The sequence below is a fragment of the Melanotaenia boesemani genome, chromosome 10 (assembly GCF_017639745.1).
Source record: "Melanotaenia boesemani isolate fMelBoe1 chromosome 10, fMelBoe1.pri, whole genome shotgun sequence".
NCBI classification, from domain to species: Eukaryota; Metazoa; Chordata; class Actinopteri; order Atheriniformes; family Melanotaeniidae; genus Melanotaenia; species Melanotaenia boesemani.
The window spans coordinates 33122361-33181483 of NC_055691.1; the positions used below are offsets into that span (position 1 = coordinate 33122361).

The following is a 59123-nucleotide window of genomic DNA, read 5'->3' on the forward strand; positions in this document are numbered from 1 at the left end:
GTCCTGCCCCAAGTGGAGGAGTTCACGTATCAAGGTCTTGTTCACAAGTGAGGGAAGGATGGAGCAGGAGATTGATAAGCGGATTGGTGCAGCGTCTGCAGTGATGCAGACTCTGCATTGGTCTGTCGTAGTGAAGAGGGAGCAGAGCCAAAAGCAAAGCTCTGGATTTACCGGTCGATCTACATTCCTGCCCTCACCTGTGGTTACGAGCTGTGGATAGTGACTGAAGGAACAAGACTGTGAATACAAGCAGCCAAAACGAGTTTTCTCCGCAGGGTGGCCAGGCTCTCCCTTAAGGATAGAATGAGAAGTTCAGTGATCCTGGAGGATGAGAGTAGAGTCGCAGGTCCTCTGCACTGAGAGGAGCCAGACAAAGTGTCTCGGGCATCTGGTCAGGATGAGTCTTGGAAGGCTCCCTGGTGAGGTGTTCGGACACGTCCTACCGAACATGCTGGATGGACTAAAACTCGCAGCTGGTCTGGCAATGCCTCTGGATCCCCCCGGATGAACTGGTGAATGTGGCTGGGGAGAGGGAAGTCTAAATAAATTAAAAAAAAAAAAAAAAAAATGTAACAAATTATAATTGTATTAATAATAGTAGTGAATTAGTAGTAAATAGTGTGTCTTTAGAGCAGTAAATGAGTAGATAAATAATTAAATAGACAAATACATCTTAAATGACAGCCATAATAGAGTTGGGTTCAATTATTGAACAGAATATTATGGGAAGAAAATAATAATAATAATAATAATAATAATGAAAATAATAATAATAACAGAAAAAAGACTAAACAAACAGAAAATAGTAAAGTAAAAATAAATGAATAAATAAATACATAAATAAATAAAAAATAAAAAAATAAAAAGGGTAACAAACTATGATGTAGCAATAACGATAAAAGTAACGACAACAAAACTAAACAACAAGTAGAGTAACAAGAGAACAAACATAGTTACAATTGTAATGAATTAGAAAATGAAAGAAATTGATGGTATGAGTGAAGGTGATAATTCCCTGAATTGATTGGTTATGATGGTAGTTTGTTATAAGTGATTATTATTTAATATAAGAAATTATTATTATTTATATAAAAAAATTAAGGAATGATTGCCAGTTAGGGTTGAGATTTTTCACAGAGGAGTTTGCATTTTCCAGTGAGATGTAATCAGTGATAAGGTTTTTCCAGTGTGCAATATTTATGGAGTTCGGTGATTTCCAGTTTTTGAGAATAGACTTTTTGGCGATGGTTAGCGCCACCAGGAGCGAATGGTTTTGTGTAGTGTCTAAATTCATTGTGGACAAGTCTCCTTTTTTTTTAAATAAATCAATCCACTTAATAACATTATCTTCCATTGCATAATCATAAGAAGGGCACAGAGAATATAATCCTCTGAATATAATCATTACTTGGACATACTGTGCATCAGAGCAAATACTCAAAGAAAATAAATTCTTCTCATTACTTTCTTTCTCAACGCAACATTTCACTAAATTATTAGTTCCATTAGATGTGAGATGAGATGAGAGATTGTATTATTTCTGTGTGTGTGTGTGTGTGTGTGTGTGTGAAATATTGTCTTCATCAACCGAAATGATGACACAGACCCCCTTAAGAGAATTAGGAAAGAGAAAGAACTTTCCAGCAAAAACCTAAGTAAAAGCTGTTTTGCTTTTTCCTTTTTTTTTTTTTTAAGTGTGTGTGTGTGTGTGTGTAAGGGGGGGGGGGGGGGGGGGGGGGGGGGGGGGGTGGCTTCTGTTCTTATCTGATAAATCTGTAAAACACATAAGGGCAGAGTAATTACAGAAACATGAGCAATGAGGCTTCTTTTGACAGCTTTTTTGTTACCTACACTTGAACTTTGAGGGAGTTCCTATGAGGAATACGTGACCACTCAGGCCGTGTTTGTAGGTGCTGTCCCAGCTCATGTTGGTTTTGTAGGATTTTTGTTTTTCTTCTTTTTGTCCTAGTTTTCACTCTAGAGGCATTCTGTTATGTGTTCTGTTAAGAAGATAATTAGTTTTGCCCTCAAACTGGTTCTTGGAAGAGCTCAACTTGTTTCTTCCACTCACGAGAGAGGCAGAGTTTACTGTGAATCATTACTTTGACCTATAAACGAGACATTCCAAGCTGCTGACATTTGATGCAACTGTAGGCGGTCAAACAGGACACTGATTACATTTACTATTCACATTCGGCTACGGACTAATGCCAGTACACTTGTAATCTGTGTTTTATTTAATTTTATTTTTTCATTAGATAACGGTTCTGTTCAGTGATTTTGTGTTGTTGTAGTGTATATTAAAATAGTATTCTTGAAAAATTTGATACATACAGTTTCTGAAAGCTATTGCATCACTTTATGGTAAAAACTTTGCTCAAAACCCTGTTGCACAAAATCTGATGCTTGTTTCCTGCCCCCTAGTGGATACCGTTTGCACAGCAATAATGTTGACATATCACATGGTAATAAACGTGGTAATAAACTGTGTGTGTGTGTATATATAAATATATATATATATATATATATATATATATATATATATATATTTACACGGTATATATGTATGTATATATATATATATATATATATATATATTTACACAGTATATATGTATATATATATAATATTTATTTATTTATCTTTTTTTAAAGTTTGTTAAAGTTTGTCAACAACCAAATAAATAAAATAAAAAATTTATAATAATATAATAATTATAATAATAATAATAATATTCCCATTTTTTTCTGGGTCTGGCTTTAAAGAGCTAAATGGCAAGGAACTAAATAATTTCTTGTAGTAGTTTCAATAATTCAGATATGTCAGATTATCATTTTGATTTCAGGCAGTTTTGTTTAGAAAGCATGTGGTAGTAATATGTCACTATTGCCACAAGGTGACTGTAGTAAATCGAACTGTTAGCTAACCACTATGAAACAACAACTGAAGAATTTTTCACTTTTGTCAGGCTGTGGTACAAAATGATTGGTGTTGTACGCTTAGATACTAAAGGCATACCAATAAAATAATATAAAACACAGTCTTCAAATAGTTCTGTGTTTATTTCCTTAAAAGAAATTATGAAAATGGGGTTGAGCGTAAACTCTGCTAGGTAAGGCTAGCATATCACAAGTCTACAGCAACAAAGCATTCGAATCACATGTTTCACTGACGTATAAAAACATTTTATGATTATACTCACACATTTTGTGTTACATAGGCTAACATTGATAAAGAAGGTGATTGCAAAATAATCATGCTTTGTGAAAAGCATGAATTGCACATCTCTTGTTAATATGACCACTGTTTGCTTTTGTTTGATCAATACCCTTGAGATACTGAAGCCACTTTCATTTTTGGGAAATTCCAGTACTCAGTATGACTCAAAGGTTGCGTAAAGTCCAAACCAAATTCAAAGATTTGCATAGAAGCATCTTATATGTGTTAGAAAGTAGGTGCTTAAATCTTGTTTAGAAACCTTTTTGTATTGCCATGAAATTAAACTGTTAAATAATGTTTTTATTATTATTATTTTCATTTCAGGATTTTTAGAGTGAATCTGGGCTAGCAGTGTATCTGACAAATACACAGCTGCCTGTTCTGCCTTGATCATTAACATACATCTTTCTTAAATACCAGAACTTTCTGAGCTTGGGTCTCTGTGGTGGAATAGTAAGGAGAAAAAGAACTTTATTATTAAAGTGAGAAATGAGGTACAGATGATGTTGGAAGGAATGTTGGGACAGCAGTGACTCAGGTGGTAGAGCGGGTCGTCCACTGACCGGAAGGTCGGCAGTTCAGTTCCCACTCTTGTACTTGTATGCAGCCTTGGTAATAGAAAGTTGAACATCACTTGCTTCACTTTTCACCCTACAGTTATGCAACTTTTACATAGAAATTGCTGGGATTGGATACACTACTGCTAGTTTATCATTCTCCAGACTGACTTATTCTACCCCAGCATGCAGACAGCATGGCCGCATCTTTGGCAGGGGATGGCCACCAATCTAACTTCCATAATTTAACTTAACCCGCAGCTCTCCAGTGCTCCCAGACACTATCGCTTATATTGTCAACAATTTCTCATGGTGTGTAACTCTGTGGGCAAAGTTGTGATCAGTAGCTTTAGGTAATCTACAGACTTTTTCTAGGCATTTATATCCTGTTGAGGAGGTTTTTAATCCAGCCACAAAATGTAGGGTTTACTCAGAAACTCTATATGGTAAATCCACAATAAAGGATCCATGATAACACCATTATTTATCACATTTTCATCATAAAAGAAAAAATATCACTACTATGTTGCTAAGAGACCTCTATTTAGACCAGGAAATGACAATGAAGCCACTTCCTGTCAAACTTTCCACCAATCAGAGAGCTTAAATTTATGGTAATGTTCAATCAGGAACAGCCAAAGATCAAAAAGTAAGCAAAAAGGTTCTATGTGTGTCTGAAAAGAAGAAAAATAATGCTCCCCTATGGCTGGAATAAAGCCAAAAAGACATTTTTGATGCACGGTGGTGCCAAAAAGCAACTGAGTTGGAGTTGGTTTTGTGAGGATAGCAGGTAAATAGTAGTAGAAATAATTGGAAATGAGAAAAAAGTATAATATGTAAAGTTCAATGCAATATTTTTTCTCCTGAAAGCCAAGACTTAAGAGAATGATGAGAAAAGGCTTGATCACTGTTGATCTGTGTGTTGTTTCTACAAAGTTCTGTGAGTAATAAATTTTTTTGGTTGACCTTTATCGTGCTACACTACCGTTCAAAAGTTTGGGGTCACTTTGCCATGGGATTCAATAGGGAAGTGACCCCAAACTTTTGAACGGTAGTGTATATCTATTGATACATTAATCAGACATCATTTCGACCTCATAATCTGACAACTGAGGCTGTCCAGAACAAATGTCTAGATGTTGACTGTGCTTGTTAGGGTTGAACTTCTACAAGCGTTTAGACTTTGAAAAATGGCTTGAGTTTTAAGGATTAATCGCGATCCCAACTGGAAGGTTCCTTTGACTTAATGTAAAGAAAAAGTCAGTTATTGTTTTGCAAATTTTTTTGCAAATTTCTTTTGTGCTGCAAGTTTAATTGAACAAAGTAAAACTTTGTGTAATAGACAAAAATAAAACAAACATGAATACTTGCTAGTATAACTGAACATGACCAGATATTGTAACTGGCATAATAATAAGAGTACAGTTTGCTTTTATTGCCAGACTGTTAAAGTTTATTGTGCTTCTCTGCAGTACAGATCAAATCAATAAAACAAGCACATCTTTTTCAGCATAGAGAACCATGATTGCACGATTTCAAGAGTTTAATATCAAACATCTGCATGTCCACTTTGCAAATGAACACTGCGAACCAGACAGCTGCAGATGGCAGCATACTTCTGAAGCCTGTCAAACCAATGAGACAAGTCAGCACACATTACAAAATTTCATTCATAAGTTTGTTGTTTTTTTCTGACAGAAAACACTTTCATAGCAGTTAAACTTGAGGCCTGTAGGGTTGCTGCTGTTACTACTAAACAAGCTTCCCTTTTTACTGCTGTTACTTGTAATACTCCAGAGACATTTCATGTCACTACGACCCAGGCAAAATTCCCAGCAGCAGCCAAGGAAGACCTAGTCTGCATGGAAATCCTCTGGCAGTCATGTTGAGAAGGTGGTAGGAAATGCTGTCACTTTTCACAGTTTGATGAAACCCACTAGTGGAGTATGTTTTTGTACGGTGATGATGATTATCTCTGACTCGACAGCAACCAGACTCAGGAATGTCTGGGCATCGAGCAGGTGAGAGCAATTATGTCATTTGAGCTGTTTGAGGTCATATCCTGCATGACATTATGATATCATGATCCTTTCACTGAACAAATATCCCTGAGTATAAATGGAAAAGGATGACTTCATCTCTAAATATTGCTGTAATACACTCCATAAAAGAATGAGGGCATTGAAAGCCTGTAAATAAGACAAAACAACAGATGATCATTGGTTTTTCATTCCAGCTGAAATTTATTTCTCGTTGAGTCACTGTGACCTCAGATTCACTTGATTGAACTAATTTTATCTAAGAGAACAATGCCAGTACAATGACATCATGATGAGATGAAGTTGGTTTGTTCATCCACGTGATTTTTTTTCCTCCCCTAGGGCGTCTCTGAACCTAAAGTCCAAATTCTAACAAACCAAACAGAGTTATCAGCTCAAGGGCATCCTTCACTAAGCAAAGGTTTTTGCTCCCTGCTTGGAAATATAATTCACATGAAATTGTCTGCAGTTGAGATGTGTTTGCATGAGTTTTGTGCTTGTGCCTGTATGTGAGTGTTCCATGTCATGTAGTGCAGGGATGTAGGCGTTATTGTGCAGCTGTGCACGTACATGACTTTGTCTGCATCAAAGTGTGTGATAGTGTGCTACAGAGAGAAAAGCCAGGGTGAAAAAGGGCAGTGCAAAGGGAATGTTTCTCTCCACTGAGAAATAAGGACAAATGTCATCGTAATATATAAGTGTTTATTGTTAGTTGTAAAGAAGCAGCAAATGTTAATTACTAGTTGCATTAATTACATTGTTGACCATTTCACTCCACTTTATTTACATTTCATAACCAGTAAACAGATTTATTACAACATTTCATGTACAGTAGCTTCATCTGTTTGAATGAGTAAATTTGTTACGCTTTTATTATGATGTCTGGGGAACGTCTTTAGATCATTTTTGCTTATTTTTTGTTTAAGTGTCCAAACTGTTTTCTAAAGGTTTTCATTTTCAATGGACTTGAATTCATGAATGAAAGGCTTTGAGAAATCAAGTGAAGATCAAGGTCCGTGCCCCTGGCAGGGATGGTGAAGAGCAGTGAGAGCAGTTGGGAGGGGTTGGATGTCAGTGTCATGGTTTCCAGGAATTTTAATTCCTGCTTTCTACTCATGGTGGTGTTTGGTCTTTCAATTTTTTAGTAGCTTCGATTTTAATCATAAGCTCCACACACAGCTTCATGGTATCTGAATTTATTACACCTGTATTCCAGGAATAAGATCCAGACTCCTGTTGTCAGTTTCAGAAGAATATATGTGGACCTGGAAAGGTTTTCCATGAACTGTTAGGTCTGGTATTTTGGTATCAATCCAATACCAAGTAAATCCAGGAATCTATACAATACCAATACTCTTTGCTTGAAATTTCACAGTCATTTAATGATTTTGCCTTTAGTTATGGATCAGCATTAATAAAATATTTAAACGCAGTGCATAGATTTTTTTTAAATAAAACACTTTTTATTACCTTACGGAATTCAAATTTCCCAGAATTGGGAAATTTTAACTCAAGCTTCTTTGTAAATAATATAAAATAAACACATCTACAATGTAACAAAGTCGTAAAATCACTGTTTTCCCATTTATCACACAACTGTTTAAGGAAAAATAATGTCAACATTGAAAATAAGCAAATCAAAAGCAAAACCTACTAGTGGCCTGCTCTTATTTACATTCTCTGGCTTTTCATCTGCAAGAAAAATATCGATCTCATCTCACTGAACGATACTGAAACTAGATTTTGATACCGATACTATCAACATCTGGATCGATCCACCCAGCCATTCTGCAAGTCAGATGATTAAACACACAGCCAATAGAAAAGTTAAACAGAGGGTATGAGTCTAAATTTAATTTAATTTTCGTGAATAATTTTGTGTAATAGTTTTATTCTTTGTAGCAGATTTTTTTTACATCCAGGGATATTAGTTTAGGTTTACATTGTCTCAAGCTTGAGCATTTATTCTGAACATGTGCTAAAATTACACATTTCTTTATTAATTCCAGCCTGCTTTCATGAAACAGTGTATGAATTCGATGTTAAATCATGTCACTCTTTGTAACTGCTTCTTTTGTTGTTTTTGGGTGTCATTTCACCCCATGTGCTCCAGAGGAAGGACACCGAGCTCTGAATGAATGGTGACCTTTGTCCTGTCCACACTGCTTGTCATTCATGAAATCTGTCCAAAGTTTTATGTTTCTTTCTTCAAAACAGAAGATCTAAAATGCAAATTTCTTTTTACTCGTTCAGACTGTTGTTTCAGCAAAAAACGGCATTGGGTGGATTTTTGCATAAAATAAGGACAACTCGTTTAGACAGCTGATAAACCAAATAAAAAGTTTTCTGCTGATGTTTTAAGACAGATTCTAAAAAAATGTGAAACCCTAAAACTTATTGATAAGTTTTCTATTATTATTACAAATAAGAATCTTAAGTAGCAAATCAGGTGCCACTTCGATGATGCTTATAGTTTTAAAACCAAGCTGTGAATTACACTACATCCAATCTGGATGTTAATGAAAGAAAGTCTGAACATTTATGCAGTACGCCAAATATTTTTCAAATAAATTATTTAAAATCTAAAATAAAAATTAATTTAAGTGCATTGTTTTAATTTTGCCAAGTAATGCTTCTGGGCAGAAAACTCAGCAGTATGCTCTCTATTTCTTAAATGATTCAGTGTAATCTGAATTAAATGCCTGAGGTTAATTTTGCATACGGATGACAAGGTTAAAAGGTTGGAGGAAAAGAGCACTCATCAGACAGAACATCTCAAACAGAGACAGTCAATCAATCTTCCACTTCTGCGAAAGACAGGTTGCTGCAGAAGTATTGGTGTTTCATAATGAGGTTCGAGTGTCAATGATCTCCTCTTATGTTTGACTTATCAGCTCAGCCAACAGATCTTATCAACGCTCTGGTTAATCAGTGACAGGCCACAGCAAGTTGGCGCTTATAATTCTGGAAGGGTCAATGCTGAGAACTTTTATCCCCATTACTTTATAGTTGAAGGATCACAAAAATCAGCTAAGTTCATGGAGGTCCTAAATGGTCAGGCTTAGAGGAAGTGTGAGGTTGTTCTTGTGTAATTCATATGAGTGTGTAGCGGCTGTCTGCCAGAACTGTTTAAGGTCAGACAAAATCTGAGTTTTATAGCAGTGTTTTCTCCATGTGTCATGCTTTTTCAGTTGAAATCTAAAGCCGCAAAATACTCTGAAGTAATGGATTATAAAACCCTATAACATCCCCACAGCATAAAATAATGTCCTTGCCTCATTGGTTCTCCCTGAAGACTCTAATTTGATTTCCTTCATGTTGGAGACATAGATTTGGTTTTGTTTAGGCACATAAACTACCTGATTATGTTTGGGAAATATTCATTTTAACAAATGAAAAATGGCCTTAACCCTTTAAAAACCTGCTCTACCTTTTGGAAGAACACATATTTCAGCGACTATCATGAATTTTTATGAAGGTTTGTGGAAATAAAACCTGCTGGAGCCATTATTACCACTTGGTTTTGGCTATGTAATGTCAAAAGCAAGTGTTTGTTATCTCATTACTGTTTCAAATTCAGACCATTTAACTGTTGTTACTGTATTAATAACTGTAATCTCAATCATTTGTTAAAAAACATTTATTCTTATTTTTATTGTCCAAAGAAACATTTTTAATTAGTTTTTCTCTTAGAGTGAACTGTAAAAGGTTAAAAAGCTGCTTTAGTGTGATGCCTAAGAGTGCCAAGAAATCTTTGTTTTGAGCGGGGAGCGAGACCACGGGTCTGTATGGTTGATTAGCTGCTCAGTGAAGTAAATTCAGATTCAACTCTGGGTTTTCACTTTCACAGAAGCGGTTCACTTCTTACAAGGATTAATCACCACGGATGCTTACGCTGTAAACCTAAACCTGACCTGTGCTTCCAGACAGCTGATTAAAATCCATTAAAACAACACCCACTGGCCAGTTGGTTACAAACAAACAAACAGCGATGGGTGAACAGTGAGTCAGTCTCACAAGAGATGAGAAACTTTTAAAGCCTCTGAAATTCTGTATATATTTAAAAACATATGTATAATCTCAGCAGAAAGAGCTAGCCATCTAGAACACAATGGATGAAATAATAAAATTAGCCAGGTAGGCCACTACCCCTTCCAAAGATCAGACAGTACTGGGTGGTACTGCAATTCCCCTGATTCTTATATATTTTTAACGTTTTTTTTTTGTTTGTTTGTTTGTTTGTTTGTTTTGTTTTTGTTTTGTTTGTTTTTTTTATTGTTGTTTCTATATTTTATTTAATTACCTGGATTTTTTTTTCTTTATCAAATGAAACTCATCTCTAACCCGACCTAACTCAGCCTAACTCAGCCTAACCTTAGGTCATTTTGGTTGCTCTTTTTTATTCCTTGAATGAGTGTGTGTGGTTTCTCTGTGTTGACCCTGTGAGAGACTGGCGGCCTGTCCGGGGTGTACCTGCTGCTCACCTGTTAATTGCTGGGATAGACTCCAGTTCCCCTGTGATCCTGCATTTGAATAAGCGGTATCGAAAATGAATGAATGAATGAATGAATGAATGAATGAATGAATGAATGAATGAAACTCATATATTTAAAAATAATCCTGTTTACAGGAAAATTGGATTTTTTAAAATTTATTTATTACTGTTCTTTGTTGAATGGCAGAGATGCAACCGATAAAATGAAGTTGCCTTAGATGCCATGCAAACAGAATAACCAAAATAACCCATTACTAGTGTTGTGGTAGTTACTCAAAAGTAATTAGTTACTAGTTACTCATTACTTCTGTAAATTGTAATGAAATTACTTTACTTGTTACGGCATTTGAAAAGTAACGCCACTACTTATTACTTTACCATTTCTTAATTCACCGTGTAGACATGGACAAACATCATAGCCGAATCATCACTGCTTGTCTGCATAGTATTTACTGTTTATTGTAAACAAAATGGCTTTAAAACCACAAGAACAACTTCCCTGCCTGTGGGAAGAAATGGCCACACACTCTCATCATCATTTTATCTAGTATTTTTCCAAACCTGGGCGATTCAGAAGTCGACAAGGGGAGCATGTCTCCTACAATGAACCTGCAACTAGCTTGTTAATTTCTGTCTTACTGGCTGCTGAGCTCAGCTTGTTTAGGCGGGTCAGCTGCTTGTTTAGGCGGGTTGGCTGCTTGTTTAGGAGGGTCGGCTACTGAAGGACTCCTTCCACTGACCGGCGAGCAGGATTTTTCGCCACAAGTTTGGACTAAAAAATGGACTGAACTGAAAATAATGTGAATATCATCACTGACCAAAAATCCCTGTCTCCATCTCCAGCTTAATTTTTCTTTTTCCTTGGTTGGCGAACAATCAGCTATGTCACGCAAATCAATCTCTATAGCAACATGCCCAGGCAAGCACACACACAGGCTGCAGCATGCGCGTACTACTTAAAACAGATCAGAACTTTACACACAGGCAAACACGGCTCGAGTAACTCAGAAAAACGCTTTACTGTAGGCCAGTAAAGTCATTTCGTTACAGATATTTTAAGTGTAATGCACTACTTTACATTGTTACCCCAAAAAGTAATATCCCAACACTGCCCATTACAGAAATGTAACAATACACAGCTGTAATTAAAGTTTAATCTATTTTAGATCTAGCTCATTGACACGTTCACTGTTGCACTGTAAGCTATTTTGCTATGTTTTGTTTCTTTTTTGCCTTTGGCTGTTACAACTGTGCTGTTTTTATCCCGGATTTTGTCTTTGAATTATAAGGATTATAATTCAGTCATATCCTGAAAAATATTTTCAGGTCCCCTTTTACACCTTTGCAACTTTTTTGAGTTTCTAACAGCTGAAATGACTAACAATAGAAGGAAGTCATATTAAGCTCTTCATTGATTTTTATCAGTCAAGACTCTTGAAATGTCTGTCAATGTTTAAATATTAGATCATTTTTAGTTTTCCAGTATAAATAGATGGAAATTTCCCTGTAAAGTCAATCGTATTTAAATACTGTTGGATTAAACATAATACTGTAAGCTAGGAAATAAAAATACGCACATTGGTAGGGAGTCACCCTGTAAAAACTGTCTGAAAAAAATCCGTCTAATTAACATATTTAGTCTAAATCTGGACTGCAGCACATCCTGTAAGCCAGTGGCTTGAATTTGTATTAGTAACACACACACAAACTGTCTCACCAGGCACCATATTTACAACATGTCATTTAACTTTCAGAAGGCAGGATGTTTTGTAGATTCAAACACTTCCTGTTGCAGAGTTTACTGAGGATGTCTCCTCATGCATTATGTGAGTGGATGCCATTTGAGATGAGTGCTCTATTCTTACCGGCACACTTATTCCTTTGACATCTCAGGAGAGAGGAAGAGACAATGAAAACAAAGGAGGACATTGTGCTTAGTCAAAGGAAAAGGACAGAGAAGGATTGGATGCCTCCTATTAGTTAGATCTGTTTACTTCTACTTTTAACTTTTAAAGTTTAAATAGTTCTTACATTTTTCATGAGATTTGAAGAGAATCTGCATTTCTTTGTGCTTTGAACTCATACAGCAGTGATGTTTCAGCAAGTATTACTCTCATTTTCATATCTGTTTGGAAGTCAGCATTAACTGCATGTTCAAGACAACTTTTTTAGTGAGGTTTCAAAAATGCATCCAAAGTGGCCAATTCGCCTACATTTATCCTGGAAAAAAAGGGAAAGAAAGCTTGAGTTTTTATGCCCTCCTCCTCGGTTTAGGCCATCTGTTAACAGTGTCTGGTCAGTCTATTCTACTTGCTCCAGATCTATAGGGTGTAGATGTGTTGTTCAGGACCATGGACAGAGGCTCAGGCAATCGCACAGCTTGTTATTGGATGTTCTGCTGCTGGAGCCTCCTTCTTTCTTCTTATCTTTATCACTAATATCAAAATGGGCAACTACTTCAAAAGTTAAAAGATGTCACTTTACAGTGTTCTGGCTTCAACTCTGACAATCTAAAAATATTATTATTATTATTATTATTGTTGTTGTTGCTGCTGTTGCTGTTGTGTGATTAATTAGCATTTATATGAATGACAGGAACTTTCCTTAACCAAGTGAGATGTGTGTGGTTTTATGAGCATGTGTCATGGCACCACAGATAGTATTGTTCACATTTTCCCAAACGGTCGGTTGGACTTTAGAAGTGGAACAAACTCAGATAAGATATTTGTGCTGAACCCTGGTCTGTGCTCACCTTCTGTTTGGCAAGCAGCACGTGGGACCAGGATTTATACCCCAAACTGCTTTCGTCCAGACATGCACTGATTTGCCTCTGTCTTTTAGAGTCACATTCTCACATGTTGTGGCACTTTTACTGCAACTATAGTTGTACAAAAACACAACAGGATTTGATTCTTGCAAAACTTTCTTCTCTCACATGATGAATCACTGGATGATTTATACTATCTTTAGCCTCATTGCTTGCACCAGTGTGGCACTGACTGGGGAAGTGAAAACATGTTTAAATGATCACTTTGTAGTTACTCAATAGTTTCTACAAGAACTGAATATTGCTGATCTCACAGTTAAAAATGCAGTTGTAGGAAAAAGATCTTCCTTTAAAAAATATAGATCAGCTATATCTTTTATGCTTTCAGTGAAATCTGCTGAATTTCAGTTTTTTAAGTAACTTTAGAATTTGAATATATATTTACATACCTAATACAATAAAAGTATGTACATTTGACATATTATAATGATGTTAATATAGAGCATGTCTCCTGATAAATGATCTTTGAACCATATAATTTAATATCATCAGATTGGATAAGATCAAGAGTGATTCTAATAAGACCTCCGCACATTTAAAACAAGGTAATCGGATGTGCAGAAAATCAGAAAGAAATTATATATCATTACAAAAAGCTGTTTAATTAAGATTAATTGCTCTTTTTTATTCTTTTTTCTTTTTTTCTACAGTCTTGTTTTTGTCTCTCTCATTTATCCAAACTGTTTGTAATGTTTTCCTTATACTGAACCCTAAGGCTACAAGGGTGTCCTGCAAAAGACTCACTTCAAAACAGGCATCAGAGGAGAGTTTCACTGAAAAACTGCAGGTGGCTCAGGACAACACATTTTGCACCTGTGAGAGAAACTGAAACTCCTCATTTCTCAGAGTTCTGAAACAATGGTCTCATCTTATTCATCACATGCATTTTCCCTTTCTTCATCTTCATCTATCTCTGTCTCTCTTTCTCCACAGTGTAGCCCGCTGTTCATCACAGAGACGTCAGTGCCAGAGCGACTGCTCATTACAGTCCCACATCTGCACTTAATAACAAGCCACACTCTGCATGAATAACAGCAGTGTTGCAGACATGAGCGAAATGTCAGTGAAAGACTTTATTACTCGTAGGCAGAGAAGTGTGTGTTTGTGTGTGTGTCTGCAAGGCCTCTGCTCAGGTCCGCTCTGGTGTAGTGCAAAAGCAAGGGGTAACCTAGCTTAACCTCCGACCCTGCTTTTCCCCCTGTGTGACCCTGCCCCTTGGCCCCTCCTGAACCCCTTTTACCCCCTATGCCCCCTCAGTTTCTGGCAGAGATGGATGAGAAGGAGGCCGACAAGAGATCACACACATTCTGCACCACACTTCTCAGTCAGAACAAAGCGTGTGGCATTTAAGGAAGACTGGGAGAGTGAACTTTTAATCTGACAGGCAGACAGACCTGGAGAACAGCTGAAAAACACAGTGGTGCCACACACAGAGGAGGAAGACGAAGGTGGGGGGTAAGTGCCCTCAGATAGAGACGTCCCCTGCATTCCTCCTGTTGTCCAAGCAGGCTGTAAATATTTGTCAACGGCCCATGACACGTCTTTACCTTTTCCCACTGTTTCTACTGAATGAGCCACATCTCAGAAATGCCTGTCTGAGCTTCAAAACTTGCAATGTCTCAGGTGGACGCCGGAGTCCCTTTATTGAAGTGTTTGGTTTCCCCAAAAGTACCTCCGGCAACTTGTTTACCCTTCAAGTAAAGAAGCAAAACATGGCCTTTCACTTTTACAACATGAAATTGTGGGAATAATGGAACTGAGGCGGAGAAGGATGTAGAGTGGTGACCCGCCTGTCGGGGCGTCTAAACAAAGAGGGAGTGGAGGGTCAATCAGACAGACTTGATAAGCTTGGTCCAGGCTTCTCCTGGCCACTATTTACTCTACAGGCATACCACTAACCCACAGTCACTTCCTTCCAAGTTTGTCTAGAAGATGGGGAACGATGAAAACGATGATAGACATTTTTAAAAATTACAGTGAGAGCACTGCATTGCACTGTAGAAAATGATCACATATATAAATTAACAAAGGAAAAGTTAGAAGTTTCTTGGTAGTTTCTTGGATAAGGAAGTTACCTTGGGTGTTACAGAAGTCAGAGAAAAGATGAGATTTCTCACTACTGATTGTAAAAGCTCCAGAAAGTTGGAAACAGAAAGAAAAGTAAGAAAGGGAATCCAGCAACAGCTGAGCATTGGTTTCACAGTTGGGACCTGGAAAGGTGATGTAATTCAGAGAGAATGGTTGCGGTTGCCTGTACAGAGAGAGGTTTACTGGCCCCAGGCTGCCCGTCTAGAGGGTCCACACATCTCTTTGCAGAGACTGGGAAACACAGCATTGTAAAACCAAAAGCTTGTGTGTGGAGTGCCTCATAAATTAGACCTAATAGCTATGAAATAATACCCCAAAACATCCATTATGAAGAGAAATCTGTAAACATTCTTTATGTCACTTCGAGAAAGAACCTGGCAGCCTCTTGACTTGATAATTATTTTAGGGGGTGTCTCAAAGAACTGCTTGGTCTTTCCTCCTTTCTGGTCTCCCATGCTTTAGATCTTGACCCCACCAACTGAGTCTCCCCATTCTTTTTAATGCTTACTGCTACGGACATAAACCAACAACATTTGTCACAAAAAGAAGACATCTCACTTAAAAGGTATTTTTTCCTCATATATATTTTCCTCTCAAATCATGGGGGGGGTCTCTCAACCCTGATAACATATTATCTATTGGCTTAAGACGACAGGAAACAAATTCCCAGAGATGACAAAAGCCTGGAATGTGCTACAAGGAGGCTGTCTCCCACACTCCCTTAGCGAACCCACTCCACCCCTCCTCTCTGTTCTTCCTCATCCCCTTCTCCCTGAAGGATGTTTTTGTAGGATAATTGATGCAAAGGTGCTATTGATAAGAAAGAGCGAGACATCAAACCACCTCACAGAATAAAGCAGGCAGGTTTGGAGAGGGGGGTGCATGCTTGAATCAATCGTCTTGAGAATACCACTGAAGGGAGGATTAATTAGTCTTTCTTCTCCATTTCTGTTCTCACGTTTTCTGTTTTCTTTCTCTCTCACCCCTCCTCCATCCATGTTTTTTTCATCTTTCGGTGTGTGTGGGGGAACTTTTTTGTGTGAGCACACCATCAAGATCTCGTAAAATTTGGGGAAATGGGCTAAAAGTCGGAAATGCAAATTATGTGTTGCGCATATTTCCCCAAATTAGATTATGTGACAGCACAGATCTGGCATCTTGTATTCATCACATTCATGGTTTCTGAACAGTTAAGGTTAATGTGAGATTCAGGTGGTTGAAGGTTTGGTTAAGGCTAAGAAACTAAAACAATTTGGTAAACACTTAAAATTTATGGTTGTGGTTTTGAACTTCCAATGCCTCAGTAATGGTTAAATTGGACCAAAAAAAAACCCACAACAAAATATTTCAGTGTTTCTTACCTTTCATCTGTTTCTGTTCTACTCAGTCACATCTTTTATTCATCATCTTTTGTCATCACATTCTTTAATGTAAAATCAAATGTTTTGCCTTCATGTGTTTCATTGATGTGTGTTGATGAAAGAGACAAAGAAAGTGGGGAGATGGTTCTTATCATTTTCAGGCAGCCTTATGCAAAAAGCTGAATCTTCAGTCTGTTCCACCTGGACTGTATAAGGCCCATGCCGGACAGACTTTGGCCTCTTTGCAGCAGACTGATGTCATAGGTCGAATTCCTGTGCAGAAGTAGGCCAGGGCCCTGTACGATAGCAGATTGCTGACTAATCATAGAGAACAAAATGGACAGGACACAATGCTCAAGCTCAAAGAAGCTTTGTACTGGCGGCAACTCAGTGATGTGATCGATGCCGCTGGGGCCTCAGCGATGAAGTGTCCAATCCAGAGAGGTTGATGCTGTTTGAAGCAGCCTAAAAATGGCTTCATCCACTCCTGTTTGTGCTTGCTTTTTCTACTCCTGTGAGAGTATGCATGCCTCTCTCTTATCTTGTATCTAAGAATCATTTGTCGACTTAAGTCCAAGGTATGAGTGTAGCCCACTTAGATTCTGTTTATTGTTCTGCTGCTGAGCAGATCTCTCACTGTGGCCTCTTAGAAAGTGGAGATGCCTTTCCATTGTGAGAGGGGGAGAGGAGAAAACAACAACAACAAAAGGAAGGGGGCAGGGGACTGTCTGCTTATTGTGTGTGCATTGTGTGCGAGTGCATGCGTGCATGTGTGTGTTGGAAATGTGTTGTGTAAGGGAGAAGTTGCCCAGAGGGGGGTATGGGCTTGCCTGCTCTTAGGGCTGGGCATGTTCCTCGAATACCGACCCTGGAATTCCACACCCCGAGGTCAGGACTTTTATATGCAATCCAACCTTAAACCTTTCCCCAAAACACACACACATCCTTGATATTCTACTGGCCAGGCCAAGGAAATGGCCTTTGTAACTGAAGTATTAACTCAATATGCTTAGGTGGGTAAAAAGGAATTTGCTGCGAGCAACAACTTTTCCACCAATCATATGCTCATACAGTGCTATCAGATGAAGCTGTTGCAAGTTCTCTCATGCAAATTATGGTTCCAAGGGTTGTTTTGCAGAGAAAAACTTAAACATTTTTGGGATTTTTCACAATCTACTGATGGATGGATGTTCGCTCTAAAAACAGAATATTTTGCACTCTTTGTACTCACAAACATTATCGTTGCTATTTTATAGACGTAAATTACTAAGTGCAAGTTAAAACCAGAAAGCAAATTATAAACAAAAGTAAAACAAATGTCAAATATTAAAAATGTTTTTCAAAGACTATGAGCTTCTGTTATTGCCTGATGTAGGATTTCAAGCAAATGTACAACTTCAGGACTTGATTGTTATAGTTTTCACTTTGTAAAGCACCAGATCCTTTCTGTAGGTGTGAAGTCTGAACACAGCATCCATGACTTCTAGATGATTTTTAGGTTTTTTCATTTTAGGCGCAGTTTTTCTCAGACCACAGTCCATCTTAAGTGAGTTTGGACTCTGAGATGGCAGCTGCATTCTTTACATAGCAGAGTCGTGGATTGCATTTGCAGGTGAAGAAACAATCTGTGTTCACTACACTAACATTTTGGGATCCCGTGCAAATATTTCCTTCACTGAATCATGTCTGATTTAAGTACAGTGCATTTTTCCCCCCCTGATTTTAATTCATCAGATTCTAGTTGATTCATCTTGAAAATTGTTATTAGTCTACTGACGCATTAGTCCACAAAGTCTTTCACAGACTCCTCACCACGTTTTACTTCTTCATGGTTCATCCTTTGGGACACTGGTAGGAATTTTCTTATCCCTGTCCCATCTTTTTGTTGTATAAAAGTTAAACTTTATATCAGGGAATTTGAAGGCTGGATCTGCTCCTTCTAGACAGCAAGCTGCAGTAGGTATTTTTCTTTATTGCAGCATCATAACATTTGTCTAAACAAATACTAAATCAACTTTCCTTTTGAGTCTACGGTCAGCCTGAGTGTGAGAAAACACCTAACTTTAACATCCCTCCCTGGTATTCCAGGTTGTTTTTGTATCCACTTGCTCAGCAAGACATAATTCATGACTGATGTTTAACTGTCAACCAGGCCCTCTGCTCAGTCTTGTGCACTTTGTATCTTCAGCGTATGTGCAGTGGCTCACAGAGAGACGTGAGGTTCTGCTAAAAAATCAGCTACAAACCAACCAGTTGTGCTGCTGTCTGTGTCAGAAAGCTTTTGGGAACTGTTGTAGAAGTGAAACTCCCAGCAAACTGTGCTGGAGGTCAGCTCAGCGATAAAAGGACAGCCAGAGGTGCGCTGGGACATGTACAACCACATATGGAAAATTATTTCAATAACGTCAATATGACGGTGTCACTAATAAGGACCATACGTTTAATGACTGCCTAGGTTTGAGGTTGTAAAATGGTGTTTATTGTCTGATCTTTCACACAAGATCTATGAATTTGAGGGAATTTAAAGAGTGTGTCTGAGCATATTCTCTGGAAATTAATGTGTTGTGTATATAACAGGGCTTGCCAGATCTGTCACAGCACATTAGTCTCTTCTTATACACTTTACCTTCTTACAGGGTTGTAAATTATTTTCTGGAGTTTGGCCACATTTCCCCCACTTAGCTCAATTACTACCGCATGCATATCATAAAGCCCGATTACATCAGAGAAACAATCATGTAATGATGATGTGTGAAAGAGCAGGTAATAGGATGGGAGCGGAGCTTTTTAAATGAGGGAGAAATAAAGTTGATGCAAAGATTTTTGTATCCAAATGACTAGAAAGTGTCTTCTAGAGTTATTCAAGGTAATACAGGCAGAAAATAATAAACTGTCTAAATATTGGGGAAAAAATGTCTGTGGTGTATGTATCATCCCACTTCAAAAGAGAATCTGGCTTACATTTCTTCTATGAATAACAAATTTTTTACCACAAAACATGTGAGATCCAACATTATCTTACTCTCCATTGATGCAGCAGAGAAATGAGAAATGTGATCTATTGGGCCAAACAAATGGAGTGTAACCTGCTACAGTGTCAGCGTCTGTCTGCTGTCTTACTGTCGGGATGTTACACGGGACGATGTTGACAACCAAACCTCAAATGCTGCACAGGGAACACTTTCCGTGCCTCCTGCTGTTTCTGAGGAATTTGTATTTAAGCACAGCAAACAAACTCTGGCAGACAGACACAAACACACACACACACACACACACACACACACACACACACACACACACACACTGGAGCCTAATGAACAAAGCAGAGCAGCAAGCCATTACACATACCTCATTCATTTCCCCGTACTGTTTCCCTTCGTCACACACAAACAGCTGCAGACACTGCACACACACGTGCATCTTCTTAGGCACACTTTTTATCAAACACACACACACATATACTCATAACATCACACATAGTCACAAAATCACACTGGTATGCTCAAAGTTACGCACTGTCCCATTTTTTGTTTGTGACACTGCATTAGCGGGAAGCCCGGCTGTGAGCTAACCCCTCCATGTTTTTCTCGTATCCTCTGTTATGTTTGGCACCTGTTGTGCGCTTGTCATGCACTCACAGACACACACACACACACACACACACACACACACACACATTTTCTTTGCCATTTTCTATTAATAAACTGAAGATATCAAAATTCTTTCCATATCTTTCCAGAGAGCATTGCCAAAGGATTTTTGTAGAAATCAGTTGACATACTGTTAATCCTCAGGTTATGTTCATTTCAGTTTATTATTTCTTGTAACTTAAAGTGTGTTAAATAGTTGTTACTATTTTTGCGTGTTTTTTGGAGAATATCTATATTCTTTAAGGTGAAAAGTTGAAATTGCTCAAACACGTGAACCACAAGACAAGCTGAAAAACAAAAAAGTGACCCCTGATTGTTATCCCCTATGAAATGTTGTTTTAATGGTTTTTGTGTGGAGCAGAGCTCAGTTTCACACGTCAGGCCAACATAATGCATGATGAAACAAAAAACATAAATAAATAAATAAATAAAACAGTGTTACTGATTGTTTTAATCTCCCTGTTTGTCTCCTGTTGACCCCCTCCCCCACTCAAAACAAACAAACAAAAAAAAACCACAGTTGACACATGGGAGCCGAGACTCATCATCCCTTATTATAAGACTGCTGGAAAGTCCAGGACATTGAGACCCTCTGGACCCTCCCTGTGGGGTATACAGATGAGCAGGTGATACTGCTGGAATGTAGATTGGGACAGGTGGAGAGAGTCTTTTAAGGGGGGAAAGAGTCCTGTAGCGTCATTGCCTGTCCCCTGCGCTGCACGCTTTCCTTCTAGAACGTCTGTTGGCAAAAGTCCGACAACAACTCTGGATCCTGTGTTATGTTTTGTTTGGCCGCTCAGATTATTTTCATAGAAAGAACATCTTTATTGATAAAACTTTGTCTGTTGTCCGGGGCTGTTTTGCTCACTTTTCTGTTTGGTTTGCCAGTCTGTGGAGAGAACTCTGTCTCCCTGAGACGAAGCTGTGGGAGATACAAAGTAATGGAGATATTTTTGTTTTTGAGGAAAATTATGCTAATTTTCAAATAGAGGTTCAATAGAAATACCAAAAGATTTACTACTACTACTACTACTACTACTAATAATAATAATAATAATAATAATAATAATAATAATAATGCAAGACAATGCAAGTTTATCTGTAGATCACATTTTATGTACAAGACTATTTAAAGTGCTCACATAAAACATTAAAAACATTACAGCAGAGTGCAGAGCAAGGATGAAAAAGTACATAAAAATAGAGAAACTAATTATATTAAGACATTGCAAAAAATTTAATAAAATCATTTAAAGTAATTACATTGAAATTATTAAAAGCAAGCAACAGTGAAGAAATGTTAAAATATACGGTGCAGCTTTCATGTATAGGCACATGAGACAATAAATGTTTTTAACTTGGATTTAAAGGTGTCTACATTTGGTGAAAGTCAATAAAAAAATAAAAAAAAAAAAAATAATAATAATAATAATAATAATATTATTATTATTATTATTTATTGATGATTGTTATTATTATTATTTATTAATGATTATTATTATTATTATTATTATTATTATTATTATTATTATTATTATTATTATTATTATTATTATCATCATCATCATTTTAGATCACCTTTTTCCTAATTTTTGCATAATTTATTTATTTTTTTATTTTTGGGTTTTTTTTTTTTTTTCCTTGTTGGTGTGATTAAATTGTCATTGCTTTAACTGCAGCTTTAAAAAGTTTAAGTGAGAAGTAGATTTTCCTAAAATTAAAGGTACCCCTCAGGACATAGCCCACTCCTGTCCAACTCCCTCTTTCTTCTGTTTTTTTAATACAGTCATAGTGCAGCTGAACACCTGTCTGAGTTCTTGCATGTGTTATAAGGGTCCAGAGCTGAAATACAGTTTGTTTCACACAGAAACTCACAGTTTGCAGCCTGCAGTGGAATCTGAGCGGCCCTCTTTGTTTATCAGATTGAGGGCTGCAGGTGGCTAAACCTATGGGACTAATAAACTGAAACATATGAACACACACTGTGTGGCTGCAGCAGAAGAATGTCTGAAAACCTTTCATTTTCACATTTCAAAAATTTGTTTCAGCTTGCAGGTCGAATGGACACTAATTGTTATTTGCATCGATGACCTGGCAGTAATTGCTACCGGGCAACACCAAGCACATGTGGGACTAACAGGAGGCTTGTGAGTAGCCGTTTGTCTGGAGGAACATCTCCTTGTTCAACCTGACCCCAGTCAACTTGCTAACTCTCGCTTTAATGATAATAATAAGACTAACCGGGTTTAGCCTCAGCTCTTGCCATCCCACAATTACTAGCCTGGTACACTGCATACGCACAGTCTGTCTGCAAAGCAGGCCACTGGATAATTCTTGGTTACCTGGCTTAAACACTTCTCACAAACACATTTAACAAACTAATGTCATAAAAAAGAGAACTTTTATGGTTGTGAGCACAAGCTAAGAAATAAAACACATGCACAGACATGCCATCAGGAACATGCACTTACCACAATGAATTAGCCAGCATGCACAGGGAGCCAAACATGGATTTGCAGCTAATTTACTTGCCCAAAATGCCTAGCTAAGTTAAAACCACTGCTGTTACATCATCGCTGAGGATCATCCAAAACCCCAGAGAATGTCAGTGTTCAGTGAGAACAGGAAGTTATTTATGATGTTCTGAATTAATTACAATCAAACAATGTAATTCTGGTGTGTTTTAAAGCTTTTGTTCCTTGCACTGTTATTTTGACAGGGGCTCAATGGTCAAGGTTCAGAGAGTTGAGAAGTGAGCTGCTGTTGCAGGGTCTGACGTGCTGTGACCCCTGCCCCTAATAATCTGGGAAATGTGAAAAGAAAGGATCTCCCTGTGCCAGATAAGGGCTTCTTATGACTTCTCATGCACAGCTAAAACTCTGTTTAGTGGATTAGAAGTTGCTTTTCTTATCATGTTGCTTTTTGAAAACTTTTGGTAATACAGTATTTTACTTTTTTTTTCATGCAGTTGGTTTAATTTGAATATATTCTGACATGGTTGCTCCAAACATGTACTCACACACACCTCACACACACATATGTTCCTCATGGATAAATCTAAAGTGTCACTGTCTGAGTCAAAACAGCAAAACTTATCAAATAATCACATGAGCTTGTGTATTCATTACCACCAATGGTCTATAAAGCCTTATTATCTCTCATTCTGCCTCTTTTATAGCTCAGGTACATCTTCTAATTTAGCATTATGTGGCTGAACATTAATCAGGCCCATCCACAAGCACACTTGCCCTATTTATCTCAGACAATCTTGATTTTCCCCACATGATGAGTGATTTTTGAACCAGCGGACTGAGCAGGTGTAGATACTGAACCATGGACTGATGGCCTGTGAAATTACTGCCAGCATGCTGTTAAATGTCAGCACTTAGTAATGCAATGTAGGGAGAAGGGCAAGATTAATATACAAGCATGAAATGCACCACACAATGAAACTTACAGACACTTACATGCATCCTTTTGTCAGCCTAATATGCATGTTTAAATTAAATAACACTCAGAAATAAAGAAACAATTTAAAATGCTGTTAGATTACATCTGATACCACTATTTCTGATTAAAAGAGAGATGTTCTTATTTAAAGAATGGATGTACAGCACAAGCCTGAGTTCTCTGAAAGAGACATTTATATTATATTATATTATATTATATTATATTATATTATATTATATTATATTATATTATATTATATTATATTATATTATATTATATGTTGTATTTAATTTTTTGTAATATGACTCACAGCATTTTTAAAGACCCAATGTATGTTTTATTGTTGCCTCTGGTGCAGGTCGTCATTTGACATATCTGGTTAAATAAAGGTTGATAATAACCATAAGATTATGAAAGTAAGATTATAAAGTGTTAAGTATTTAATCCTGAGGTAAACTAAACACTTTATTGTATTTTTCCCTTCTCTCTGTCATGGTCTTCATATCTACAATACTTATCAGCTTTGTTTAAGTGGTACCATATAACAGCATATAAAAGTTCTTCAACAGAAGTTGTTTACATTTAAATGCTGCAGTTTAACCACCTCAAGGCCATGAACAACACAATGTTTCCTCCCAATGTGTTATCTCATTTCACTGTGATAGAGGCACAGTATTGCGCCATTAAGAGTATCACTACCTGTATGCTTAATGAACCCTGAGAACACACAGGCTACATGCTGCAAATAGTCATTTCTTCTATTAAGTGCATGCATTTTTCACTTTTATTTGGCTGTTGGGAGCATTGAGTTTGGTTACAAACTGGCCCAGATGAGTTAAACTGTACCAAGGTCTTGTGGATGTCAGCTACACGTGGGACTTGATTTTTTTTTTTCTTTCTTTCAGATGTTTACATGCAAGCTGCTCATGATATAATCTGTTCTTCCACCATGTCTCGTATTATTCTGCATATGTTCTCCACTGTGGCATAGTTTACTAGTCTCCCATAAGCAAACCATTAATTGCTTGGCGCCTCTCAAGAAAAAAAAAAAAAAAAGGAAAACGCAAACAAAGAAATTATTTTGTTAATAGCCTGCTGCTGTTGGCTGCTGATCTGGCCCAAGTAGTAATGCCAATTCTTTTGGAACACACATAAACATCAAACTGCCACCCATCATTAGCAGGGCTCCATGAACACAAACTAGTGTTTGTATGTGTGTGTAGTTATTCATATTTAGGCATGTGGAAACATGAATGTGAAAGTGTGTATATTTGCTTTCATGGATGCATGTGTCCTGTGCAAGTCAATTTGTTTTTTTTGTTTTGTTTTTTTTTTTTGTTTGTTTTTTTGTTGTTGTTTGTTTTTTGTTTTTTTTGTTTGGTTTTTTCTTTGTTTACATGTGAGCATATGTGTGTTTTTTTACAGAGAAAACATTGTCATCACCCAACAGTATTGATTTAGCAACATACACAAGATACCTGTCCTTTAATACAGTTTATATGCATAGTCTTTCAGCTGTGGCATTTTTGGACATCTTCCCGTCCACATTACTGAAGCGTGAGATTGAAATTGACAGTCTTGGGATGAACGATGGCACAGCAGACACAAACAACTGCCAGCTTCCATGGCAAGTCTCTGTGGACAATAGTTTGGGGCAGCCAAATGGCACAGTTGCCGTGTCCTTCTTCAACAATTTCCTCACAAATATTTTCACTCCTCTGCTTTGTTGTTGACTGTGAATGCATTTGTGCGTGTTTTGTTGCGTGAGCTCTGATGAAATCAGAAATTGCTGTCATTCTTTGGAAAGGTGGCAGGATAAATGACAAGGCAAAAGCGTAAATCAGTTATCATAAAGTAAGGATTTTATGTGTCAGGAGATTTTGACAGCTTTGTAAAGGGCGACGGTTTTGCAACATCGAAAACAGAAGTTGCACAAAAAAAAACAAAAGATCAGTGAGAGGAAGAGAAATTGAGAAAGAATGAACCTTATAACCCCTTGGCCATGGCAAGGGCCAAAGAAAGAGCTTATCTTGTTTATGTGTGGAAGATAACTAGAATGCTCATCTGGCCTGAAAGAGGAACCTCCACCATGGCTGTATGTGGATACGTTTTTACTGGGAACTATAGTAGCCTGTCTGTGTATTTGAGAGCATGACAGCTGGACACACATGCTGGAACTCACAAAAGTCCATCTCAACACTTGTCATTAAAAAGCACATAACATCCACAAGGATCTGTCTGTGGTAAATAACTATAGAAAAACATGCTGAATAGAAGTTGTTGGATGCTGCTGCTCTGCTTTTTTTCTGTTGAACCAGCAAAATTTTATATCTTTAATATCTTAGATTTGTGAAGAAACAAAAAAAAATTGTTTCCACTTGCTTTTACTGCTGATAGAGTATAAAGTTTTTTTTAGCTTGTAGCCCCCTCACTGCTTGTGCTGTTTATCTCTGCCTGAACAGAAATATTATTGCCAACCATTCCAACATCCAACAGGGTTATTTGAAGTGAGGGATAGGTATGGATCATGGCCTGCCTTGTAATTAAGAGAGATTGCTATTTTCCCCTCAGAATGGGCTCTCCTTTCCTGATCTGTAATTATATGTTGTTCAAACATAGAGGGGAGTGTCCCATGTGACTGTGCAGCCTGTTGTATTGTGCTTCCACTGACAGTAGAGCCAGCATCACTGATTGTCTGTATTTGCGTTTAAAGTTCCCATTCTTTCTAATCACTTACAAAAAAGTGTATAAATGCATTTGTCTGCAGCAGTTTCGCACTTTTTTAACTGTCTTGCTTCTAATGTACCTAAAGAATCATAGCAGGAAGGCATTGCCTGTGTGTACATTTGTATGTGTGTAGTTCCAGGTAGTGCCCCGGTGACCTCCAAATAGCGACACTGACGTGCAACAATGATGAATGCCCTGGGAGACTGAAGTAAGGACCCACCTGGATAATGTTAAAGCTAATGTTAAAGAAACCTTAAATGTTACAAGATGCTGACCCCCTTGTTTAATTAAGTGCAGTGTTTTGCTTTAAAACATTTACTGCCACCCACTTCACTTTTCCTACAGCACCGTCAATTCATTTTAGCCTCTAACAAGTTCATGAATTTTTCAAAATGTCAAAGGGCCACCTCTGCTGGAATATGTATACAGTGTGGGCTGATTTTGTTTGTATGAAAATGTGGACACTTTTAAATCTGAGAGGCCACTGTGTCTAACATTTGACCCCTGGGAATAAGTATAGGCCAGGCTGAGACTGCCCCACACGCAGAGTATATTTCAGCGTAAAGTTGTGACCCCCCCCCCTCTTGTTTTCCAGCTGGAGGAAATTGTCATGCAATGACCCAGTGACCACACTGGAAACCACTTCCCCCTTTGTTATGATTTTGTTCGACTTAACCACCTCATTTCCCATGTTTTGACCCTCTGAAATACAATCTACCCAACACATTCTGTCACATCCACATCACTAGGCTGGTTCTTTGACCTTTCAATGTGTGTTGACAAAAACACCCAAAGCCTCAAAATTGCAAAACTTTACAAATTTAGTATTCAAGGCATTCTATCTTTAGCATGTGAGTGGGCTGTATGGATTCTCATGACTTTTTAAGAGATGATTAGGCATAAACCAAAGACAAACACTGGTATTGTGGAGTTGTTTTGTTTGCCTAAATAGTTTGTTTTTCCATCTTATCCTTGAATTGAAATGTTTTATTTTACATCTGATAAGCTCCAGTGGAGAATATGCAGCTTAAATAACAAATCTAAGAAGGCTAAAACACAAACACATGAAGATTACCAGAAATGTGATTCAGTACCCCTGAACTTCTTCGCTTCTTCTTTCATAGTTTAACTCCAGTAAAAATCCAATAAAATTTCCACCACATTGTTAATATGTCAGAACCTACGGTTACATAATTAGAGAAGCCTTGTTGCAGCTCCTGGTTGATTAGGAATCAACAATTAGGTAGTTTTGTGGGGCGCTGAAGAAACACAATCCCCTCTTTATACTCTGGCTCTGCTGTAACCACCACAGAGTCCATGCAACATGTAGGCTGATTTATATTTTGCATTATGAACTGAAACTTTGGGGGGAAAATCAGTCAAATGATTATGTTTCTGTGTAATTAACGGGAGTGGCAGTGTGTGCTTGCGCTCATGTACACCACCCACAGGAGTTGGCTGTACCAGGGGGGCTAGTACAGCTTGTCCTGGCCATTGAGGTTCTCTGGTATGACCCCCTTTCCCTCTAATTCTCCCTCTCACTGTCTCTTTCTCTCAATCTCATTGCCTTCTCTCCATCCTCTTTTCAGTCCACAGCAATTAGAGAGGCAAAGTGGGAAAAGAGGAATGTGTGAGCATCGGGAGAAAGAGGGGGGCTACAAGAGAGAAAGTGAGAGATAAAGAGGGAGATGAGGGATAGACAGAGAAGGGGAGGAGAAGAAAGGAAAGGAGAAGGACTGTCTTAATTGGCCTGTGTGGCCACACTGGGCTGTGATGGTCTGGGCTTGCCAAACCCTGTGCCTCAATAGTTGGCGTGGCCTTACATGCATCCCGTGCATCCGGCCAACCACAACTAACTCTAGTGTGCTCTTTGGCAGTTTCCAATGTCAAGCCTGGGAGAGTTGTGCCACCCACATCTACACTTTGCTCCACAGTTCAGGAGGCCTCTCTGATGGGGATGGATACGTGGGTTTGGGTTCATGATATGTTTAGATACATCAGTTTCAGTTAAAATTGGTACTTCTGTGCTTGTTTTATTGTTTAGTTATGATCATTTCTTCATCTTTGAGAAGATGGAGAAATCTTGCAGAAGTATTTTTACATTAAAACAATGTGGTCACTCAAGTTATATGCATACCTTAAGAAGAGAAAATAACATTTCACCCTTCCCCACATCCAATTTTAAAGGAGTATTTGCATAATTAAGTAATTCATGTTCTATCTACACTCAGATCTCTCCTTTGAGGTTAGGCCAAGGTATCTACTTTACTGATCGAGTCTCTGACTTGTTTTGGTTTACTTATGTTGTGCCAGACGGTGTCCTTTCAGGCACAATGATGGCATGATGAGCCCTGAGGCGCAGGGAGTGCATGATCTCATCTCCAGGTTTTAGAGTCATACCAAACACCCATAGGGAAAATGTGAGTCCCATAGCAAGCACACACAGTCAGCACAAGATAAGCTCTTTGTTTTGGAGTGAAGCATTAATAACTCTGTATGATTAGTTTATCAATCAAACAAAATGACACTGCAGAATTCAGTTGCTCAAATCAAACATTTGCATGCAAGCATTCAGTGTATGCATTTTCTGTGTGAACTTGTGCAGCCTCCAGCTATCAGAAGTAATCTATTTTTGACAGCATACACATCCAGTGTTTCTCCCCTGTTTTTGAGGTGGAATGGACCCCTTAGTAGGGCAATAAGGTTTCATGAGACAGGCAAAGGTGATTTAATAGAGCGATTTATGACCATAAAACACAGAACATGAGCTCCTCTACAACAACAGCCTACCAGGCTCTCCATTATGCCAGAGGCAACACATGTGCATCTCATCACTGTAAGACAAAACGTTGCATTAAAGCCAGAGAAAAAGAGATTTTTGCACTTCTGGTTGTAAAGTTTAAACTCTTTGATGCCAACCTAAAGCATTTCAGATGGCTCCAGTAAACTCTGTTGAACCAAGATAACCTCAGTGCCCCAAACTGTTCCATTCTGGGAAGACAGACGCTGTAAATCTGCCTAGTAACAGACATCTCATGGGTGGGTGTGTGCCTCCATATCCAACAATGGAGGCATGCCTCCATTTTCAGGAGGCATGTGATAATTTGAAACATGTCAGTTGCTAAACTAAGCTGCTGAAGCAAAGTTTGCTCTAGTAGTTAAGGATAGAGGATGGAGAATTAGTGTGTCAAACTGATCAGATTTAGAGAAAGACTGAGGAGTTATGATCAGCCTGTCTGAGACTGCGGGTACTGATCTCCCTTTAGCAGAAGAAAGACAGACAACTGCTCAGGCAGCCAAATTGAGGGAAAAAAGAGAGAAGTAAAAGCAGCTGGAGATTCTTTGCGAAGCCTCACCATGTAATAAATCATTGACTTGATACAGAAGGTTTAAGTGATATAAAATATTTTAAAAATGGCCCCCAAGCATAACACACTGCCAGCACACATCAAAGATGAGCAAACAAAACTGAACAAAGCAGTAAATCTTTTAGACATTGTACGTTTGATAAAATGTTTTTTTTTATTGATATTAAAAATGAAAGTACATGAATTGTGCATTTCGGACGTTCTAGCGTGCAGAGGTTAAATCAATAAAATACACACAGGCTGAGTGAGCTACTGACACAGAAAAAGTTGCCATTGCCCGGCAAGTTATCTCTTCATATTCAGCGAAAAGAAGTGGTTGTCTTTCACGCCATTTAATAAGAACACTAGAGTAGCCTGTTTGAACATTACAATAGTGAATGAATGCAGTCCTAGCAGGAAAATATAAAATATAATAATAATAATATAATAATAATAATTGCACTGCCTGCTTTGTTGCACAACTGAAGTAGAATATAATTAAGAGACCAGACGCAGCCTTGATAATGGAGACAGATAAAAGGTTTTCTCTTGACTCTTCACCACAGTACTATATGGCAAGTATCCATTAAGTCTATTCCATGGGGTGATACTTGATACAACAGAGGGAGAAACTATTATGTGGCACAGAATGACCTTGTTTCGGAGATGGGCTTGAGTGGCTTGTCACAGAGAATTTTATCATTGTGGGCAAGTACAGGTAACAGCCTCAGCTGCCCTTCCACAACAAGATAATCACTTTAACTCAGCAACAACTCCACTTGTCCCGCAGAGAGCACAGATTCTTTTTTTTTTTCTTCTTCCTGAGTGCTTCAAAAATGGTTCAGCGTGATAGCCCTTCATCAAATGCATTATGGATGCATTACTGGAAGATCGTGAGGGGTGAATGCAACCAAACCCCAACACATATGCCATAGATGATCACAGCCGTTGTCTTTTAAAAAGATAGATAGTCTCTCTTTGACAATGACCTGTAGTTGACCCTTAATTGTTGCTTGCATCATAAGTGACATCATTAGGGCATCAATATGATGATTTGGTTGGGTCACGTGTAAGCGAATCCCAAACTCTACAGCTGAGCAAACTTCAATGGCCTTATAAGCCAACACACACGCTACCGCTGGCACTGGCACACATAAGGTGCTCCTTAGAAGATCATAGGACACCATGCACAATTACAAAGACATGATTTAATGAAGGACTGATCATTTCTCCGCCATAATTACTAAAGTGGCTTTAGAAACATAGTGGGATTGAGTACAATCAATGTTGAACAGATATTTTTACCATTAATGAAAAAGTCATTCCCGATGCTTTTCTTTTCTCAGACAACCCTGACAGGCTTCTGGAAATCCATGCAGACCATCCTTTTCAGAGTATGTGCCTATTTCTGTGACATAACATGCCTAAGTAATCCAGGCTATGCTGCATTTAAAAGATTAATTTATGGTAACTATTGCAAATGAACAAGGAAAAGAAAAAAAGACATTATTTTTGGTACAAAGCATCTACAAAAAGCCTTACAACTCCAATTGGAAAACAGAGATCATACAAAATAAATCCATCAGTTGAGCATCAGTGCTACGTATATTATTTGGACCAATTTTTCAAATATATTTTATAACAAAATAAATAATGCCTTTATACAGTGCCCTTATTTGTATTTCAACAAACAAACAAAAAAGCTTGGCGGCTCATTACGCAAGATACAGCTCAGACTAAAGGAAAATAACACAACGTCCCTGGAAACTAATTATATATCTTTATATATATCTTTATATGCATTTATATATATATACATATATATATATATATATATATATATATATATATATATATATATATATATATATATATATATATATATATATAGTATTTTCAAGTATTTGTTTTCAGGCAAAAGCATGTGAATACTACTGATATAAAATAAAAATAAAATGTTAGTTGACATTATTGCTGTTTTTTTCCCTTTGAATTGAAATTTTTGTGCCTTTCATTAAAACTGTAAAAGAACATCATAACAATGACCATAAAAAAAAAATCTAACTTGGTAAAACAGGAATGTCACGGTACCAGAAACTGACAGGGTTTTCTTCTTTTTTTTCATTGAAACATTGATATGAAAAAAAGACAAAATAAAATAGAATCATTATCCCACTCGTTCTTTGTCCATGCCATGTTACTTCCTGTCAGAGCAGTCTGCAAAGCCATTGCAAACTGGAAGTACTGTCCCACAACTATAGTACTGTCCAAATCCAGGCGGTCCATGGTGTCCCATATGTGTCCTCACACTGCTCCGTGTGTCCAGCAGTCTCCAGGGGACAGGAGGAACAGGGACTAGGTCTCAGGTCCCCCATGCTGCTTATGCTGGCAAACTAGTAATGAGCAGCCGCCAGTACTTGCCATGAGCCTAGATGCCAACACTGCCCATACTTTCCTCAGTGACTCTTCCCCCTTGACAGTGCCACTGCCAGGAGCTCCCCCATATCCTTTATTTTCCATTTTTTTAAAGTCACACTTTCCTTAAAACGGAAAGTTTAATATTCATTCCAAAAAAAAAAAAAAAAAAAAAAAAAAAAAAAAACGTGCTTTTCAACCTCTTCTTTGAGTCCATTCCCAAAGCTAGCACCATGACATTTTTTAAGCTACACGTTCATTGTTCATAAAAAAATAGTGCCATTTTTTCTTTACTTTGACGTAATCCGTGGCAATGTGCAATTTTGCAGACTCTTTTCTGCTTTTTGTTTGTCATCAAAAAGGTGCTGGAACAGGAATCTAATTTTGCAAAATAATTCCTTACAGTGTGGAAGTCCCTTTTATAGGTAGAGGTGCAAACTAATAAGAAAAATAACTAACAGAGATGGTCTTTTCCTTTAGGAAAAATGATGTGGAATGGATTCTTTCATGCAAGTTGCTCTTCATTTCAGTTGTCTTCCACCAGGACAAAAACATTCCATTAGGTGTCCTCTTGACACTTGCAAACCACAGATCTATTTCATCTTCTTTTCCCCCTTCCCTTTTCTCTTTTGCTTAAGGATCCACCTGAATTGTATTCAGCCGAATTGTTAACTTTTTGTTCAACATTTGTGTTTGTGCCTTTTGTATCAGTGACTGAAAGAAGGGAGCGAAAGAGTTCAGACAGGAAGAATGTGAAGGCATGTTTGTGTGCTGGAAGAGGGTGGGTGGGTGGATGAGGTTGAGGTCGGGGAGGTGGGGGGCATAAGAAAAGGGGCCAGGGGTTCAAGACGTAGTGGACGAGAGCAGGGGGAGGGACTGGTGGGCTCGGAAAGGGCAGGGGAGGTCAAAGAGGACTGCCACAGAAATGACGTCAGAGACAAAGCTATAATCCCCTAGTCTTTTTTGTCACCCTCAAACTCTTGTCTGTGCAAAGGGCTGGCAGCGGGCTCATTTGTGGTTGACAAAGTTGTCCGTAGTAAGCAACACAGGGGGCAGTTTGCTGGGAAGGCTGATCAAGGGCCTGTGGAAGATTGACTGCTCCTGGGCTTTAATCTTGTCCGCCTGCCTCCGAAACTTTTTGGCCCTCAGGATGGCAGGGACGCCCCTTCGGAGCCGCTGAGCCGCGTTCCTATCCCACACCTCGTATTTGGAATACTTCACGGTCAAATGTTGCTTCCTTGGGACTTCCTATTGTGGCGTGCAGGCAAAAACAGAGGAAAAAGGGAAAACAGGGAGTCAGTTCATTAGGGGTGATAAGATACTGTGCATGTGCTCATTACAATGGAGGAAAGAATTGTTTATTTTGTGAAAACATTAAGTCATTGTTGGGCCAGTAAAATCAAAAAGTCATTCTTATAGTGCTGAACGTCATAACAGCTTTGCCTTGCCTCCAGCTTGCCTTTGTTTTGGTTTCCTTGACTGAGGGAAGCTGTCAACAAGTACTTAGTTCAGCCTCTTTAACATACTGTCAAAGGGAAGGGCGGTCACTAGCCTCATATACATATGAGAAGCAAGTCATCATTCTGCTAACAGTCTGCTAAAGTGTTAAGTCCACAGACCTTATAAAACACTGTTTTAAAAACACAGCCATTTCACAGCACCTATGCTAACATAAGTGTGGTGCTGAGTACCAGAGGTAGAGAAGAGGTGGGAATGATTGCAATGAAGCTAGGGTTTATGCATAAGTAGCTAGTGCTCCATCTGAATGGCTTGTTTTGGTCCTGCCACTTGAACAGTGTTTATCCCCCTTCATTCACTCCAGGACTGCTCAATAGCCTAAGAACAGCTGGCCCCCAGAGCATGTTGTACCCACCAGCTCTCCCTACTGAGACAAACAAGGGACATGTCCAAACTAATTCCTTAGAAGCCTGTTTTTCTTCCTTTTCTTTGCATTTCAAGATAGGATTTATCTATTTTCTCCTGACATTTACAACAAATGTGTGTTTTCATATATACTGTATAAATATGATTAGTTAAACATTGCTTTAATTACAGTCAAAGCAAAAGCTTTCTGAACAAATTTCCAAGTCTTGTCTAAAGAACATTTTAAGGGATTTTAAGGTCTGGAAAGTAGCCAGAGTTCAGCCTTGTGACTGCAGTGAAAAGATCTGAAATGCTTGGACTATTCTCTGCTTGTTTATAGTATATTTCAGTGAAGCTCTACTGGCTAGGACAGGTGTTTCTGACCAGTTATTTTCTTGATAGCAAGACTTGTTGTTCCATAACTAACAATCAGACAATAAAAACATGCTATTTTATTGTGGTTCAGCAGTCTTCACCATCTCTCTCTTACACACACACACACCTCAGTCTGTGACCATGACTGTCATTTCCTGAATAAAGTGTGCTGCAACTGCCTTGATGTTTTCCGTGATGGTCAGCACTTTGCATGGAAGGTAATTGCTTAGCATTGACCCTTTAACAAGATAAACCTGTCTGTGTGGATTTCAGTCTGTACTCAGTGTCTGTGACATAAGGGTAAGGTGAATGGAGACAAAAAAGGAGGAGGACAAACAGAAATTGGGATTTCAACCTTTTCCCATACTGGTATGTTGTTGTTGTTGCTGCTGCTTAGACGCACCTGTTTTAGTGCGGGCATCACTGGTAGGACCTGTAGAGAGGTGGCTGACACGTCCCTTTCAGACTTGGCGGGTTTGGCACAGTACTGCTCCAGCAGGTTGAGGTCACAGCTACGGAAACAACACTCCTCTACGATCCCACGGTTCTGGCTGCGCCCTCTGTAACCCCTGCTGGTTGGCCTACCTGAAGAGAAACACAGCAACAGTTGAAGATAAGGAGGGTCAGGTTAAGGGCTGAAAACACAACACTGGCATCAGTAATGAATCTAGGTTGTTTTTGCAGGATTACTCCAACAATCATGGCAGCCCTTGGAGAAAAGAGGATAAAAGGAAATCTATGACCAATTGCAACAAATCTTTTTGTTTGTAGGGGATAATCTGATTAGGGATATCTGGAAGTCCTTAAATGAGTGAATACACAAGTAAACACCCTGTGCTCTGAGCACCAAAGAAGAGTAACAGGAGCAAAAAAGCTCTCTGTAACAACTTGGAGTAATAAATACATAAAATGACAACTCTTCTGTGACCTTGAGCTTTGTCAAGTTAGTAGAGAGAGGAGAGGAAGGACAGAGAGGTGGGAAAAACAAGCGAAAGGAATCAATGGGTCTTTACTGGCAGGAGGAATCCAAAACAAAACAGGAAGAGAGTAAAGACATGAGAGAAAGGTGAAGACAAATAAAGTGAGGGGGTGGATGGTTAGCATGTTGCACAGGGTAACATAATACATGATCAATAAAGGCCTTATTTGAAGCCTTGCGACCCACATAACTTTGGAGAAATCTCATGGGAGGGATGGCTAGATTTGACTGCAGGACGAGGAACATGAGAGAGCGAGAGCGAGTGATTGGGGGGAGGAGGAAGAGAAAAGGCGGAGAAAGAGCTCATCTCTGATGGCCCAAAATGGATAACGATCCTTCTGACTGGTGAAAAGCTTCGGTGGCAAGCGGAACACAAAGAAACTGCTTGTCCATCAAAGGCAACAAGCAGAGGATGGGATGCAGAAAGTAACTTTTGAAACAAAATCACACCAATCAGGAGAAGTCGTTTATGTCACAAACACTGCAGACTGAGCAAACAGAAGCTTATCCAGTTGAGGATTAAAAACAATGCTTTCAAGTAAAGCTTTACAGCTACTCCATCATCACCACAATGCAGGCAATGATCAGACTTAATGTTAATGATCTTTCCTCTCAGCCTGACATCAAAATCACCCCTCACCCCCCACCTATCCAACTCATCAGTGTGGTCTCCTGGCCTGGGAACACTGGTGCTGAGGTGACTGGTATGCCTCTTGGGGTGCTATTACTTTACTGGTAAACAAGTGGCCCATTGTGTCACCAAGTCGTGTGTGTCTTCGCAACTCGCTGGCCTTTCATATGCAATGAGAAGTATGGGCTGTAAGCAGACTCAGCAGAGCAGCCTGGACGAGGTCTTGAGACTCACAGCTGGCTATAATCTCCCTCTCTCGTTTTCTCTCTCTCGCTCACTCACTCGATTCTAACTGTGTGCGCGCACGCGCGTGTATGGGCGTCAGTGCGTGAGAAAGAAAAATAGCAAACACGCATACCACACAGCCACAGACAGTCTCAGCTATCCAAACAGATGTGTGCGAATGAACAACAGAGGGATTGAAGAGGAGGGGAAACAAAAGGCGAATCATCATTTATGCGGCTCTTTGTGAAAACTTGTTATTGCTCTGAAACCTACTGAAATAGAAGCCTCTGTCTTCACAAACGAACTGCAGCGCATCCACCAGTTCTCCCCCACACAAAGTCTCTGCCGAGGCCATTTCAACAACGTAGAGCGTGAGAGCCAGGGCGAACAGCAGCGCGCGACTGGTCGAAGACATCTTCTTGACCTGCAGGCAAGAACACACATTGCAGAATAAGATCGTTTACAGAGAGCTGGAATGACAGAAAGATCTTTGCTTAGTAAAGTAAGAAATTAAAGTCCACATTTTTTCTCATGCATGAGCAGCACGTACGTCCAGTGTCAAAAACGTTCTGTTCACTGAGGTCTTTTACGCGAGTCAAATCATATCAAATAAGCACATCCCCCCTCCCCCCTTCCCAGATTTTTATCAGCTGCTGTCATGCGTGTGACACCTGGGAGAAGTGCTTATTCTGAAGGAAAAAGTCGCCAGTATCTGCCCCTCTCACTCTTACACAACACTTTGGAAAGTTGCAAGACCGGCAGCTCGATAGTTAACTTGCCGAAAAGCCAGACTCAGCATTTATTTTCCCCTTGCTCACCCCGAAGTGAGCTCAATGACCCTCAGACTTACCGCCCCCTACCTACCGGCAAGAAGACCAGCTGTTTTGCCCCATGTCCATCCAATAGCGCATCATCCAGACCGAAGATGAAAGATTCCTCTAGAGTTCTTTACTTATGTTATAACGCCAATGCGTCGTAGTCTCAGAGCGCAAAACGCTGTTAGCAGTTTATGCGTTCTCAACTTTCTGAGCTGCATGCACATTAAGAGATGCCCGGCTGTTCAAACTGTACAAAACTGATGCAAGCAAGCATCTACTAATCCCAAAACTGTTTTATCGCTTTGAAAATAGCCGGTGAAACATCGCTACCGTCCTGACAGCCCTGAGTTTCATTACGCGCACTGACGCAGCCAGGTAATTAAGAAAGCAAAAGAAAAAAGAAAGGAAATCAATTAGCCTCTGTTGTTACCTTTATTCTGCTGCTCTCTGTTCTCTGGCAGGTGTGGCAAAGTGAGTGGTGTCCGTGTCTTTGCTGGGTTTCCATGTCAGATGGCAGTAGTCAACGTGGTGGGAGTTATTTGGTTGGAGAGATTGCAGGTGAGTTAGTTTCCCTGTTAGTGAGGCTATAGATGTGATGTGTGAGAGGCTGTCCCAAAGACCAGGCGACAGACAAAACTTCTCAGCGAGAAGTATTTTATACTAAAACACGCCCCTTACACTCACCCACCCCTCGCTCCTCCTCTTTACAGCTAAAAAAAAAAAAAAAAAAAAAAAAGGCATGAGATGTTTTATGGAAAAGTGCTTAAAGGAAGAAACGGCAAGATGACAACGAGAGGGAGAGGCTTAGAGTCACAAAATATGGAACGTTTCCATTGGCATTTTCCACGTTTACGCACTGTAACCTACAATCAGAGTGTTTACACACAGGGCGCAGACTGAACAAGAATAACTGTAATGCCTTCGTCTCCAAGAAAAATGTCAATGTCTCCGCCCTGCTGTAATTAAGATTAGCATCCAGTAAAATCAGTTCGGCCAAGGTCTGCGGCTGTCCTCTGACTCAGGTGTAGATGTTGTCGCTGAGGTCAAAGGTGTCTGACAGTGGAGTGGAAACTAACTTTGGTTTCCCCAGCGGGTTGGCGCAAAACCTGATGTTGAAGCAGAGAAGGAGGACGCAGCAGTGGACAGACTCTTGGAGGCAAAAGCAGCCCCACTATTTAAAAGTCTTAATTCACAAAATGTAGCACCACAGGATAATATTAACTGCCAGGATAGATGCAAGTGTTAAAGACTTAAATTAATAAATACTTTTTAAAAAAGACTAACTCCCTCGTTATAAAGGTATTGATTCATTGAGTACAGCAATAAAACGGGCATCCAGGTCTTAGATGTTCATGCATATAGAAATACTTGAGAAAAACCTACTACATGCATAAGAAAGCACATTCACTTTTTTCTGTTCAAAGCAGTATGAAGGTTCTTTTATGTAAGCGTGTCTTCAGCAGAAGGTAAAAATGTGAACGTGTCTTCAGACTCAGGCTGACACCTACTGGCCCGATTAGCGAACTTCCGTTTGTTTGTCTTGCAGCTTTTAAGCAGGCACTTAATACTGAACTGCTGGTCCAGAACCTCCTCGCTGGACCAGCAGTGAGTAGGGGGTCTGGAATTTGTAAAGGATGAGCTCAAGACCCTAACTGAGACCCCCCCCCCCCCCCCCCCCCCCCCCGCACACACACACACACACACACTCACACAAACTCTCACACATCCTCCGCGCACCACCACAATTACAATGCAGGGACAATTACACACTAAACACCTTGTATGAAAAGGGATTCTATCTATCTATCTATCTATCTATCTATCTATCTATCTATCTATCTATCTATCTATCTATCATCTATCTATCTATCATCTATCTATCTATCTATCTTTCATCTATCTATCTATCTATCTATCTATCTATCTATCTATCTATCTATCTATCTATCTATCTATCTTTCATCTATCTATCTATCTATCTATCTATCTATCTATCTATCTATCTATCTATCTATCTATCTATCTATCTATCTATCATCTATCTATCTATCTAGAGAACAGCTCCCTCTTGTGGCCAACTTAGAATGGATTAAATGACAAGTGAAATATTGGATAACATATTTCCATTTCATTTGCAAAACTAACTGTGGTCATTAACAATTTCAAATACACGTTTTGTTTGCAATTATTTATTTATTACTTGATGCATTTTTTCAACTGTTTATCACATGGATATATATATATATATATATATATATATATATATATATATATATATATATATATATATATATATATAATTTGTATTCTTCTTTTATTATGCATTTACATTAAGAGACAAAACAGCATCACATACACAGCAATACCTAAATAACTTAAAACCAAATTAATCTGCAAATAACTACTCAAATATTCAATTCACATGTGCATAAAATAAAGCTTTTAATAAGTTGTTATGGATTTTTTGTTTTTGTTAAAATAAACTATTAAAATATACACTTCAATCTGCACTATACAGGTATGTTTCTTTGATTATAATATAGTCAATTAGGTGTCTTTTTTAATACATTCATAATCACATTTCCATTTAGTTTTGGCTCTAATGTTCACACATTTTTCAATACAGTTTTGCTTTAAAGGCATAAACAACCAAGTCAAGTAAAACCAAATCATATCATGAATGCATCCACTCCCAGCAAAGCATTTTACATCTTTGGAGACTTTGCTGGGGCTGCATTTTAAAGTTTTTAGGGTTACAACCTTGCTGGCCAACCAGGCAGCTAGAACAAGCAACAACTCAGTGTCAAACTGGAGGTACAGCACACAAAGATGAACACATTGGTCTGTCACATGTTGGACATGGCAGAGCTCTGCAAAGAGGAAGCAAACAATAGCAGGATGATTACTGAGACCGGGGCTTCATCATGACAAAACGCTGAGGGCGTCTGTCAGGGCCTTGAGCTCATCCTTCACACATTCCAGACCCCCTTGGATTTTCAGGGGATTGTCCAGGACTTCGACACTGCAGGTGTATGGATCAAACCTGACAGAGAAGGGGCGTTTGATCCCAGCTACATACCTCCTGTGGGAGAAATTCAAGAAGTTAGAAGATCAGAGAGAACAAAACCTGCAGAATTAATTTAGCCTAAACAAACTCTCCTTAAATTGAACAAAAACAGTTGCTTTTTTGGCCTGTGGTGCATGCATAAAAACACACTCGTATATAGTAGCACTCATAATACACTCTATAACCTGTCATATTAACTATGCTTTACCAAACACCCCCAAAATGATTGTTTTCTCATTCAGAGTGGCAGGGATGTCATGTGCCATATTTCACTGGAGACTGAAGACTGTCAAAACACTCACTAAAGCTACTTGTTTTGCAGAGCAACATCTGATGTGTTTGCCAACTAAAACTCCAACATTTTGCCTTGGTAAGACAGACTACATTGGTAACAGCTGTATTCTAGCTGCTATGGCTGACCTACAAAGGTTTGTGGCCTCAGGGCTTGGCCGGCTGTTCTCTGACCTTGTCCTTGCATAACCTCTTTCTCTCTCTCTCTCTCTCTCTCTCTCTCTCTCTCTCTCTCTTGCTTCCTTTTTCTCTTGCTGTATATTTCTTGGTGTGTTTGTCTGGTTTAATAAAGATAAAATACCTGAATTTCTCCTTGGCATCAGTAAAACTCTCAGATACAAAGTAAACAGGCTGGTAGGTCTGGTCTTGATAGGGCTGTACTGCTGCAGAGTCTGGATCAAACTCCCGTGTCTCTGGTTCATCAGACAGAGAGTGCTAGAAGGAAGTTGAAAAAAGAAAATTAGATGAGGACTCGGTTGGCTGTTCTTGATTTAAAGAAAATAAAATGCTGGAACGTACCACAAGTTCTCCATAAGAGGAAAGCAGTCCAGCCCCATAAGCCTTTATCTCACCATTTTGCTTACATAGGCCATACTCAACTGTGAACCAGTAGAGCTGATGGAAGAAACACACAGTGGGGTGATTGAAAAAGGGAGAATTGGAATGGATAACCATTTCATTATTTATGTGTGGCAATTTAGATCAGGAACCTTGGAAAAAACAGTTATGGAAAGAAGGGTGGGGGTCACACACTGTGTAATTACATTGATTTGCAGCCTGTTATAATTTCTCTACACCACTACTAATAACCCTGGCGCAGATCTTGCTTTCTAAAAGGTCCAACACAATCTTCGCCTCCTCACTTCTGCTCATTAGATTTCGTAGATTCCCCATGTGTTGGTATTAGGACTGGAGTTTTACCGTGGACAGTTTCTCAATGTCTTCATCTGATGCTCCCAGAGATGCCAGACCAAGATTCTGCAAAAAAGTCAGTTAAAAATTATGGTCACAATTTTTTTTTTTTTACCAAAACAAAACAGCACAGCATGGGAAATAATAATCTGTTAGACTGGAAGGATGTGTGACTCTGACCTGTGAAAACTGGGCAAAAGTGCGATCAGCCAGCATGGGGACGTGACCCAGAAGTTCATGGACACAGTCTCTGAAAGTAAAATCTAATTCAGCTGTAACCATAATAAATACACCTTAAAACATATTTTACAAAAACCAGCATGAAGTTTCCCTGAACCGAGCTGAGAGACAGACTGGGGAAAAAAGTTATGCCAAATTAATAAATACGCAAGATTTTTGGACAAGTTCTGCAACCACATGGTTTTGTATGTTCAGAATCCACTTTAAGAAACAAAGCCAGAGGAGTCACGGGGTGACTTACGGTTCTGGGGAGTGCATAGGGGAGGAGGCGTGTCGGATGTACTGGGTGCACTGGAACACACGGAATGCCAGACTGGCCAGAAAGTCTCTAGCTGAAAGCAGACCCGCCACCGGACGCAGCTGAAACCCTGTGCGCTCTGGGTGAGTTCAAGAGGAAGAAAGAATCTAACCGCAATGGTCGGACTGTCTGTGTTTAGGTATCATTCCTTTCATTGCTTCACATGCAGACGTTACCTTTGAGGAAGCGTGACACATCTTCCAACTGGGGAATGTTGTCTGGACTGTACCCACAATGTCTCTCAAGCAGACAAAAGGCCTCAAGGTGTTCATTGCAGGCATGGGTATTGTACAAGTCCCTTAAGGTCGAATAGACTTCTCGCCTGATTGGGAACATGCGAACAGTCAGAAATACTGTCTATACCAACAAAGGAGTCAGAAAACAGGATTTGACATTTCAATATCCTCTATTAATATTCTCCAAACCCCTGTCTACTTTTAATTTATTATCATATATGCCGTGATTATAGAAAGAGCAGCCATCCTTCCTATTGCAAATACATTCACAAATGATATTTCCCTCTCACCTCGGTAAGTTACTGAAACTAAAATGGCTTTTTATGTCTCAAACTGTCCAACTGAGAGGAAAACCTTTTGATTTATCAGCTGTTCTTGTAAAATCTGTAAAATCATTTGTTTCCAGACCACTAATGCTCCTGACACCATCACATCTTTGCTGCTCTGAGAGAGCCTTTCATCTGTAATTGGCCAAAATACGCATGAGAGATAAGCCACATTTGTTTCAGAAACAAGATTAAACCGACTCTGAAGATGAGAGGGTCAACTGTTTCCTGACACTAAAACACCAGATTATTTGAATAAATGCAAACATTTATATTTGGTTTAAACTCTGTTGCTTCAAGCTTTAATAAGCATGCAGCACTTCTTACCATGTGCCAATCTCCTCCTCTGTGTATTCTACTCTGGGTATCGACAGCCCACTGAGGATAAACAGATAAACATTTGTCAGGAACAGTAAAATTTTAGTTGTGTATTTATTTTTTTATGGCTGACTGCTGTATACTGTTCAGACTAAAGACTGTATCTCACTGTTTGTAACCAAAAGCAATGTCGCCAATCATCTTCCTCCTCTGTCTGTAGTCCGGGTCTCTGTACCCCTGTTAAAATCAAATATATCAAGACTGATCACATTTTCTGAATCATGACATACTGGTCCAACAACATAAGCAGCTTAGTAATTAGAATTATTCCTCTTCCATGCTACAGGCAAGGGCATTACTTACAGGATGGTCTTGATCTAAGTCTGGATCAAATTTTGTGACCAGATGATGACATCTGTCCAAATCTGCAATTTTCTTTGGGAACCAGTGAACTGGAACAGGAAGCAATAAAAAATAAATAATTTAATTGTACTGTTTCCAAACCTTTTTCACCAAAGTTAATGTAATTTTTGAAGAAATTTGTTTTAGAAACATAGTAAAAGCTGTCACATTTGACTTCTTTGGTGGTTTTGACGTCCTCTGCGTTCCTCTTCAGGGAGCTGACCAGAGTACTGACGTCTGAGAGGTGCACCTCACAGCGAACAAAGTACTCCAGGCCCTCGAGGATTTCCTTCAGTTTCCGGCATGGTCGCGTCTCCAAGTGGTGAATTTTAGCTTCAAATGTCTGTAATACAGTAAACACATCACACAAAAGATTATTTTTAAGCTGTGATGAATGTCATAAATGTCACAAAAGCAAAGTCATAAAAGATTCAAAGCAATATTCTGGATACAAACTAATGTGTGTGAAACAAACATTAGCTTTTAAGATTCTGAAATAAATTAAAAAAGAGAAATTTATAGTTTTCTGGCTAAATGAAAGAGGAGAATATGCATGAACAACAGAAGTAAATACAGTTCTCTTGTTTTACTTAACGAGGTTTAATCTTAACACATTTTTCATGCTCCTTTGGTCACTTTTAAATTAGTGAAAAAGAAAGTTATTAATGGCTAACAAAGAATTACAGAATCCCTTTCAAATAAGAATTTAGAAAATAGAAACGTTTTGAGAAAATCAGGGTTTAAAAAATGCCATACTGTATGGAAAATGCCCCCGATCAAATTTAAACCTACCAACATTTCTTGAAGACTTGATTGTTTCTATTTCTAGTTCCACCATTTACAGCGCCAATATTTTTTTTTAAAGACAAAAGTATATTTTTACACCCCCTAATCCTCGAGTCTCTCATGAAAATCCTTTCGATCTCTTCATGTTACCTCGAAAACCTTGAGTGTCCGGGACAGCGCGGGCGTCTTCGAGCTCCTCAGCGTGAAGAAGATGTTAAGAAGCGCTTTTCCATCTTCCTCCTCAAATACTATGTGGTCCCTGGCCTCAGCAGCCTCTGCCGCCGCAGCGGCGGCTTCTCGCTCCTTTCGCGCGTCCTCGATCAAGCTCTGGCGTCTACCGACGAATCTTGGAGACTGTTTCAAAAAGAAAAATAACAGTCATGCATTTTCCGGTTTAACTCACCGGCGGAGCACACTGACACAACAGGCAACTGTTGGGCTTTTCTTACTTTTTGGATGTCTCTTTGGGCATTTGAAGGGAAAGCTTTACAAATGCTATTAAGGTAAACCCTAAAACAACTATCATAGCACACATTTTAGGACTTAAACGGATGTTCCACGTGCGCATGGTATGGCCGCTGCGTAATGAATGGGTCGCCTTCTCCTCGCACATTTTTGCATATTTAGTGTTCCAATTTTTGACAACTGTGGAAGCCCAAACAACAGATGGACACAGGTATTTGAATAAAACTAACCCGGGCTCTATAAAATTGCCATGTAACCACTTCTTACCGTGATGGAATCCGACCTCTCCAGCTCGGATGCTGCTCTGCGGATGCTCTTTGTGGAGGATGTGGAGCTGCTTGAAAGGGGCATCTTTACGCTCCTAAGTTTTCTGTATTGCCTGTTTATGATAGAGATGACAATGTGCACTCTTTAGACTTCTCAGGCAGTGTTGTGTGCCAGTATTTTTCTTTTTTCCCCAGACAGGTTTCCTCTTTTTATGGGATCATTTGTTTGCAGTTTCTGACGTCATACGCGCTAATCTCACTCTAATCAATGGCTGCGCAGGATCTATCAGACGCAACTTGGAACCGTGTATATATATATATATATATATATATATATATATATATATATATATGTGTGTGTGTGTGTGTGTGTGTGTGTGTGTGTGTGTGTGTGTGTGTGTGTGTATAAAATCACGCATTTGAATTTAAATCGTATTTTCTAAATGTTTGGTACTTTCTCAGAGTTAGATGTGTTCTTTTCATTAAAAGTTTTGCTTACAAATGAGTTTAGAAATGTATAATTTTCTATAATTTAATATTTGTTGGATAAAAACATGAGCTACAAAAGAAATTTGTAGTTTGGTGGTTTCAACCACTCGTTGGATTCACTGCAGTCATCTTAAGACAATAATCAAAGCTTTGACCTTAGGGCTTTATTTAAAGGTTAGACCAAAGAAAAGTCAACTGTGGGAAATTAAGTCACTTTATCAGCTCAATCCAATCTCCACAGCTCCTCACAAATTAAATTTGATTGTAGGTAAAAAAAAAAAAAAAAAAGAAAGAAAGAAAGAAAGAAAGAAAGAAAGAAAGAAAGAAAGAAAGAAAAAGAAAAAGAAAAGAAAAAGGTGAACACATCAGGCAGGGAAAATAACCCATTATTGTTTCCCTTTTCAGGCACTGCCTGTTTCTTACCTCAGCAACAACCACATCAAGTGAATTTGCAGCGCGTTTGGGTGACGACTTTGGCGGTTAACATGATTGTGAGTGATGTACGGTGCCCACAGGCAAGAGCAGGTAAAAGGATTATTTGTGGACTTCTGGCCACATGCTGCCACAGCAGCTACCTTGCAAGGGTGCAGAGGAGGCAGATGGGGTCCTGTGTGGCTCTTACCTTAACCTGAACAAGGCTGGAAATGCTAAAGAGCACTGATGTAGCCCTGGGCGCAGCAGAGGTTCTTTGCTGCATTGGAGGACCATAATGCTGGTCTGATGGGTGACAGATAAAGCAAACTGACAGTAAAATAGAAGCTACCCCTCCACTTGGTTTAAGCCTATTTTCTGCATGGAAACAGAATAATTTGGTGTATGTTTAGATTTCACCCCCTCTTTATCTTGACCTTTTTTGAAACTGGTATGACATAATAGACTGAGCAACAGACAGAAGCTTGACATTTATCCAGAGATAGGAACAATAATCAATTTTATGCCTTCTTCCATCCATCTCTTTCAAGTAGTTTAGTACTTTTTAAGGAAATCAGATGTAGATGATAAGAAACAGTAAAAAAAACTGTACTAGCTGCCTTAGTAATTTATGAGTGAGATTATCCTAAGACACATTGTGTGAAATAACAAGAAAACCCATATATTAGCTAAAAAATCTGGTAAAAGGAAAAAATAAATAATAAATGTGTAAAATCTGAATAGGCATGCACAAACCCAGCTCCATTCAGCTGCTATTAGATTTTACGGATGTAACTTGTTCTTCTTTGTCCTCATTTCAAACGTCTCCTTTCCAGTACTGGATCATTTTATCAAAATCTTCCTCTCTCTGCAACTTCAATACTGTTCAAGCCTAAGAAAACCAGTTATAGTATTTAGTTAGATGCAAGTCAAAATAAAAAATAAAGCCTTTACTATTTAACATATTTATATCAAGCTGTCAGCTGTATGTGTGTTTGTGTGTAGAATTGGTTTTGTTTGCTGTGATATAGAAACTTTTCAATGAAGATATTAAAATATGACATTAGATTAATCTCATCAAACCTGTATGGACTGCTAGTCAAATGGTTATAATTTATAACAGTTTTCATAATGTAATCTAAATGATTGCTTGGTAATTATGACATTTATATTCTTGGGTCTACTTTTACTAAATAAAGGGGAAATTAGAGAAAACTGTTATTCCCCAGTTTATAATGGGGACCACTAAGAAAATCTCCTTTATTTAGCAGAATGTTCAGGAGTTCAAAATCTGATCTCAAGTTATACCAAGTTTTAACAGACCACAGCAAGCACCTGCTTGACTCTGGTGTGCTGCACAGAACATAAGCACATGGAAAATTCATGTCAGTTGTCCCCACTGAGCTGCACCTCACTGTTACTCACACCAGGTATCAAGGTTTGAAACGTCACACCTGACGCCTCTCTGCCATTCAAGCCTCTGTGTTTATCTAATTCCATCTTCTGTCCTGGAAGTGTCAGACGTGTCCACAAATGACAGCAGGATGATAATTATTACAATTATGCATTGATTCAGCTGCAACACGGTGGCTTTGTGTCAGCTTTTTCCTGCATAATTGTAGGACTTCACATGGACTAATTGCAGCTAACACGACCAGCTGGGCTATTATTCGTCATCAACCACATTTCTTTTCCTTCAGTCTCTTCTGAACAATGCCAGTCACATTTGTGGGCTCATCAAACTCATTCAGTTTGATGAGAAGAAACCCCCAAATAAATGTCCCATTTACTGTAATAATGTTGGGTAAACATGCTCAAAATTAGTTTGTATGACTTTAGTGATTCAGTTTGACTATTGAATCATTCAAGAACTTGTGTGTGCATTTACCTGTAAGCATTGCAATCTTTTTTAACATTTGCACATCAGTGCATTTCTCCAAACAATTAGTCCAAACTTCAGAACCTGGTGGATAACCTGCAAAAATACTGTAGTTAGTTCAGCACTGCACAGTCCTCAAAAGCAAGTATTTATGTCAATGAAACTGTCAAAGCTATCAAAATGGAAAGTCCTGTCACCACGGAGTACGAACAATGCACTCAAATGGCATAGTCGTGTTTTCATTATGATTGTTTAATCTTAAAGTATTTTTGAATACAAAAAAGTCAGATCATAGAGATACTGCCAGACAATGCCCAAGACAGCACTACACACTGTACAGCCATTTGAAAACTGTAGTAAAGTTACTGTTGTTAGTAGTAGAACTGAATTCATGACACAGCATACATTTGTTTCACATTTTCACTTCATACGCTCTTTGCCATCTTACAGTAATTTGTTCACAGCATTATGCAAAATAAAAATAAAACACCTCAGTCACTTATATACAAAAAATTTATAGTAAGTATCAACCCTTGTGTAGAGTTGTGCACAAGTGTCAAATATGTAAATACATATTACTGTACTGAATGTAACTGAACATACTAAGTCCCTCATGTGCATCAAGACTTTCCTGTTTGTCTGGCCTCATATTTTCATGTACATCACATCAGATATCATCCCTTTGTGATGTACTGAGGAAAGTATCTCCTCGAGTGGTGACTCCACCCTGTGCAGGACTCTGTTATGATCTCCTCCATGGCTGCTAGCAGAGCCATTTGAATATGTGGACGCTGGTTGTACCTCCACCTCCAGGCAAAGAAAAAACTCTACTGGATTTAATGAAAGCTGGGGGTCAGCTGAGCACAGTTGTTCAATTTAGGAGACATTCCAGGAAAATATTCTAAAGAAATGTTTAAAATGTGCTCAATAGACTTTGATAACTAGTTTAACTCTTTTGTATGAAATGACTCGAACAATAAAATGAGGACTATTGGTTTTTATGGGGATTGACGATGACCAAAGCAAATAATAATGTCATAAAATAGCAGAGAATTGTATGAAATCAAATGCTACATGTCCAAAAGCATTTGCAGGTTGATCAGTGCTACTCAGATGTGCACAAATTACTGATTGTTGTGGAGTTTGAACTTATAGTTATGAGAATGTTCATTCTGATGTGAGAAATGCACCAAAGCGACTGAGAAAAACTGTAATTCAGTTATCTTTATGTTTGACTTATTTTTTATTTTTTATTCTCGTTTTTATTGCTAACATGTTAATATTTTATTTGTCAAATTGCTTTTTATCATTTTTAATTTTCCTTTTTACTGCTTGTGTCCTTTTGCTCTTTAAATGACTTTGGGTGGCACTTGTTTTGTTGTTTGAGATAGAACTAAATAAATTAGGCTGAGTTTGAGTTTGGGGACAACTGCGTAAAAACTGCACCACCAAAGACAATGAAAGATAGAGAGTGGCCTGTCTTAGGGCATGAATCTATAGCTTCCATTTCCTCGCTGTTTAAGAAACTACTCAGAAACAGTACTGAGTGAGAATGTGTCTATAAGTTGTCTTTTTGTGTCCATGTACACACACATGAAAATGAAAAATTTTTGTCAAGAAATAAAATCAATAAATTCACCCTGCGACCTTCTGACAAACAGCAACAAAACCATGTTGCTGTTTGAAATGATGGCCTGAACCCAGCTTTGAAAAGCTCTGAAAAAAAGCCAAATAAGGTGACTACAGCTCAGTAGAGGGGACTGAAACCTGCTTTCCCATCCGGTGTGTTCCTTGCTCATAACTTGTTAAATGTGATGCAATAGATCCTAGACATTGCTCTTCTGTGCTATGATCAACACACTGAGCAAAACAGCATGTTATGTAAAACATATTTTCAGACATGATTAAATGTGCTACATTATTAGAGGATGCAAAGAGTCTTAAAGCAGTTTCTTTATCCTCTGTAGCTTCCTCACCGCTTCTCTTTTGTCTGTGTCAATGACTGTGATTGTTTTTGCATGTGACAAAATACAGCTGCCAAGTGGAATGAGTAATCACACAGAGTGCTCTTCCAGTGCTGTTGTCGACATGTAATGACAGCAGTGGCATAAAGTGTTCTAGGGTGGGTGAGTGGTTGAGGGACTGATGCTCAGTGGTTCCTGGTGACTGCCACACCAGTGCCATAGTGGCCTGTTTGTACAGCCGTGTATCTGACATGACCGCAGACATGTCCACCATTACCAGAAGGCTGCTGTGACCCCAACATGATTCACAGCCAGACCCCCAAGTACAATCTCCCATTTCACATTTAAACCATCCTTGGTTTGTTATCATACGGGCTCGACTTTTTGTTTGGTCTGACAAACATTCATTCAATTTGCAAATGTAATTTGATGTGATCCCATCATGACTGAATGGAGCAAGTTGATTGACAATTTCTAATTTAAGCAAAAAAGACTACTTTGATCTTTTTTTTCCTCTGTGATATTCCTGTCAAGTGCTTGTTATTCTTTTTAGAGAAAGGAACAGCAAGTTGTGACGATAAAAAGAGAATGATGAAGAATAAAGATGAAGAAGCTTTTATACTTGTAATTAAAAGGATGTGATGTGTTTCAAATTTTCCACTAATTTCAAGAACAGTTTGAGGGAAGCAGTGGCTTTAACCTTTTAAATCCTTCATTGATGATTCTGCACCATTCATTATCACTGCTTAAGGCTATACAGATGCTACACATCTCACTCAGTCTTTGTTTCCCAAGCATCCTGTGCTTTTCTAAATGTCATATCTGATCATTCTAATCATGGTCCGGAAACATCCAAATATCTTCTGTGTTTTTTGAGACATGCCCAGCAGGAGAAAACTTCAAAAAGATTTATACATAATTTAGCAATGATTTCCACAGATTACTAGAAGTGGTTTGAGAACTCACTGGTCATAAGTAGCACAAATATTACAATTTATTGCTTATGGGTCACATGAAATAAAGAAAACATCCAGAAGCCTCATTTACAAGCACTGTGTAATCAAAATTCTGGATATGAGAGAAGCTTATGTCACTTCCCATCGAGAGGTTCAGATTATTGCACAGGAAAGTGTGTGTACCAGAATAGAAAATATAATGTATGCCATTTTAAAATGAGGTAAAGTGGTAAAATAAGTTTGTTTGTTTGACAATACATTGCTAAATATAACAGTTAGTAAAACAGTACAGCAAAGAGAAAACAGTAAATGTCTCCAACAATAACTCCTGATGCAGTGCACAGACAGGTGCATCAAAGACATCACACTGTCTCTTCACCCTCATCCATCTCCAGTCACATGATCCAGTACTTCTTCACCACTGGCTCATATGAATTGTGTAAATTGGAAAACTCATAATCAATATGCAGCTATACATTATATTTGAATTAATAAAATAATGTTTGAAACTGAAACTGGGACATTTTACCATTTCATGGAAAATATTACTTAATTTGGAATTCAGTGGCAGCAACACATCTCTTAAAACGGGGAACAGAGGTAACAAAAAGCTGGAAAAGTAATTAAGACGAATCAAAAGCAACTGGTGGAGCATTTGATTAATAATTAGGTTAACTGGCAACAGATCAGTAACATGACTGCCCATGTTTATGTCTGAGAGGCTCTACCTCACTGAAATGCTCTGAGTTTTTACCAATCCATGACAAGCATAAAAATTGTGGAACAATTTCAGAAAATGTTCCTGAACAAAAAAATTGTGAAGATCAGCAGTGTATAATATTATAAAAAAAAATGGTGAATTACTCCCTCAATTCTGTACATTGATGACGTTGGTGCACATTCTTTATTACTTACTTACAGATCAACATGCAAAACACTTGTGAGAATACTACTGATATAGGATCAGAAAAAAATATGGTCAATCAGGTTATTAGCTTCAGGGACCCCTATAGTGGCTTGTGGGCACCCATGCTTTTGCACAGTCCACTTTTAGCAAGAAACGGCTCTGCTGCACTGGTTCTTCCATTTTGACTACTTCCTGCATGTTTTTAATCCATTTGCTGCACAGCTTTGTTAATTATTTGGCACATTTTGATTTATATTTTATTACAAAAGTTTGGTTAATTTGTGAGCCAGAGTATTTATACAATTAATTCTTAAATTAATTTGTTTCTACTTCCATTCATTTTGTTTTTTCACTCTTTATTTTCATTTTCATTGGCTGAATAGTTAGGTTTAAGTACAGGAACTAGACAGTTCAGTCAAATGATCATTAGTTAGCTTTAGGCAACAAAACTTTATTAGCTTTGGTATATAACATATTTATAAATATAAATATAAAAGAATTTGTGTGCATGTATATCTTCAGTATAATAAATGAGACCAGAGAGTTTATATGTATTATATATGTATTGTTGTAATAGTCTGACACCTGCCAAGGGACAACAGATGCAAAAACTCTGTGTACATTTACATTTTATATTTTTTTACTTTTATGTTCATTAATGTGCAATATGTCCCTTTAAATAAGTAAAATGTAGAATATATGCTAATTTAAAACAATTTGTATGTTTGCTTTTAGAGCAGCATCTCCTGCATACACACATTATAAACTCTTTGACACATTAACTCACTGGACTTGCAGAGAAACATGAACCTAGTTGTTAGTTATTGCTCATTGGATGGTGCAAGGGTCACAGGAGCAACAAAACGATGTCGTAACATCAGCCATTTCCCCTCCAGCAGTGGCACAGAGCTGGGTGGCTGTGAAGACTGTTAATTAGATTTACCTTTCCTTAATGGGCCCCTGTCATCTAGCAGCCTAAAGGGCCAAGCTGCTGCAGCTCATAATTAAAAACAAGCAGCTGGCGCATCAGATAAACCTCACCTGTTGCATTGCAACTGCTTGCTCTGCTACTTGTATCACTTTCCTTTGCTGCTTAAACCATTAATATGCATGCAAATGGAAATGGACATGCAGATCTTTCTTTTTAAAGATTTGTGTCACACCAGCTTTAAATAAGCAGAAAGGTCACGCCCCCATGACTAACTTGCTTCCACTTTTCCATCAGTGGCAATGCATGTAACGTTGATGAATACTGGATTCACTGTAAAATGCTGTGAGCACCTTGAAAAGCACTGTATAAAAATATAATCCATCATTATTGAGCTACTTCTGTTTTGGGAATATTTTGTGATACATCATCACGCTCTCAAGACTGGCTAGGAATCTGAAATTAAATTAAGCTGTTATTTTTTATAGTCTAATCAACTTGATGTCCTCATACTTGTACATCTGCGTTACTGCACAGTTTGTATGTGAGTCTCAGTTTTGGCAAAACAATATATAGTAAAATAAAATACACCTTCCATCCATCCATTCATTTTCTAAACCGCTTAGTCCACTTCAGGGTTGTGAGGAAACTGGATCCTATCCCAGCAATTAGCAGACGAAAGGCAGGTACACCTGGACAGGTCGCCAGTCCATCGCAGGGCCAACACAGAGACAAACAACCATTCATTCCTGGGGAGTGACCAGTTAACACATGCATGTCTTTGGATGGTGGGAGGAAGGACCCAGAGAGAACCCAAGCATACATGGGGAGAACATGCCAACTCCACACAAGATAAACTTGCTGGATAAAAATAAATGTGGTGAATCAGTCTTTTCTGTCAGAAGTTATAATATTCAAACAATAGTCAGACAGAATCATGAATGAAACAATCCAAGCCAGTGTCCAGTGTCTGCTTGTGGAGGAGGAAGGAGTTTGGAAAGCTGTGGGAAAAATGCTGAAGCAGAACCTCTTACCTGATGGTGGGGAACAACCAGGTGGATGCTTGGGTGTACGGGATCAGGGCTGATTCTGTCAGCTTTGCTCTTTCATCTCTTACTGTAAATAGGCTTGGGTGGAAGCTGCCGTGATGCAGTGGTTACCATCTTTTATATAGCTGGTCTTTACTGTGCATCTATAGAGGTAGATATTAGCAGAAACTGTGACTATACTTTTCAGTGAAAAAGTACCATGAATGTAAGCATATGACATTCAGAGATAAAAAGAAAATGTGATTAACTCTCGACTCTGAGATGAATGTATGTGTCTGCTCAGTGCACATTATATGAATTTATTATAAAATATCCTGTTCTAACAACAAAACAAGCTGTTCTCTCCTTGTGCCGATTATAAGAGAGAAGAGACTGTAGCTTGTAGTGCTTAAAACTGATTATCCTTCCACTGTGCACAAAACCCAAGAACACAAATCTGCTTTTCAGAAGAAAAAATTTGGTATATTTGCAAGGACAATGATTAAAAACTGGAAGTAAGTGTGCCCTTGACAGAAAACCTTAAATTGTCAGAATCTTCTTGTCATCAGACTTAAATTATAGGGAAAACACAGAAAATATGTCACTGTGGGTGTACGTGCATGTGATAGTAGGTGTTATGGGTTATTATTTTTGGTTAGCTGTCATTGCAGATTCAGAATTATGGAGACGGCAGAGGACAACACCCTCACAACAAAACAAACAAACAAGATGTCATGATAAAAATTGCTTATTGGTGCAGATGAAAGCAAATTGCACTCAAATGGTGGAAAGCGTGAGCAGAAAACTCATCGTGCCATAAGTTGGATCGATGGCTTTGCTGAATTTGTTAGGTGTGCAGGTCTTTGTGACGCAGATATAGTAGCTGTGCTCACCATTTTCCATCCCTCAACCCCCCCTTTAGACCTCCCCCTGTGAATAATGACTGCAGCTGTGTCAGTGGAGCAGCAAACTGTGCGTGTGCTTGTTTGTGTGTCTTATTTTGATGGCGTTTTACAGGTCTGTACGTGTGTGTGTCTGTCTGATTATGGTGTACAGATAGGCCATTACCCATGCGTTACAAGGAGATGGGCTTAATGGACGACAGAGGATGCAAGAGCAGGATGGCTCAAAAACACTGGCCTCTTCTCCTGACAATATCAATACAGCCATCTGGGATTTTGGCCACTTCATTCACAAAACCAATACCCCAGTGGAATGAGACAGGGCAATGTAGGCACCGTTCAATCAAGGAAAAAGACAAGGGTTTTCATGAAATCTGCTTTCAAGATGTTGGTTCTTTTTTCTCTTTTTGTTTTGGTTTGTATGTGTTTGTGGAACTGAGCTGAAAGATCAGTTGGGGCATTGATGAGACCACCTCACTGGCATCACATTGAAGTCACCAATATGAACAAATCTTCTTTATCTTAAGAAAAATATAAGAGCCATGGCTGAAATTAAGGACCAAGGCTGAATTTGGGGTAATACACTTTGAAAACAATGTTGTTGGACCTCTGACACCCATATGAAATTGTTAAAAAAAGAAATGTGTAATATGGGACCTTTAAGGATGAAACATCAACATCACAGGGTCATCCAAACTTCCCCGTTGTCCAGTCTCTCCTTGTCTCAGGCTGGTGTGAAGTAAAGCTTAATCCCATTTAGTAAATTAGACATTTCTCTGATCTTTAACATCATTCAAAGACAAATACGGTTTATTCCACATTTTCACCTCAAAACATATCACTTTATAATGTGATAAGTTTCACGTTTTTACAATAAAACTATCATGTTATAACGTGTTAAGGCCCCAATTTATTTATTTGAATGACAGCTCTATGATGGGTTGTCTAGACTCTCTGTTAGAGGTGCTTTAATAAGAGGCAAGTTCGGAAAAATGGGAAGAAAAGTCTATATTTCGGAAATCCTTACTCGGTTCTTTAACAAAATGAATAAATAAATAAATAAATAGGTCTGATTTTTTCTTTTTTGTTGGGGATATTTATCGTTTATTACCGTGTGATATGTCAAAATTATTGCAGTGTATTATTGTATTATTATTGTATTCACCAAGGGGCAGAAGACAAATGTCACGTTGTGTACAACGGGGTCTTGAGCCAAGTTTTTACCATAAAATGATGCAAAAGGTCTCAGAAACTACAACATTAGGGTTAAACACTTAATATGTTTTGTGTTGCTGAAACAAACAAGCAAAGCTAGAAATAATCACTAGTGAGGGCTGCAAAGAACAGTGAAAAAATGATCCATCTCTGTTATTATTTTTAAAATAGACCAGGAAAAATTCAAATGGAATCAAGAAGAATTTCAAATGGATAAACAAAAGGAGATTTGAAGTTAAAAACCCATACCTTCATTTTTTTTATTAGTTTTCTACACATTATATTTTAAGGCTCATCTTAAACTAAATTTTAGCCCTTTTTTGTGCAGACAATATTTAAGTCCTAAAATCAATTCATCTTTGTTAAAGCAAAACAGAGACTCTTATAACTGTGCTAATGCAACGAAAATGTTTAAGTCCACAAAAAAATATAAACATGACTTAAACTACTTTGATGTGACATAAAAACTGAGGCACTTTAATTAATTTTGAAGTCACACCTTAACACTTTTTTTCTATATTAAAGTTTTTGCGGACCATAAGGAAGAGCTCACACAAAATATTCTTTTAAGTTGGCTTCTTCTTGCTGGGTTTGATTGTTTGCATGACTGACTGTCCATTCAGTTAGAGATCAGTTTACTGAAAGATGGCTGCATATTTTCTTCAAGCATTTTATGTTTTGTCTTATGGATGTTCAGTCCCTCAGGTCCTTCCTTCGTGTTAAAAACGTGGATAAAACCTGATGTAATCAAATCTGTATAAATTAGAAGTGATGCACAATATACTTTCAAGTTGAACTTAAATTAATAACTTAAATTATTCCTTTGCCAATATAATATCACACTAAGCTCTACGGTGCATCAGCTGCTTGTAAGATTGTTTTTAAATGCAAGGATGCTAAAAATAACATTAAATACACATTTTATGTAATCACATGTATATGACTTGAAAAATGAAGATAACATCACCCTGCAGTAACTTCAAAAACAACTGCCAAAATTTAGTACAAAACTATTCATTTCTATCAGTAATGAACATTATAAAAGAACATGTTGCCTATACACTGAAATGGTTAAAGGTGTAAGATTATTGATTGTTTTCCTCTCCTTTATTGCTAAGAACTTTCCTCACAAGAGGAGATTTAGAGGTAAAAATCCGCAAGGGTGACATGAAATGCATTTTTTTACATTGTTTTCATCTTAAATTCTCAATTAACTCAATTAACTGTTATTAATTAGTATATAAGAAACAAAAATGAAAACTAACCAAGAGATATTCTTAGGGACATTTTAGTTTGTATGACTGGAAAATGGGCATAAATTTTTTTTTTTTTTTTTTTTAGCTAAAATCCTTCTAAACCTTTTTACTTCAAAGGGCATATAACTTATTTTAGATGAACGTTAATAACACAAATAACAAATATTTAGTTATATTCATTAAATATATTCTATTAACACCAACGTAATAAATTACAGTGGATAAAACCATAAGTTTAATTTAGAGTTAAAGGTACAATAAGGTTATAACCGTCTGTGGGACTTTGGTTCTAAGTACCTTATGTTCTTCTCATTCACCCATTAACACATTTACAGTCCTCCATCAGTGTAATGCACACAGACACACACCTAGGAGCACAGTGAGGCAATATTAGGTCCAGTGTCTTGCTCCAGCAGCCTGATGAGAAGAAATTGCTTATATAAGAAACACTTAAGAGTTTCCAGTGGAAGTGCAAAATCACAAATTTGTCTGAGTGAATGTTTGCATAATATAGGTGCAGCGTAGATGCCAGACCGAGGAGTCAAACATACAAGGAATAGAACTTTCTCTGATTTTAAAACATGCATTTCGTTCAAAATCTGTTGCCACAAGCTGAAAAGAGAAAACAGGTAAAGAAAAGCTTGAAGAGAGCAGACAGTATCTGCTACTGTTTGGTACAGTCACATTCATTTAACACCCCGCTGACCCTTGTTTAATTTGATAGATCAAGAGATCTAAGAATTTCACTTTGTGAGATCCATTTCCTGCTTTTTTAGGAATCTTCTTTTTATTATTATTATTATTCCGTGCTTTTATTCTCATGTTGCTGTCAAGGGTTTATTGTACATCCACAACATGTTCAGAACTTCCATTCACATTTCCATCTTTTACATACATAAATGCTCATGGTCCAGCTGTGCCGCTCTGCCCACTCGATGGGAGGACAGGGCAGAAAAACCGGAGGTGGTGTGATCTCGTAGCTGGAGATTCACGTTTCAAGAGCGGCAGGTGTAGCTATTGTCTTAGAATATCACCTTGAAAGACTTGTAAATAAAGTTACAAAACAGTCAAAAGATTTCTCATGAGTGATTGTAAAATCTTTTCTTACATTTATTTATCAGCAGTAGCTCAAAGGTCTACATTATGCACAATAAGCTTCTCTGTACATTTGTACAGTAAATTAAGCAGTACTGTAGAGTTGTTTCTAGAATCCTGCTCCATCCCAAATGCTACGCAATCACATTTGATTTCTTCTGTGAGTACAGACTCTTCTGGTAAATGTCACTTGGTGACAGGCAAAAAGCCTGGTCACAACAATGCTATCCTGAGGGGCCACCATGCTGTCACTTCCTCTCAAGTGTATAGACTACACAGTGGTTGATAGCAAACAGAGAGAAGACCGGATTTTAGATTTTATGTATGTTGGACTGTGGCCTGTTTCTGCAAAAGACGCTTTTCCACAAGAAAAAATAAGGTACAACAGTAGAACAGCGAGATGTATGAGCTATTCTCTGTCACTGGCAAACAGCGTGGTTTCAATTTTCACTTATGACTGAACATTTTCAAAAGTGCCTCTTTTTATCAATAAATATTATGTGAAAAAAGCTGTGGATTTTCTCATCTGGGAAGTAGTTTCCAATGATGAGTGAAGAAAAGCAAATGGGTCTATATGTGAATGGTGGCAGAGATCACCGACACAAACAAACAGACACAAACAGATTTAAAATCTATCTTCATATCATCGCTTGCATCTAAAGGAAACACCCATGTTTTCTAACAGAGGAGGAATATGATAACTGGTATCCTAACGCTTCAGTCATGCAAAGGTTGGTTGGTGAATTTTCTCAAACACGGCTTTTTTTAAATTAAATCAAAAGCACAGCTTTTACAAGGCCTTTGTCATGATCGTTGTTCCATAATACAAATCTGATGTTTCAGTAATAGTTTTAAATAATATTAATATCATATAGCATGACTGACATCTGCAACAATTATCACTCCAGTCCTACTCTCTTCCAGTTAAATCAGATTACCAAACTCTTCTACAGTTGATTTGATCACTTTCAAAGAAGAGAAGTATTCAACCTCAATTCTACATTTTTCAAGCAATTTTAATAATTTAATCTAAAAAACAAAAACAAACAATACAGGCTTTAAAATGACACGCCACACAGTAAAAGCCAATAAAGGTATTTATCTAAATTTTTTTGTTTGTTTTTGGGAGAGCTCCTGCTTAACATTTAAATAGATTTAATATTTTATGTGGTACACTTTGAATAAGGGGTTCAGATGTATTTGCATTGAATATAGAAAAGTTTCTTGGTTTCGCAGGTGCAGATGGGAATGGAAAAAAGAACAAGCGTTCACTACAACACATGCTTGCCATTTATAGTCTGTGAATATCATATTTGAAAGCCTCCTTTAGTTTGCAAAAACCAAATAAAGTCACTGTTTGTTATGAAACAAAAAGCATGGGTGGATGAAGCCCTCTTGTGGTCTGAACATGATATGGAGA

General features: G+C 38.2%; 2 protein-coding genes across 2 annotated transcripts; both read right to left on the reverse strand.

The window, feature by feature from the left end:
* Positions 1 to 30513: 30513 nt before the first annotated feature.
* Positions 30514 to 37705, reverse strand: igf2b (insulin-like growth factor 2b). Its single transcript, XM_041996621.1, has 4 exons — positions 37497 to 37705; positions 36522 to 36672; positions 34817 to 34998; positions 30514 to 33423 (listed from the first exon to the last, which is right to left on the reverse strand). Exons 1-4 carry the CDS (start codon positions 37569 to 37571, stop codon positions 33184 to 33186), a joined length of 648 nt encoding a protein of 215 aa, XP_041852555.1. The 5' UTR covers positions 37572 to 37705; the 3' UTR covers positions 30514 to 33183.
* Positions 37706 to 39364: 1659 nt separating this feature from the next.
* th (tyrosine hydroxylase) lies at positions 39365 to 44842 on the reverse strand. Its single transcript, XM_041998259.1, has 13 exons — positions 44675 to 44842; positions 44093 to 44296; positions 43325 to 43499; positions 43118 to 43206; positions 42924 to 42991; positions 42764 to 42814; positions 42051 to 42196; positions 41818 to 41953; positions 41517 to 41586; positions 41346 to 41402; positions 40944 to 41039; positions 40726 to 40859; positions 39365 to 40148 (listed from the first exon to the last, which is right to left on the reverse strand). The coding sequence occupies exons 1-13, from the start codon at positions 44756 to 44758 to the stop codon at positions 39989 to 39991; spliced, it is 1470 nt and encodes a 489-aa protein (XP_041854193.1). The 5' UTR covers positions 44759 to 44842; the 3' UTR covers positions 39365 to 39988.
* Between the last annotated feature and the right edge of the window lie 14281 nt (positions 44843 to 59123).

Coding starts and splice junctions, on each gene's coding strand:
- igf2b (XM_041996621.1), bottom strand. CDS start 37,571: ATGGAAACCCAGCAAAGACACGGACACCACTCACTTTGCCACACCTGC. Junction 36,673..37,496: donor CAGAGAGCAGCAGAATAAAG/GTAACAACAGAG, acceptor TCTTGCCTGCAG/GTCAAGAAGATGTCTTCGAC. Junction 33,424..34,816: donor TGATGCCCGCACTAAAACAG/GTGCGTCTAAGC, acceptor ACGCCACAATAG/GAAGTCCCAAGGAAGCAACA.
- th (XM_041998259.1), bottom strand. CDS start 44,758: ATGCCCCTTTCAAGCAGCTCCACATCCTCCACAAAGAGCATCCGCAGA. Junction 44,297..44,674: donor AGAGGTCGGATTCCATCACG/GTAAGAAGTGGT, acceptor TTTTTGAAACAG/TCTCCAAGATTCGTCGGTAG. Junction 41,040..41,345: donor ACATTGAGAAACTGTCCACG/GTAAAACTCCAG, acceptor TTCTTCCATCAG/CTCTACTGGTTCACAGTTGA.